Source organism: Bubalus bubalis, chromosome 2, assembly GCF_019923935.1.
Source record: "Bubalus bubalis isolate 160015118507 breed Murrah chromosome 2, NDDB_SH_1, whole genome shotgun sequence".
In the NCBI taxonomy this organism is placed as follows: Eukaryota; Metazoa; Chordata; class Mammalia; order Artiodactyla; family Bovidae; genus Bubalus; species Bubalus bubalis.
In genome coordinates this window covers 62,320,263-62,392,351 of record NC_059158.1, presented here as the reverse complement: position 1 = coordinate 62,392,351, position 72,089 = coordinate 62,320,263, and positions in this window count along the sequence as shown.

The following is a 72,089-nucleotide window of genomic DNA, read 5'->3' as shown; positions in this document are numbered from 1 at the left end:
AAACCCTTCTCTGTTTGCTCTCTTTCCCTCGATCCTCTTCTCTTCAGTGGACTAAAGCTTTTGAAACAAAATCCAGGGGATAAAAATCTGGTATACAACTTCTATTTATGGGAAGCCAGAAAATGCCCACAGGAAAAATCACAAATCGACTACCACCTGAATAGGATGAGGAAAATGGGAAATTACCAAAAGAAAACACATATGAATGTGTCAAAACATTTTTGTGCTAAGGTTGCTGAACAGAGTGTATCAATGAATCTTCTTCACAAAAGTCTATGAGCACCTGCAGTTTCTGAAGGAGTAACTTGGATAAAACATAACAACCCAGAATATTTAACAACCTGAATATTTAATGAGAAAACTTAAGTGTAAAGGTTTTATTATTTTCACTGGTCCAGGAAAGGTTCCTCATTTCTCTGAGCCCCCAATTACCTCATTAATAAAATAAAGATACCTTATAGAAATATTAGGGAATCAGAAATGTACAAATATAAAGTAATAATACTATTATGATTTATAATTTCTTCTATACTTTCCAGCCTATAAATAGAATGTATTCATTTATATCCTAACAGAGTAAAGCTATAACATGATCTTGCTCTTCAACATTTCTCCACTCTTTTCCCTTACCAAAAAAGAGAAAAACATTTCATAAGTATAGAATTATTCCTGAGTGTCTTTTAAAAATGGACAATGCTATGCTCCTACTGTGGTGCTGGAGAAGACTCTTGAGAGTCCCTTGGGCAGCAAGGAGATCAAACCAGTCAATCCTGAAGGAATTCTGAATATTCATTGGAAGGACTAATATTGAAGGTGAAGCTCCAATACATGTGATCACCTGAGGTGAAGAGCCATCTCATTAGAAAAGACCCTGATGCTGGGAAAGATTGAAGGCAGGAGGAGAAGGGGATGACAGAGGATGAGATGGTTGGATGGCATCACCAACTCAATGGACATGAGTTTGAGCTAACTTTAATGCCCTTATTGAGTTACCTGCTTACAAAATTCAGGAGTCCCCAAAATTAATATCATCTTGTCATCAACTGCAAAACTCAGCAGTCCCCATAACAACATTTACTTCTGACACCAATTATAAGTTCCCAAGACTACAAGTTCCAAAATCTACAAGAAGGATTCAGAGAATTCACCAAAAGCTGTTACATTTATGGTTACGAGTTTTTGTGGTAGAAGGATACAAATTAAAATAAGCTAAGGGAAGAAAGCTGAGTGCCAAAGAATTGATGCTTTTGTGTTTTGTTTTGTTTTTAATTTTATTTTATTTTTAAACTTTACATAATTGTATTAGTTTTGCCAAATATCAAAATGAATCCGCCACAGGTATACATGTGTTCCCCATCCTGAACCCTCCTCCCTCCTCCCTCCCCATTCCATCCCTCTGGGTCGTCCCAGTGCACCAGCCCCAAGCATCCAGTATCGTGCATCGAACCTGGACTGGCAACTCGTTTCATACATGATATTTTACATGTTTCAATGCCATTCTCCCAAATCTTCCCTCCCTCTCCCTCTCCCACAGAGTCCATAAGACTGTTCTATACATCAGTGTCTCTTTTGCTGTCTCGTACACAGGGTTATTGTTACCATCTTTCTAAATTCCATATATATGCATTAGTATACTGTATTGGTGTTTTTCTTTCTGGCTTACTTCACTCTGTATAATAGGCTCCAGTTTCATCCACCTCATTAGAATTGATGCTTTTGAACTGTGGTGTTGGAGAAGACTCTTGAGAGTCCCTTGGACTGCAAGGAGATCCAACCAGTCCATCCTAAAGGAGACCAGTCCTGGGTGTTTTTTGGAAGGACTGATGCTGAGGCTAAAACTCCAATACTTTGGCCACTCATGCAAAGAGTTGACTCATTGGAAAAGACCCTGATGCTGGGAGGGACTGGAGGCAGGAGGAAAAGGGGGACGACAGAGGATGAGATGGCTGGATGGCATCACTGACTCGATGCACATGAGTCTGTATGAACTCTGGGAGTTGGTGGTGGACAGGGAGGCCTGGCGCACTGTGGTTTATGGGGTCGCAAAGAGTTGGGACGACTGAGCGGCTGAACTGAACTGAAGGGAAGAAGTACGAAGGAGAGAGTCCAAGAGAGTTTCACATCTGAAACTTCCAACTGTCCTCTCCCAGAGGAGTTATGGGCAGTGCTAACTTCTCCAGGCAATGAGGCGTGACAGTACTCATGGCGTATTGCCAAACAGGGAAGTTCATCTATGCCTTGGTATTCAGAGTATCAAGCAGATCAATCCAAGGGCTTTGAGATATCTCCTAAGAACAAAGGACAAGAAAAAGAGAATATTATTTATAGACAGTTTTGGGGTCTAGGTCAAGTGGTTTAAGGCTTATCTTTCAAGGCAGGATACTAATTTGAATTGGGCAAAGTTCATGATATAGTAGTTTAGGATTGGCAGGCACATGAGGAGCACATTGCACTCTTCTCTTCATAAGAGGATGAAACACATGTGCATATTGTTGTTTCAGATGTGTTCAGATGTGTTTTTGATACATTTGTTATGCGCCCAGATGAGCAATCTCTTCCTAGGTAAGAATTTCCTGAAATAAATATTTAGTCATGTTGGCACAGGAAATTTTTCAGTTCTCATTCCTAATTGATTAGTAATTGAATGCAATGGTCTCATCTCTCAATGGTAAGAATAGAATTGTGAAGCTCATTTAGAAGTCTTTACAAAAACAGAAAACTAGTGCTACCAAAGATGGTGTTAGGCTGCAGGTGTCTATGAAGTGGGCTTCCTTGATGGCTCAGTGGGTAAAGAATCTGCCTGCAATGCAGGAGACACAGGAGACAACGTTGGTTGAATCCCTGGGTCAGGACGATCCCCTAGAGGCAGAAAAAGGCAACCCACTTCAGTATTCTTGCCTGGAAAATTCCATGGACAGAGGAGCCTGGTGGGCTACAGTCAAAGGGTCACAAAGAATTAGACACAACTGAGTACATTAACCAGAGAGGGCAATGGCATCCCACTCCAGTACTCTTGCCTGGAAAATCCAATGGATGGAGGAGCCTGGTAGGCTGCAGTCCATGGGGTCGCTAAGAGTCAGACATGACTGAGTGACTTCACTTTCACTTTTCACTTTCATGCATTGGAGAAGGAAATGGCAACCCACTCCAGTGTTCTTGCCTGGAGGGAGAATCCCAGGGACGAGTGAGCCTGGTGGGCTGCCATCTAGGGTCGCACAGAGTCCAACACGACTGAAGCGACTTAGCAGCAGCAAGTACATTAAGCATGTTTCTATGAAGTATTTGAGTCCTTTCGCACAGTTGAGGTTATATTCCTAAAATTGTTGGCTCATCTATTAAAGAATAAACAATTAAAGCCTTAAATCCTCCTAAGGCTCAAGCTCTCTATCTTTTACATGGAAATAATTCCATTCAGGTACTGACGAAGATCCAGAAAGTAAATGAAAAATCTGGGATACAAACTCAGTCTGATGGACTTTCAAGGTTTCCACCCCACCACCTTGCCTATTCTCATTTTTATGCCGCAGCCACTGAAAATTAAATAAAATAATATATGCAAAAGCACTTTCTAGAACTTGTGCACAGTAGACATCAATAAATATTAATTTTCTTCATATTTTTTGAAGATAATTGTTCTTCATTTAAGTTCAATGACAAAGAGAAAAGGGTCTAAATAAGGGGAGATATTTAAGCACACACTAAAAACTTTCTGAACATGTACAACTAAGTTTCTTCTCTGTTCCTTGTAAATGAAATAATGTGGATCTATTTGTCTGGACTGCAGGTAGAAGGAGTAGAGAGTGGCAGATAAGGGGTAAGAAAATAAAATAGGTTTGGGAATCTAGGGTTGTAAAGGGAAGAATTTAAGAACTTCTGCACACAACTTTGATGTTTAAATGCTTGGATAACCTGTGAATAGAGTTTTTGTGTTTGAAACAGTTAACTCTTGTTCCTTTATCACTCACAGTCCCAAAAGGATTCTCTGTTGCCTGCAAATGAATTGTATTCTTTTTCAATCAATATGCAAGTCAAACTCAAAGTTTCATTTTAAAATAACAGTGGGAGCATTTGTCCTTGGACTTTTCATATTGGGTGACAGCAAGAGGGCACAGAAAGAGAACTTAAAGTGAAACTGAAAACAAGCAGGGTTGCTAATATTAAATGGATGGATACTGGCATTTTCATTTATTTCAATGGCAACAGCCCAATGTCTTTGCAATTCCATGCCTTCTACAGAAAAGGTTTGGAAAGGTTACTATAAATAGGGTTGAATTGTCTTTTAAACATGCATTTTTCTAAACAAAAATTCCTAAACTCAGCAACTAAACTCAGATCTTCTTGCAGCAATACCTCACCATTTTGCCAATTCAGTGTCAAGACTGGGAAAGCTAGAGCATTTTCTTTCCTGGAGAATATTAAAGCATCATCCTCGGTAAACTTGCTTAGTCTTCAGGTAAATTCTGTTCTTTCAAATACTGATTGTTCTTTTGAAATGGCAATCATATATATGGAAACATCAATTTCAGCCTAGTACCTGATGCTTAGCTAAAAATTGTAAAGTCAGTAATGACTGCAGTCAGCTGCCTTCCATAGAAACCTCACCACAGCACAATTCATGGGTAACAAAAGGTCCATTGGGGAGCAATCCAGGACCCATAAGACTGACAGAAGAGCTGTCCAGAACCCACTTTCCTTCTAACTTTATCATATAGAGTGTTATCATTAGAGTGTGGCTTTCACTCTCACAATAATAGGATGGCTACTGCATCTTCAGAAACTGTATTGCATCTGAAAAATAAGCAGGAAGAAGCAGAAGGATGGATAGCAGAAGCATTTACTTTAAGCATTTACTAAAAGAGCTTCAAATTGGCATTCTATATATTAAACCCATTCTAAATCAACAATCTGGGGCTATATTGAATTAAGAGAAGCAATAATTATCAAAGAACAGAGTTTTTAAGTCTACTTTACCACTTCACATATACCGTATGATGATAATTACAATGCAAGTACATAAAAGAGATAAGCAGATAGCACTTAAGAAACTAAAATATCCATCTCAAGTTTTACTTCAGCAGGTTGATATTCATTTAGATTATGGACCACTGATATAATGTCTTTCCTTGTAAGCACACAGAATCACTTAAACTATAAAATACACAGTGTCTACAGCAGCCTGAAGATTAGACACACAAAATACAAGAAGTAGCTGATTTTTTTTTCACAAAGACACAATATCCTTGGACAATTAGACATAAATTTTATTTCAAACCAAAATTGCCATCTGAGTATATTGAAACCAGTTTAAGTACATTGCATCTTATGATATTGAGCCTCCTCACCTTGAAAAATAAGAAGAAGAAGCCAAAAACCATAAACTCAAATTGGAAGACCTACATGTGGAAGCCTCTATTGCCTGTACTGTTTGATATTTACAGCAATGTGGATTTATTGATAGTAATAACTTATATCCTCTTCATATCTAACTCTGAAATTAACCCAATGTCATTTAAGGCCTGAAATAATAACTATGAGCTGCCTTGACATCTAAATGTGATAAGGCATCCAAAGACCTAACAGCCCCTTCTCCACTCTTCTCTCAAATATGACGCCCCCTAACCAAACAACCCCTATCATGGAAACCAGACACTGTACCTGCTTATACCCGAGTCCTGGGCTTCAGTTCACTGCTAGCCTGTAGGATTCTTCAAATAAGCCGATCACATCTGCCCTCAGGAACCCAGGACCATCCCACCCCCTTGTTGCTACAAAACCTGAATCTATAATCCATATTTTCAGTTCTATTATGAGGCCATCTCATGTCTTTCAGGGAAGTTTACCAATAACCAGAATACAATAAATTTTTTCAAAGAAAATAATATTTATTAAATCCTTTTGTTGACAATTTCATCAACATGAGATTTAAATACATCCATAAATTATACAGAGCTAATTAAAAATAAATTTTAAAATTAATATTTAAACTGAAAAACAATAGATTGATAAACATTTTCTGAAGCTAAATTGTTATTGATGGGTTTAGTGGTAGATAGATAGTATTAAACTGACTTCTTTGATCCTGAGAATAAGGGGATTTTATTAAACATGAGTGTTATTATAGCTTTTTTTTAACACTGAACTGAAACCACTAAAGCATTATTTTGATAGGCTACTCTGTTGAACAGTGTATACCAAAAAAGCTTAATGTTAAAACAATCATTTAAAAATAGTTTCTTACATATTTTTTAACCATTTTCTAATAGTGAATTGATTCATGTCATTATACGTAAAGACAGACACTTTGAGCAACACCTATCCATGGTAAATATGGTAAATGCATACAAATTCACATGCATAGTATATAGTTGGTTCTTCTGAATCTGCAATGTCATGATGAATTTATTCTCCTGAAATTTTTCTTTATTTACTGTGAAGTGTCTAAATGAGATTAAGATGAAAATTGACCTTTTCTTAAAACACAGCATCTATTCATATGCCTCTATCCTTTTCTCAGTAGTATACCATAACTAGTCTATTTCTCCAATATTCCATGTTTTTTCCCTTATCAATTTAAACCCAGAGTTTATTAAACAACTTAAAGCCCTCTTGTATTAAATGCTATGTGACTTGATTGCTCACTGCAAAAAATATTTTTTTTTCTTAAGTGCTAAAAATTCAACAGGAGTACAAGAGCAAAAATGGGATAACTTGTTATTTTGACACTAGAACATGTTACCTTAAAGGTCAGACATTTTTACCAACACTCTGAAAGTCAAGTGAAATTGGATGTCATTTAACACATGCAATTTTGGACACAAAAATCAGGCACTAAGATAGGAAGACTTACAGGTGAGGTTCAGTTAATGCAGAATCTGTGCTGATTAAAAATTTTCAGCATCATAAACAATTTAAAAATTGCTAAGGGATGCACAAATGTCTGGGTTAAATCCTCCTAGTAATCCTAAGCTGCATGTACTAATATGATCTCCACTTAAATACATACGGAGATTCAACCAGTCCATTCTGAAGGAGATCAGCCCTGTGATTTCTTTGGAAGGAATGATGTTAAAGCTTAAACTCCAGTACTTTGGCCACCTCATGCGAAGAGTTGACTCACTGGAAAAGACTCTGATGCTGGGAGGGATTGGGGGCAGGAGGAGAAGGGGACAACAGAGGATGAGATGGCTGGATGGCATCACTGACTCGATGGACGTGAGTCTGAGTGAACTCCGGGAGTTGGTGATGGACAGTGAGGCCTGTATGCTGCGATTCATGGGGTTGCAAAGAGTCGGACACAACTGAGTGACTGAACTGAAATGAATCAAAACAAGGGCTTCCGTATGGCTCAGCTGGTAAAGAATCTGCCTGTAATGCGGGAGACCTGGGTTCGATCCCTGGGTTGGAAAGATCCACTGGAGAAGAGAGTGGCTACCCACTCCAGTATTCTGGCCTGGAGAACTCCATGGACTGTCCATGGATGGAGTTGCAAAGAGTCGGACACAACTTAGTGACTTTCACTTTCAATCAAAACAAACATAAACATTAATACTAAAACTAAACTAAAAGTTACAAATTTCAATTCAAGTTAATATATAGAAAACTTCCTGAAGACTTGAATTTAAGTTTTGAAGATAAGTGGAGACCTGGGTTCGATCCCTGGGTCAGGATGATCCCCTGGAGAAGGAAAAGGCAACCCACTCCAGTACTCTTACCTGGAAAATTCCATGGATGGAGAAGCCTGGTAGGCTACAGTCCATAGGGTCACAAAGAGTCGGACACGACTAAGTGACTTCATTTTCACTTTTGATGAAACAATTAGATTAAAACACCTAAAAGAATGATTCTATGCACAAATGACAGGAACTATGTACTTTGTTTGGGGGTGGTCATATAATTTACCATCCTAATGTGAGATTTTCAGAGTGAAGAAAATTGCTATTAATAATTATACTAAGACAACAAGCAAATAATCAGGACTACATTTGGCAAACTGAAATACATGGTCAGTGTATCTCTTTCACATGTTTTCTTAAGCATAAGGAGATGCCTCAAATCTCTAGCCATAAGACAAATATCAGCAGAAATGCAGAAATAAAAAAAAACTAAAAGTAGTTATAAAAGCATAGAAAAATATTCTAATTCATCACACTTTTCATTTTGTACAAAGGCCAAAATCTTTTTGTAAAAGTATATGTACAATCTTTGCCATAGTTTTTTAGTTGAACTAATAAAGTATTAATAATATTCTAAAAGATTTAAGTCACTTTTAAGGAGTCACTCTTTGTTCACTTAGTAATAAACTTAAAATATGATTCTTTTGGAATTACTTCATTTTCCAGAGATTGTTAATACTATTTCATTTCTACTAAGTTAAATTTAACATTTCAAACTAGGGAAAAACTGCTGAGTGAACAAAACATTTCCCCCAGTAAGTTGAAGAAAAGAACTTAAGTGGTTATTGTGCTAAATAAAAATTTTAAATTTTTGATTGTTGGGGATTTAAGAACTCAAATCAAGAATATTTGCTTGTTCACCTTCTAGGTTGAAAACAATTGATAGATTCAAATTTCACACAAAACATCACATTTATCTCTAATGAAATGTGTTGGAAAACATGGTTCGATCTGCAACTCTGCCAAGCATCTTAGTACTTGTCTTGAGTAAGACAGACATGTGTTGTGCTCAGTCACTCAGTCATGTCTAACTCTTTGCAACTCCATGGACTGTAGCCCGCCAGGCTCCTCTGCCCCTGGAATTTTCCAGGCAAGAATATTGGAGTGGATTGCCTTTTCCTATGTCAGGGGATCCTCCCAACCCAGGAATCGAACTCAAGTCTCCTGCAATGGCATGTGGATTCTTTACCACTAACGCCATGTATCTTGAGGCAAAAGCAGCACAGGACTGTCTCAGGCTTCCCCCAAAAGGCAGACAGAAAGAGACTCAAAATCAAGAGCTCTGCAGCAGTCTGACTGAAGAACACAAGCTGAAGAGCAAGAAGGAGAATAAAATAACCTCAGTTCCTCTTCTCAAACTCACCAGGTGAGACATTCTTTCTCAGAGAAATAAATGAAAGATAGAAATAGAATTTGAAACTTTATGAAGTCCTTCCACATGAAAAAAAAAAGCAAAGGATACAGAGATTTCCTTCAGAAATGTGTGATTTATAATTTGATATTGAGAAAATTCCTAGAAATGCCAACTTATATGAAAATTAAAGTGACTTTAATATTTACTTTTAGTAAAAATTCAGTAAACCACTCCATAAAACAAGGAAATATTAGTATGTCTGTGTATATGTTTTTGTTTTCCCAGGGACCTATGGACAAAAAGTAAATTTAATAACTTTTATTGAAACCCCTATATACTACAAACATTAGAAAATAAATAGCCAGGTGATTAAGGAAAATAATTAAATATGAGAACAGATGGAAACTATACATCAAAAACCATCAGAAAGTCTCAAAGAAAAGATTCAGTAGGGTCAAATAAAAATTTCTGAAAATGGAAACTATTTGGTTAGGCCTAAAAAATTATAGAAATTTCAAGTTAAAATAAATTACAATGATTTCTGTGAAGGGCAGAATAAGCTAAACTTAAGAGGCATGACTGCTGAATTTTTACCAAGGGTATGTTTAAACCTATAATACTATCACAATGGCCAAGATTCCTAATAACATATTTTTATATATTTCCAACATAGAATAAATAGTGATCTGATTTCCATTTCTGGTCATACAAAGTTTCTGTTTATGTGACTATTGAACACAAAGGGTTGTAACAGTCCCTGAAACACCAAAGTGTACTTTCTGTAAGTACCAGAGTTGCTAATATTTAATGGCCATCATAATGCCCTAAATATGCTGAGACATGTGCAACTCTTGGAACCCCATGGACTGTGGCTACAGGCCACAGAGGATCCCCAGGCTCCTCTATCCATCAGATTATCCTGGCAGAAATACTGGAGTTGCCATTTCCTTCTCCAGGGGATCTTCCCGACCTAGGGATCGAACTCACATCTCCTATGTCTCTTGCATTGGCAGGTGGATTCTTTACCACTCTGCTACCTGTCCTAAATGGAGTATAACTTGACAGAATTGGTTCTGTGACTTATCACAGCAACTACCTTAAAGCTAGATACAATTTTAAGAATAACTTCTTGAGTGAATATTGATAAAAGTTTTAAAATATTTAAATTTCTACCATGTTTAGCTAAGAAAAATATACTTAAAATCATGCTTGGTTATGACCATCCCCAAATTGGAACAAATCATCCAATTTTTCAAAATATGACATTTTGTAAACTTCACCCCAGCTCTCATCAAGGCATGTAAATAATTAAATTTTGTTGAATTCTACTAAAAGAGAAAGAGTTTGGTAAAGTCTGCTTTTGAGATACAGATAAAAGGTTTTTCTAATCCACCAAAAGAAAATCCCCTCTATATTCTGCTATTATTTTGACCAAAAGATTATTGTAATATAAGCAGCTATTTTAAAATCATTTCAATATATAAATTGCTCTCAAATTTTGGTTATTTGGTATTACGATGTGCATAAAACTGTAACAAGCATGATGTTATCAAAAATTATTTCCAACATATATATTTCTAATTATGTACCTATGAAATAAACTTGGAACTGTTCCCCATGACAGAAAGTAAGATATCAAATTTCAAGTTAGAGTTGAAAGCTTGTTTTCTACCTCTTAGATTAATTCTATTTTCATATCAAGATTGCTTCATAATTCAGAGGATGATATTATTTTGTGATTATAATATTTAAGAAAGAGCAGATTAGTAAACCCCATTTTAACTAAATCTCCATAAACGTTTTCATGCTTTGTACTTAATATTTTCTCTAATTCCAGTAAGAAACGGTTCAAACAATATCTTCAACACAAAGGAAAGAACATTAGCTTTATCAACACTTAACCCATGATCATTCCAATGGATTCTATTTCAGAGCAAATTTTATCACAGATTTAATCCCAGAATATGGGAGTTATAAACTATTGAGCCCACACATAAAATTAAATACCAGCATAATTTAATTGATAGGAAATATATATTCTTCTCCTGTGAGAGAATGAAATATAAAGAGAGTTTTTTTCCCTTCAGTCATACTCAATTGGAATTAAAATGAAAATCTTCAACTCAAGGCAATCCTAGACCTAGATTACCAGCATAATGGATAGTCTAAGAAATTTCTACCAATAGAAATTGGTTTGTCAACCAGAAGTCATCTTCCAGGAATTTTGACTTAACCATACTCTTGTAACACTATTCCCTACCCAGTTTTGCCTCTCTACATTGGCCTCTGTCTGGCTCCTTTTGTCGTTTCTACTTTCTAAACCTTACTTGGAAAAGGTCAGTTTTCATTCCAATCCCAAAGAAAAGCAATGCCAAAGAATGATCAAACTATCACACAATTACACTCATCTCACATGCTAGTAAAGTAATGCTCAAAATTCTCTAAGCCAGGCTTAAGCAATACGTGAACCATGAGCTTCCAGATGTTCAAGCTCATCTTAGAAAAGACAGAGGAACCAGAGATCAAATTGCCATCTATTGAATCATCAAAAAAGCAAGAGAGTTCCAAAAAACATCTATTTCTGCTTAATTGACTATGCCAAAGACTTTGACGGTGTGAATCACAATAAACTGTGGAAAATTCTGAAAGAGACGGGAATACCAGACTACCTGACCTGCCTCTTGAGAAATCTATATGCAGGTCAGGAAGCAACAGTTAGAACTGGACATGGAACAGACTGGTTCCAAATAGAAAAAGGAGAATGTAAAGGCTGTATATTGTCATCCTGCTTATTTAACTTATATGCAGAGAATATCATGAGAAACGCCAGGCTGGAAGAAGCACAAGCTGGAATCAAGAATGCTGGGAGAAATATCTATAACCTCAGATATGCAGATGACACCACCCTTGTGGCAGAAAGTGAAGAGGAGCTAAAGAGCCTCTTGATAAAAGTAACAGGAGAGTGAAAAAGTTGGCTTAAAGCTCAACATTCAGAAAACTAAGATCATGGCATCTGGTCCCATCAGTTCAGTTCAATTCAGTCACTCAGTTGGGTCCGACTCTTTGCAACCCCATGAACTGCAGCACACCAGGCCTCCCTGTCCATCACCAACTCCCGGAGTTTACCCAAACTAATGTCCATTGAGTCAGTGATGCCATCCAACCATCTCATCCTCTGTTGTCCCCTTCTCCTCCTGCCCTCAATCTTTCCCAGCATCAGGGCCTTTTCAAATGATTCAGTTCTTTGCATCACGTGGCCAAAGTATTGGAGTTTCAGCTTCAACATCAGGCCTTCCAATGAATACCTAAGACTGATCTCCTTTAGGATGGACTGGTTGGATCTCCTTGCAGTCCAAGGGACTCTCAAGAGTCTTCTTCAACACCACAGTTCAAAAGCATCAATTCTTCAGCTCTCAGCTTTCTTTATAGTCCAACTCTCACATCCATACATGACCACTGGAAAAATCATAGCCTTGACTAGATGGACATTTGTTGACAAAGTAATGTCTCTGCTTTTTAATATGCTGTCCAAGTTGGTCATAGCTTTCCTTCTAAGGACTAAGTGTTTTTAATATCATGGCTGAAATCACCAACTGCAGTGATTTTGGAACCAAAAAATAAAGTAAGCCAACGTTTAGACTGTTGCCCCATCTATTTACCATCAAGTGATGGTACCAGTTGCCATGATCTTAGTTTTCTGAATGTTGAGCTTTAAGCCAACTTTTTCACTCTCCTCTTTCACTTTCATCAAGAGGCTCATTAGTTCTTATCACTTTCTACAATTAGGGTGGTGTCATCTGCATATCTGAGCTTATTGATATTTCTCCCAGCATTGTTGATTCCAACTTGTGCTTCTTCCAGCCCAGCGTTTCTCATGATGCACTCTGCATATAAGTTAAGTAAGCAGGGTGACAATATACAGTCTTGACATTCTCCTTGTCCTATTTGGAGCCAGTCTGTTGTTCCATGTCCAGTTCTAACTGTTGTTCTTGACTTGCATACAGATTTCTCAAGAGGTAGGTCAGGTGGTCTGGTTTTCCCATCTCTTTCAGAATTTTCCACAGTTTATTGTGATCCACACAGTCAAAGGCTTTGGCACAATCAATAAAGCAGAAATAGATGTTTTTCTGGAACTCCTTGCTTTTTCAATGATTCAACAGATGTTGGCAATTTGATCTCTGGTTCCTCTGCCTTTTCTAAAACCAGCTTGAACATCTAGAATTTCATAGTTCATGTATTGCTCAAGCGTGGCATGGAGAATTTTGAGCATTACTTAACTAGTGTGTGAGATGAGTGCAATTGTGTGGTAGTTTGAGCATTCTTTTGCATTGCCTTTCTTTAGGATTGGAATGAAAACTGACCTTTTCCAGTCCTGTGGCCACTGCTGAGTTTTCCAAATTTGCTGACATATTGAGTGCAACACTTTCACAGCATTGTCTTTCAGGATTTGAAATAGCTCAACTGGAATTCCATCACTTCCGCTAGCTTTGTTTGTAGGGATGTTTCCTAAGGCTCACTTCACGTTCCAGAGTGTCTGGCTCTAGTTGAGTGATCACACCATCATGATATTCCGGGTCATAAAAATCTTTTTTTGTACAGTTCTTCTATATACTCTTGCCACCTGTTCTTAATGTCTCCTGCTTCTGCTAAGTCCATAACATTTCTGTCCTTTAGTGAGCCCATCTTTGCATGAAATGTTCCCTTGGTAACTCTAATTTTCTTAAAGAGATCTTTAGTCTTTCCAATTCTATTGTTTTCCTCTATTTGTTTGCATTGATACTGAGGAAGGCTTTCTTATCTCTCCTTGCTGTTCTTTAGAACTCTGAATTCAAATGGGTATATCTTTCCTTTTCTCATTTACTTTTCACTTCTCTTCTTTTCACAGCTATTTGTAAGACCTCCTCAGACAGCCATTTTGCTTTTTTGCATTTCTTTTTCTTGGGGATGGTCTTGACCCCTGTCTCCTCTACAATATCATGAACCTCCATCCATAGTTCATCAGGCACTCTGTCTATCAGATCTAGTCCCTTAAATCTATTTCTCACTTTCACTGTATAATCATAAGGGATTTGATTTAGGTCATACCTGAATGGTCCAGGGGTTTTCCTCACTTTCTTCGATTTAAGTCTGAATTTGGCAATAAGGAGTTCATGATCTGAGCCACAGTCAGCTCCTGGACTTGTTTTTCCTGACTCTATAGAGCTTCTCCATCTTTGGTTGCAAAGAATATAATCAATCTGATTTCAATATTGGCCATCTGGTGATTTCCATGTGTAGAATCTTCTCTTGTGTTGTTGGAAGAGGGTGTTTGCTATGATCAATGTGTTCTTTTGGCAAAACTCTATTAGCCTTTGCCCTGCTTCATTCTGTATTCCAAGGCCAAATTTGCTTGTTACTCCAGGTTTTTTTTTTTTTGACTTCCTACTTTTCATTCCAGTCCCCTATAATGAAAAGGACGTCTTTGGGGGGTTTTAGTTCTGAAAGGTATTATAGGTCTTCATAGAACCATTCAACTTCAGCTTCTTCAGTGTTACTGGTCAGGGAATAAACTTGGATTACCATGATACTGAATGGTTTGTCTTGGAAATGAACAGAGATCATTCTGCTGTTTCAGAGATTGCATCCAAGTACTGCATTTCAGACTCTTTTGTTGACTATGATGGCTACTCCATTTCTTCTAAGGGATTCTTGCCCACAGTATCAGATATAATGATCATCTGAGTTAAATTCACCCATTCCAGTCCATTTTAGTTCATTGATTCCTAGAATGTCAACGTTCACTCTTGCCATATCCTGTTTGACCACTTCCAGTTTGCCTTGATTCATGGACCTAACATTTCAGGTTCCTATGCAATATTGCTCTTTACAGCATTGGACTTTGCTTCTATCACTGGTCACATCCACAACTGGGTGTTGTTTTTGCTTTGGCTTCATCCCTTCATTCTTTCTGGAGTTATTTCTCCACTGATCTCCAGTAGCATTTGGGCACCTACCGGCCTGGGGAGTTCATCTGTCAGTGTCCTATCTTTTTGCCTATTCATACTGTTCATGGGGTTCTCAAGGCAAGAACACTGAAGTGGTTTGCCATTCCGTTCTCCAGTGGACCACATTCTGTCAGAACTCTCCACCATGACCCGGCTGTCTTGGGTGGCCCCACATGGCATGGCTTAGTTTCATTGAGTTAGACAAGGCTGTGGTCCATGTGGCCAGATTGGCTAGTTTTCTGTGATTGTGGTTTCAGTCTTCCTGCCCTCTGATGCCCTCTCTTAGCACCTATCATCTTACTTGGGTTTCTCTTATCTTGCACATGGGGTATCTCTTCATGGCTGTTCCAGCAAAGCACAGCCACAGCTCCTTACCTTGGACGTGGGGTATCTCCTCAAAACCTCCACTCATGACCTTGGACATGGGGTATTTCCTCTCGGCCACTGCTCCTAACCTTGGTCATGGGATATCTCCTCGTGGCTGCTCTTGCACTGCACAGCAGCCACTCCCATCATTTCCTGCAAATAGATGGGGAAACAGTGGAAACAGTGACAGACTTTATTTTGTGGGTCTCGAAAGTCACTGCAGATGGTGACTGCAGCCATGAAATTAAAAGATGCTTACTCCTTGGAAGAAAAGTTATCAGCAACCTAGACAGCATATTAAAAAGCAGAGACATTACTATGCCAAAAAAGGTCCATCTAATCAAAGCAATGGTTTTTCCAGTAGTCATGTATGGATTTGAGAGTTGGACTATAAATAAAACTGAGAGCCAAAGAATTCATGCCTTTGAACTGTGGTGTTGGAGGAGACTCTTGAGAGTCCCTTAGATGGCAAGGAGATCCAACCAGTCCATCCTAAAGGAAATCAATCCTGAATATTCATTGGAAGGACTGATGCTGAAGCTGAAACTCCAATACTTTGGCCACCTGATGCTAAGAACTGACTCATTTGAAAAGACCCTGATGCTGGGAAAGATTGAAGGCGAGAGGAGAAGGGGACAACAGAGAATGAGATGGTTGGATGGCATCACCGACTCAATGGACATGAGTTTGGGTAAACTCCAGGAGTTGGTGAAGGACAGGGAGTTCTGGCATACTGCAGTACATGGGGTCACAAAAAGTCAGACACGACTGAGCGACTGAACTGAACAGAACTGAAATCTTACCAATTTTATAAGTGCCAACTATGGCTCCATATCTCCCATGAAGTCTCCCTGGTCTCCTCAATCTACAGCAAGCTCTCACTCACCTTGAATGCATATGGATCTTACTGTACAACTCATCTAGCTTTATCTTCTTTTCCCTAGATAATTAATTACACTCTTACAAATCTGTTGCTGTTCAGTCACATAGTCGTATCTAACTCTTTGCGACCCCATGGACTGCAGCATGCCAACTGCCCTGTCCCTCATCATCTCCTGAAGTTTGCCCAAGTTTGTGTCCATTGCATTGGTGATGCCATCCAGCCATCTTATCCTCTGATGTCCTCTTCTACTTCTGTCCTCAATCTTTTCCAGCATCAGGGACTTTTCCAATAATTCAACTGTTCACATCAGGTGAGCAAAATACTGGAGCTTCAGCTTCACCATCAGTCCTTCCAATGAGTACTCAGGGTTGATTTCCCTTAAGATTGACTGGTTTGATCTCCTTGCTGGCCAAGGGACTCTCAGGAGTCTTCTTCAACACCACAGTTCAAAGGCATCAATTCTTTGGTGTTCTGCCTTCTTTATGGTCCAGCTCTCACAACTGTATGCAACCACTGGGAAGACCATAGCCTTGACTATACGGGCCTTTGTTGGCAGAGTAATGTCTCTGCTTTTCAACACACTGTCTAGGCTTGTCATAGCTTTCCTGCTGAGAAGCAATCATCTTCTGATTTCATGGTTCCAGTCTCTATCTGCAATGATTTTAGAGCCCAAGAAGAGGAAATCTGTCACTACTTCCACCTTTTCCCCTTCTATTTGCCATGAAGTAATGGGACTGGATGCCATGATCTAAGTTTTTTTAATATTTAGTTTTAAGCTGGCTCTTTCACTCTCCTCCTTCACCCTCATCAAGAGGCTCTTTAGTTCCTTTCTGCTTTCTGCCATTAGAGAGGCATTATCCACATATCTGAGGTTGTTGCTGTTTCTCCCGCCTATCTTCATTTCAGCCTGTAACTCATCCAGCCCAGAATTTCTCATGATGTGCTCAGTGTATAGGTTAAATAAACATGATGACAGCAGACAGCCCTGTCATACTCCTTTCTCAGATTGAGAAAGCTCTGTGGAAAAACAAACTGTGGAAAGCCCTTAAAGAGATGGGAATACCATACCATCTTACCTATCTCCTGAGAAACCTCACAGATCTATGCGTATATAAATATAGAGCTGTGACTTGTTTCCCCAACTAAACCAAAAGTTGAATAAGAAACCAGACTATTTAGCCAAGATTATCTGCTAAAAACAGGAGGGAATAATAAGAGGAATTACAAACTCAGTAAATTTACAAGGCAGAAATAAGCACAATCCCTTCTTCTCTACTCCAGTTTATAAGAGCAGGACTTTTCCTGTTATATACCCCTCATGAAGTTACTGACTTGATATTAAAATGACTAATAAATATTTGTTACATTGATCTATTTATTTAAAATGGATTAATTCCTCACTGCATAAATTTCATAAGAACTAAGGCATTCTGATGGGATTTCCCTGCCCAACTCTGAGGCTTTATACATGATTAGAACAAATGGCTCACACATGCCAAATGGCTCACACATACCCTTCACTGTACTTGCTGAGCTATTGATCAGTGCATACAGCTTCACTAACTCATCGGGTAAAGGCAACAGAATCACAATGTGACATCATCTCATACCTGTTAGAATGACTATCAGGAAGACAAGAGATGACAAGTGTCAGAGAGGACGTGGAGAAGACACTCTTGTGCACTGTTGGTGGGAATATAAATTGGTTCTATCACTATGAAAAATAGTATGGAAGTTCCTCAAAAAATTAAAATAGAACTATCATATGATCCAGCAATCCCACTCTTGGTATATATCCAAAAGAAATGAAAACAAGGTATGGAAAAGATGACTGCACTCCCATTTTATTGCAGCATTACTCACAACAGCCAAGATGTGGAAAAAACCTATGTTCATCCACAAATGAATGGATAAAGCAGATGTGAAATACACACACACACGTGGAATATTATTCAGTCATAAAGGAGAAGGAAACTCTGCCATTTGCAACACCATGAATAAACCCCGAGGGCTTTATGCTAAAGGAAGTATCAGACAGGAAAGAAAATTACTATATCATATCATTTACAGTTGGCCCTTACATGGGTTTGAACTGTGCAGATCCACTTAAAGATTTTTTTTCAAGAGTAAATACTGTAGGACTTTACCATCCATGGTTGGCTGAATTTGCCAGTGGGAAACCACGGACACTGAGTACAGTCAGTTATATGCAAAAATCTGACTGAGCAGAAGGTCATCCTCCTAACCCCTGTGTTGTCCAAGAGTCAACAGTATATGTGGAATCTAAAAAAGCCAAGCTCAAAGAAACCAAGAGAGAATGGTGTCAACCAGAGGCTGGAAGCCCGGGGAACAGGGAGATGTTGGAGAAACAACTTCCCAATGTCAGTGAAGATAAATAAATTCTGAAGACCGGTCCAGGGTTTCTCATGATGTACTCTGCATATAAGTTAAATAAACAGGGTGACAATATACAGCCTTGATGTACTCCTTTTCCTATTTGGAACCAGTCTGTTGTTCCATGTCCAGTTCTAACTGTTGCTTCCTGACCTACATACAGATTACTCAAGAGGAAGATCAGGTGGTCTAGTATTCCCATCTCTTTCAGAATTGTCCACAGTTTATTGTGATCCACACAGTCAAAAGCTTTGGCATAGTCAATAAAGCAGAAATAGATGTTTTTCTGGAACTCTCTTGCTTTTTCCATGATCCAGCAGATGTTGGCAATTTGATCTCTGGTTCCTCTGCCTTTTCTAAAACCACCCTTATGGAACAAAGTGAAGAGGAACTAAAAATCCTCTTGATGAAACTGAAAGTGGAGAGTGGAAAAGTTGGCTTAAAGCTCAACATTCAGAAAATGAAGATCATGGCATCCGGTCCCATCACTTCATGGGAATTAGATGGGAAACAGTGGAAACAGTGTCAGACTTTATTGTTTGGGGCTCCAAAATCACTGCAGATGGTGACTGCAGCCATGAAATTAAAAGACACTTACTCCTTGGAAGGAAAGTTATGACCAACCTAGATAGCATATGCAAAAGCAGAGACATTACTTTGCCAACAAAGTTCCGTCTAGTCAAGGCTATGGTTTTTCCTGTGGTCATGTATGGATGTGAGAGTTGGACTGTGAAGAAGGCTGAGCGCTGAAGAATTGATGCTTTTGAACTGTGGTGTTGGAGAAGGCTCTTGAGAGTCCCTTGGACTGCAAGGAGATCCAACCAGTCCATTCTGAAGGAGATCAGCCCTGGGATTTCTTTGGAAGGAATGATGCTAAAGCTGAAACTCCAGTACTTTGGCCACCTCATGCGAAGAGTTGACTCATTGGAAAAGACTCTGATGCTGGGAGGGATTGGGGGCAGGAGGAGAAGGGGACGATAGAGGATGAGATGGCTGGATGGCATCACTGACTCGATGGACGTGAGTCTGAGTGAACTCCGGGAGTTGGTGATGGACTGGGAGGCCTGGCATGCTGCAATCATGGGGTCGCAAAGAGTAGGACACGACTGGGCGACTGAACTGAACTGAATACATAGCATAGTGATTTTAGTCAATAATACTGTATTATATTTCAGAGTTTCTGAGATTAAATTTTAAATGTTTTCATCACAAAAATGAGATAATTTTTATATAATAGAGTTAGTGCTGGCTAACACTACCCTGGTAAGCATAGTATAATTTATAAATGTGTCAAATCAACATCGTAGGCTTAAACTTATACAATATTACATGTCAAGTGTATCTCAATAAAAAGGAAAAATAAACTAAATGGCTCAAATGAACTGCCTAGGGATCTTATTATCTGGAAACTTCTATTTTACATATCAATATAAACTCCATCCCATTGGCCTAGAGATAATAAAATAACTCATCACCTCTAATCTCAATTAAGAAATCTCAAAAGATTCTCAAATGCTTGTTAGAGTCAATAAGCCATAAAAAAAATTAGCACAGACATTTATCTTAAGGTGTTTCTCTCCTCTTACAATAAAAAAATATTTGAAGAAATACATTTAGAATGTACCCTGTTTTAAGTTTGGCTTTAAACTGATAAATTGTCTATTTGTTACATTAGGTGCCAGATCAGATACTGTAGGCGTACATGGGTCAATACATTTTGCAATTTTCTCAGGTTAAAATATTCAACCTAATCACAGACTTTCAAATGGATGCTGTTGTTCACAAAACTAGAAAAGAAAATAGTTCCAATTCTTTCACTTCTTAAATAATGAGATCACAATTCAAAGACCTTTGGTTTGTAATGATCCCTCACTAAAAATTTCCATCTTTTTAAGAATAAAAATATTATTCACTGAAGGAAGATTAAATTCTCTGGCTCTTCTAAATATTAAGATAGGTTAAGATGAATAAAAAAATAAAATCAGTGTCTAGATTTTAATAGGATCATTTTCTTTCATCTGTGTTAGTAGGTTAGGGTGGATCATGAAAACCTCTTCCCACTTGTTATCAGCAGAAAACTGCAACAACAAATTTTATGAAAGAGATAACCTCAGCTAAATGGTGTGTTACATATATTTCAGAGAAGTAATACAGAGTAGTGTGGTTAAAACCGGCCTCTGATGCTACAGTCAGGGTTTGGAAGTCCACTCTGCCTCTCTTTAGTATAGTAACATTGGATAATTTACTGACCCTCTCTGTGTTTCCATTATAGTAGAACCTACCTCACAGATTTATTGAGAGGATGTACTGCATGCAAAGTACATGTAATAATACCTGATGGATAGTAAGTACTTGATAGGCATTGTGTGCTGCGCTTAGTCGCTCAGTCATGTCTGACTTTTTGCAGTCCCCTGGACTGTAGCCCGCCAGGCTCCTCTGTCCATGGGATTCTCCAGGCAAGAATACTGGAGTGGGTTGCCATGTCCTCCTCCAGGGGATCTTCCCAACCCAGGGATCAAACCCAGGTCTTCCGCATTCCAGGCAGATTTTTTACAGTCTGAGCCTCCAGGGAAGCCTTGGTTTCCCTGATAGACATTAGCTAAATTCAAATTAGAGCTTGCTATCATTATTCCTTTTAAAAGCTTTTTTTTAGTTAGTCACTTTTATTGTACTACCTAAACCAGAAAAAGAGATACTTTCTAATTTCAACCAAGTCAGTCACTATGTCTCAATGCATAATTATATGTATTTAAGGTAGACTTCAACTTGGGTCTAAATGAAGAGAAGGGTAAAATAAGAAAATATTCTATGAAAATAACTCAGTGGGAAACATTCCTGATGTCTAGTTGTCGTCCCTTTGATATCCATCCTGTCAAACCTGCCAGTGACCCGAAATAAGTCCAGCTGTTCAGACCACTAAGCCTTGCAGGCAACTGGAATCCAGTTCATGTCTTCCTGTCTTCCCTCACTGTTTGCTCCCAGAGTAAATATGTCCAGTAAAGTTATTTTACCCACAAAGAAGCTACCTCACCAATATTGTTTCTTGTCTCAACTGTAAAGTAACTATGCAAGAACTGAAGTAGACATCTTTTTTAATGTCTCTCATAACACCAGGTACAGAAATGTCAACATCATTTTCTTTAAAAATAGAACTCCAACAGACTAAATGTATTGTTTAAAAATGTAATCTATTAGTGACATCCATTAATCTTAAGTTGAAATGTATATTTGGCAGCTTATTTTCTCTGTTTTAAATGAACTATTACTTTAATCATAGGCATTTTCAAAATAGTTTGATTTTTCTTAATTAACATGTGCTAAATTATTTATGATAGACACATTCTTTTGCTAGAGGTAAAACAGATCTAGCGTGTGGTTATTAATTCCCAGTTTGCCCCATACAAAATTATTAATTAAGGTGGAATTTTTCTGCCAATGTACTTTAATTTCTTTTTTCCAAATGAAAAGACGTAGGAGTGTAACTGACTGGCATGCCAGTCCAATAAAGGTAGTAATTTTTTGGTGCCTGTCAGCTTGAAGACAACGTTTCACCCCAGTGTTTTCTTTCAAAGAGCTCTAGAGGAAATTTAGCAAGATTAGGAGAGGCACAATGGAACTGTAGAAAAGTTATTGACTTTATTTTCTCTTTCTTCTTTTACACATTCTATACACAATAGCGACATCTTCTGGTTGGCTGGAATATTAACATTTGGACCTATGCTTTGAAGCCATGACCCCACTTTTTTTCTGATCTGATCATTCATCAAAACACATCTGTTTTTCTTTTAAATATCATATTAGATATTCCTGAATTAGAATCAAGTCATGGTTAAATGTCATAAAAATTCCAATTTAAGTTTCTAAAGACAAAAATACAATAGTTGTTGTTTAGTTGATGAGTCCTCTCTGACTCTTGCCCCTCAATGGGCTGTGACCCGCTAGGCTCCTCTGTCCATGGGCTTTCCTAGGCAAGAATATTGGAATGGGTTGCCACTTCCCCACTCGGATCCAACCCACATCTTCTGCATTGAAGGAGGATTCTCTACCATTGAGCCACCAGGGAAGCTCAAACTTGATAGAGCAGATACTTATTTCCTCAAAACAAATTTTAAACATAGACTAAGAGCAAAATTAACTGACAGTAAAAATACACTTGATGTAATTAATGAGCTTCAGTTTAAGCATCTCCTATGCAAATTTCACTTTTTAGGAAGTTCATTAACAATTGAATAAAATAATAAAGAAAAGAAAATTATATTTTCAGGTTATTTTTAACCTGAGATTTAGGGAGTCTGAGAAAAGGAAAGTTCTAATGTTAATGAAATTCCTTTCCTATGACTCTTTTCGAATGTTCCTATCTCTGTTCAGAGCACCATGGTCCTCTGAGCATACTCTAAGGGACTTATCCTTAACCCTAAAACACTAATTTCACAGATTCAGCTCTCTCAGAGGGCAAGGAGCCACCCCAGAGCAGCGATGGGTCTAGACTGATTCTGGTGATAGTAACATCAAGGATCCAGAATCCCAGTCCCTTCCATGAGGATTGGGCCTAACATAAAGCAGATATATCTGCCATGTTTAAATTAGGACCCCTTTCTTCAGACAATACAGGAAAAGTGACTTCAGTAATTTCAAGGTGATTTTCTTGCAGCAACATCTCTCTCACTAGGAAAGATGAAAAGCACCATGTATACTTATCATAAATCAGTTAAATCATCAACATCAGAAAACTCTAAGCAAAGACCAAAACAAACTTTATATATAAACAGCTATTTTTAAAAGTAGAGATATAAAAAAGTAAGAGAAATTGAATTAACATTGTTCCTTCAGTTCATGAATGCAAGACATGATGCGTAACATAAACTTGTCACATATTTTGAAAAGAGAATTTAATCTTAGGAAGAAAAAGATGTGTAGATCAGGGTGATTTAAAGTTGTATAAATAACAGCAAACCAGATAAACTTATTACTAAAATCATACTAATTATATTTATCCTATCCTCTTGATCAGCTAGTATCTCTCTTGGTAATAACAGCTCTTCAAAACCTTGTTACTATGAGTGTAAATAGATATTTGGAAAGAACAGACCATGCACATTTTCAGTGCTGGGAAATATATACAGGTCACATTCTTCTTTTTAATTTAAAAATTAAGACATTTACATTATCTGAAATTGCAAATCAAATTTAATATCCAAAAAGCTATAAATAATGTGCAATTATCCCCTCAATGATGCATAAACTATTATGAATAATAGGAATTTTATATTATCATCAGGATTAAAGACTGAACATATTTCTGAATGCATAAAAAATTATACTCTCAAAAGTGACAGAGATAAGCCATTAATTCATTTCCTTACCTAGTCTATAAAAACTATCCTAGTTGTTTCTGGTATTGTTATTAAATAAGGTAATGCATTTTAATCTCATTTTCAAAAATGTTCTCTCTGTAAAGAAATAAACAAGCCTCATAGAACAGATATACCAACTATAGACATTTTTCAAATAGAATATTTTAAATGGCCTTCAAATATATGGTAGTAGAATATGCAAAATAAAGTTACATGCTGTTATCTGCTTGACCATCAAGTCAACATTATTCCATGTAAGAAATGCATAAAGTATTTGTCTTTAGATACAAAGTATGTGGTCTCAGCAATTTTACTCAAATTTATTAGGTAAATAAAATGCTAATATGGACTTGCCATTTGTATAATTTATGAGTGCAAATGCATCAATACAAGCTACAGCATTGAACTGACCTGTACCATGGTCTATCTAAACAACTTCACTAGCCAGAACACTTCTAAATGACTCAATACCAAGAAAACTCAAAAAGAACCTCATACTGCATGACTACCAGGAAAACTATTCTAGATAGATCACTTCTACATACTATATGTTTTATAATAGCTATTTTTAGTCAAAATATTGAGTTCTTCAAAATAAAATTAAATGTTATTTTTTAATTTTATTTTATTTTTTAACTTTACAATATTGTATTGGTTTTGCCATATATCAACATGAATCCACCACAGGTCTACACGTGTTCCCCATCCTGAACCCTCCTCCCTCCTCCCTATATGCTGCTGCTGCCAAGTCACTTCAGTTGTGTCAGACTCTGTGCGACCCCATAGACGGCAGCCCACCAGGCTCCCCCGTCCCTGGGATTCTCCAAGCAAGAACACTGGAGTGGGTTGCCATTTCCTTCTCCAATGCATGAAAGTGAAAAGTGATAAGTGAAAGGGAAGTTGCTCAGTCGTGCCCGACTCTTAGCAACCCCGTGGACTGCAGCCCACCAGGCTCCTCCATCCATGGGATTTTCCAGGCAAGAGTACTGGAATGGACAGCAAAAGAGACACTGATGTATAAATGTTATTTTTTAAAGATGTTTATCCTTTCCAAATTATTTGCAAGGTTTAATGTAACTCCAACCAAACTCCAATGGGATTTAATTTTTTTCTCGTTAAATTTGGGTGATTTCTATTTGTTTTTAAATAAATACTTACTGAAGTATAACACAAGTACACAGCTGACTGAGCTATGCTTCACTCTTCTAAGAATTTCACAACTCTTTTTCTCAGCTCCTTTTTCAAGCCAGGGTAGTTCAGCAGCATTGGGCTTGATAAAACAATACAGTCTCCATGAAATTGATTTGAGGACTGAATTAAAGCTTTATTTGTGAATTATTTTGTCAAATTTTATAAATATCTCATGTGTGTGACTGGAAAGAACTTTCTCTTGCTGAGCATAAATGTAAAAACAAAATTATTCTATTTACATTATTCATTTTTACTTATTTCTTTCTTACTATCTAATTTTCAAAGGAATATGTTTAAATCTCCATCTATATTTGTTGTTGGTTTATTATTTCTGTAGTTTTGTCAGCTCTTGCTTTATTTATGTTAAGAATACATTGTTGGCTGCAAATATGTTCACAACTATATTACATATTTTTGTATACCCTTTATTATATTTGGGCCATGAATTGCATTTTGTCTGAAATTAAATTTACAACTTCAGTCTTCTTGATTTATATTTGCCTGGTTATTTTACTTACAAACTTTTAAAGATAATTTTGTAGTAACTATGTTTGAAAATATTTGAAAAATCAATTTGAGATTCTCTTCTTGTTGTCAGGAACACCCAGATCTGAGCTGAGATGCCTGAGGTAAGGAAGTAGCCTAGGCCAATGGGAAGGTCCTATAAAAAGTCATATTTTCTGTGTGCTTTCCCATAGACTAATCCTATTTAGCATACAGGTTTAATTTACCCCTCCCACACTGTAATAGTCTTTAATTACCCAAACTCTTCTGGGCCATTGTTGAGAATAAAAATATAAAATAGCAAAGGAATACAGAGTAGCACACTGCTGGAGTATCTGTGTTCAATTTTCAGTGACCAGTTTCAAGTAAAATGAGGTTCTATATGGAGATGGTGGGTATAGAATATGTTTCTAGACAGTTGGAAAGAGTATGTCTCCATAAGGAAAACTAAAAAGTGAACAACTCAATGACAAAATAAAAAACTCAATGGTATGGTATATGCCAGAAGGATATAATTATCAAAAGAGGGAAAAACTAACCTTTGCAGTACATTTAGAAACACATGTCAGTATAAAGTAAAACAATGAAATAGCTACTTCTGTCTACACAGTATATAAGATGAAGTTTCAAACCTTACACTTCCTTTTCTTTTCTGCTGACTGATTTGGGCAATATAGACCCAGGTTCAATCCCTGGGTGGGGAAGATTCCCCTGGAGAAGCAAAGGGCAACCCACTCCAGTACTCCTGCCTGGAAAATCCCATGGATGGAGGAGTCTTATAAGCTACAACCCAGACACGACTGAGCGACTTCACTTTCACTTTTTCACTTTCAGACCCAGATTATGTTTTTACCTTTTATAATATAATCTTCCATCTTTATAATAATTTCTAAAATGTGTGTTTAATTCTGTAACAATATTTTCACTTTATGATTTTACTCACCACAAGTCTTTTCATTTGGCAACTTCCAATTCTTGAGTTTTCTAGAATTTCAAGAATTTTTATCCTCTATTTGATCTTAGATTTCCTTTATCTCTCAGCTAAAGCCTTGGAGACAATCACAGAAATCTCTCAACTACTCTACAGAAAAACTTTCTGTTTCAGCTCAAAAGATGAAGATTTTTATCATGCTTTTTAAGCCATCTTCATCAATTTTAAAGAACATGGGATTATCAATTCCCATCTTTCTTGTAGTAAACTCTTACCCTCATTTTTCCAATGCTCATGTAGGTTTTAGTTTTCTTTCTTTTTTAGAATTCCAATCAGAAGTTGAGAAGGCTAAATTAGGCCTTTATTATGCCACTATTCTAACCTAGAAGTATAATATTCTCAATATCACAGAATCACAGATATCACAGAATCCAATTCCCAATCTTAGTTTATGGGTTTTTATTGGACTTGTCAGCTCTAACTCCTAAATAATGAAGAAATATTCCATTTTTAGGCAGTAATCTTTGTAGAATAACCCAATGTTGTAATGAAATAAACACTTTTTTTTTTTCAAGTTCAGTCACTTCCCAGGCCTTTTCTATCAATTAACTTTTTAGAAACTATTAAACCTGAAAGGAAGAATAAGTCTCATAAATGTCTGGAAAAGGAAATACATGAGTTTTCTAAGATAACACCAGAATTGTGCCTAAATGTAGTTTTATAAATGCAACAGACCTATCATAAGTAAATTAGTGTTTTGTTTAAAATGTAAATATTTCTTGAAGTGTCAACTTATAGATAATTAAGAAATGAGCCAAGGGCATTAAAGAGAACAAACTTGTTTGCATCCCCATATCACTTTTAAGAACTAGAGTCCCTTATAATTTGACAGAATCTTAGAGATCATCCTCGGTCATCCTCTAATGCACTGCTCTTATTACCTCCACTCATGTTCTTTTTCATTTTATATATATATACACACACACACACACACACATATCAGTTCAGTTAAGTTCAGTTCAGTCGCTCAGTCATGCATGACTCCTTGCAACCCAATGAATCACAGCATGCCAGGCCTCCCTGTCCATCACCAACTCCGGGAGTTCACTCAAACTTACGTCCATCCAGTCGGTGATGCCATCCAGCCATCTCATCCTCTGCAGTCCCCTTCTCCTCCTGCCCTCAATCCCTCACAGCATCAGGGTCTTTTCCAGTGAGTCAACTCTTCGCAAGAGGTGGCCAAAATATTGGAGTTTCAGCTTCAGCATCAGTCCCTTCAATGAACATGCAGGACTGATCTCCTTTAGGATGGACTGGTTGGATTTCCTTGCAGTCCAAGGGACTCTCAGACCTGCATATAGGTTTCTCAAGAGGCAGGTCAGGGAGTCTGAAATTCCCATCTCTTTCAGAATTTTCCACAGTTTACTGTGATCCACAGAGTCAAAGGCTTTGGCATAGTCCATAAAGCAGAAATAGATGTTTTTCTGGAACTCTATTGCTTTTTCCATGATCCAGTGGATGTTGGCAATTTGATCTCTGGTTCTTCTGCCTTTTCTAAAACCAGCTTAAATATCTGGAAGTTCAGGGTTCACATATTGCTAAAGCCTGGCTTGGAGAATTTTGAGCATTACTTTACCGGCATTGAGATGAGTGCAATTATGCAGTAGTTTGAGCATTCTTTGGCATTGCTTTTCTTTGGGATTGGAATGAAAACTGACCTTTTCCAGTCCTGTGGCCACTGCTGAGTTTTCCAAATTTGCTGGCATATTGAGTGCAGCACTTTCACAGCATCATCTTTTAGGATTTGCAATAGCTTCATTGGAATTCCATCACCTCCACTAGATTTGTTTGTGATGCTTTCTAAGCCCACTTCACTTCACATTCCAGGATGTCTGACTCTAGTTGAGTGATCACACCATCGTGATTATCTGGGTCGTGAAGCTCTTTTTTGTACAGTTCTTCTGTGTATTCTTGCCACCTCTTCTTAATATCTTCTGCTTTTGTTAGGTCCATACCATTTCTGTCCTTTATTGAGCCCATCTTTTCATGAAATGTTCCCTTGGTATCTCTAATTTTCTTGAAGAGATCTCTAGTCTTTCCCATTCTGTTGTTTTCCTTTATTTCTTTGCACTGATCACTGAGGAAGGCTTTCTTATCTCTCCTAGCTATTCTTTGGAACTCTGCATTCAGATGCTTATATCTCTCCTTTTTTCCTTTGCTTTTCACTCTCTTCTTTTCACAGCTATTTGTAAGGCCTCCTCAGACAGCCATTTTGTTTTTTGCATTTCTTTTTCTTGGGAATGGTCTTGATCCCTGTCTCCTGTACAATGTCATGAACCTCCATCCATAATTCATCAGTCATTCTGTCTATCAGATCTAGTCCCTTAAATCTATTTCTCACTTCCACTGTATAATCATAAGGGATTTGATTTAGGTCATACCTGAATGCTCTAGTGGTTTTCCCTACTTTCTTCAATTTCAGTCTGAATCTGGCAATAAGGAGTTCATGATCTGAGCCACAGTCAGCTCCTGGTCTCTTTTTTTTTTTTTTTTTTTGCTGACTGTATAGAGCTTCTCCATATTTGGCTGCAAAGAATATAATCAATCTGATTTTGGTGTTGACCATTTAGTGATGTCCATGTGCAGAGTCTTGTCTTATGTTGCTGGAAGAGGGTGTTTGTTATTAACAATGTGTTCTCTTGGCAAAACTCTATTAGTCTTTACCCTGCTTCATTCTGTACTCCAAGGCCAAATTTGCCCATTACTTCAGGTGTTTCTTGACTTCTACTTTTCATTTCAGTCCCCTATAATGAAAAGGGGACTGACTTAAGCAATACGTGAACCATGAACTTCCAGATGTTCAAGCTGGTTTTAGAAAAGGCAGAAGAACCAGAGATCAAATTGCCAACATCCACTGGATCATCAAAAAAGCAAGAAACTTCCAGAAAAACATCTATTTCTGCTTTATTGACTATGCCAAAGCCTTTGACTGTGTGGATCACAATAAGCTGTTGAAAATTCTGAAAGAGATGGAAATACCAGACCCCCTGACCTGCCTCTTGAGAAACCTATATACAGGTCAGGAAGCAACAGTTAGAACTGGACATGGAACAACAGACTGGTTCCAAATAGGAAAAGGAGTACGTCAAGGCTGTATATTGTCACCCTGCTTATTTAACTTCTATGCAGAGTACATCATGAGAAACGCCGGGCTGGAAGAAGCACAAGTTGGAATTAAGATTGCCAGCAGAAATATCAATAACCTCAGATATGCAGATGACACCACCCTTATGGCAGAAAGTGAAGAGGACCAAAAAAGCCTCTTGATGACAGTGAAAGAGGAGAGTGAAAAAGTTGGCTTAAAGCTCAACATTCAGAAAACAAAGATCATGGCATCCAGTCCCATCACTTCATGGGAAATAGATGGGGAAACAGTGGAAACTGTGTCAGACTTTATTTTTGGGGGCTCCAAAATCACTGCAGATGGTGACTGCAGCCATGAAATTAAAAGACATTTACTTCTTGGAAGGAAAATTATAACCAACCTAGATAGCATATTGAAAAGCAGAGACATTACTTTGTCACAAAGGTCCATCTAGTCATGGCTATTGTTTTTCCAGTGGTCATGTATGGGTGTGAGAGTTGGACTGTGAAGAAAGCTGAGCGCCGAAAAATTGATGCTTTTGAACTGTGGTGTTGGAGAAGACTCTTGAGAGTCCCTTGGACTGCAAGGAGATCCAACCAGTCCATTCTGAAGGAGATCAGCCCTGGGATTTCTTTGGAAGGACTGATGCTAAAGCTGAAACTCCAGTACTTTGGCCACCTCATGAGAAGAGTTGACTCATTGGAAAAGACTCTGATGCTGGGAGGGATTGGGGGCAAGAGGAGAAGGGGACGACAGAGGATGAGATGGTTGGACAGCATCACTGACTCAATGGATGTGAGTCTGAGTGAACTCCGAAGTTGGTGATGGACAGGGAGGCCTGGCGTGCTGCAATTCATGGGGTTGCAAAGAGTTGGACACGATTGAGTGACTGAACTGAACTGAACTGATAATAAAAAGGACATCTTTTTTGGGTGTTATTTCCAAAAGGTCTTGTAGGTCTTCATAGAACCGTTCAACTTCAGCTTCTTCAGCATTACTGGTTGGGGCATAGGCTTGGATTACAGTGATATTGAATGGTTTGCCTTTGAAATGAAAAAGATCATTCTGTCGTTTTTGAGATTGCATCCAAGTACTGCATTTCAGACTCTTTTGTTGACCATGATGGCTACTCCATTTCTTCTAAGGGATTCCTGCCCACAGTAGTAGATATAATGGTCATCTGAGTTAAATTCACCCATTCCAGTCCATTTTAGTTTGCTGATTCCTAGAATGTCGACGTTCACTCTTGCCATCTCCTGTTTGACCACTTCCAATTTGCCTTGATTCATGGACCTAACATTCCAGCTTCCTATGCAATATTGCTCTTTACAGCATCGGACCTTGCTTCTATCACCAGTCACATCCACAACTGGGTATTGTTTTTCCTTTGGCTCCATCCCTTCATTCTTTCTGGAGTTGTTTCTCCACTGATTTCCAGCAGCATATTGGGCACCTACCGATCTAGGGAGTTCCCCTTTCAGTATCCTATCATTTTGCCTTTTCATACTGTTCTGTTCATGGGTTCTCAAGGCAAGAAAATTGAAATGGTTTGCCATTCCCTTCTCCAGTGGACCACATTCTGTCAGACCTCTCCACCATGACCCACCCATCTTGGGTGGCCCCACATGGCATGGCTTAGGTTCATTGAGTTAGACAAGGCTGTGGTCTGTGTGATCAGATTGGCTAGTTTTGTGTGATTATAATTTCAGTGTGTCTGCCCTTTGATGCCTCTCACAACACCTACCGTCTTACTTGGGTTTCTCTTACCTTGGACGTGGGGTATCTCTTCACGGCTGCTCCAGCAAAGCGCAGCAGCTGCTCCTTACCTTGGAGGAGGGGTATCTTCTCATGGCCACCCCTCCTGACCTTGAATGTGGAGTAGCTCCTCTCGGCCCTCCTTTGCCTGCGCAGCCGCCACTCCCTGGACATCGGGTAGCTCCTCCCGGCCGCTGCCCTGACCTCGGACGTGGGGTAGCTCCTCTCAGCTGCGCCTGTGCCAACACAGCCTGGCACTCTCTGTTGCAGCCCCTGACCTTGGGTGAGGGGTAGCTCCTCTCGGCCATGCTTCTGCGCAGTCCATCTCAGCTGGCTCACCTTACTTTTTAATAGTGCACACACACACATACATACATATATTTGACCACACTGCACAACATGTGGGACCTTATTTTCCAACCAGGGATTGAAACTGTGCACCCTAAATTGGAAGCACAGCGTCTTAACCAATGGACCACCACAGAAATCCCTGTTCTTGACTCTGTAATAACTTATCTTCTTAGAATTTCTATATGATCCTTTAGGCTATAATCCTCAAGCCTTTGAAAAGCGCTAATGAAGCAAAACAGATTGCTTTCATCATAACGTATGTCTTGCACATGTTACTGGAAAAAAATATTTTTTGCTTGTTAGAGGAAACAATGACTAGCTGAACATAGGCATCCATCCTAAAAATCTCAGGCATGTGTCTTCATCTTCTGAATACTTTCTATAAAAGTGAATTTACTGATTTAGTCTTGAGAAATATATTTTGTGTTTTGACAACTATAACTCTGCAGAAATTTTCGCAATTTGCCTTTCTTTGAACTCCACCCTTCATTTCTTTCTAACATGGAATCAGTCCATTATTTTCCTTCCTTAAGCCTTGAGCTGAAACATTGACTCCCTTGGGTCTTGAACTTGCTGTCATTCAGACTGGAACTACACTATTGGCTGGACAACCTCAGATACACAGATGATACCACTCTAATGGCAGAAAGGAGAGAGGAACTAAACAGCCTCTTGATGAGGGTGAAGGACGAGAGTGATAGAGCCAGCTTAAAACTAAATATTAAAAAAAACTAAGATCATGGCATCCAGTCCCATTACTTCATGGCACCTAGAAGGGGAAAAGGTGGAAACAATAACAGATTTCCTCTTCTTGGGCTCTAAAATTACTGCAGATGGTGACCACAGCCATGAAATCAGAAGACAATTGCTTCTTGGCAGAAAAGCTATGACAAGCTTAGAGAGTGTGTTGAAAAGCAGAGACATTACTCTGCCAACAAAGGTCCGTATAGTCAAGGCTATGGTCTTCCCAGTGGTTGCATACAGTTGTGAGAGCTGGACCATAAAGAAGGCAGAACACCAAAGAATTGATGCCTTTGAACTGTGGTGCTGGAGAAGACTCCTGAGAGTCCCTTGGCCAGCAAGGAGATCAAACCAGTCAATCTTAAGGGAAATCAACCCTGAATACTCATTGAAAGGACTGATGGTAAAGCTGAAGCTCAAGTTTTTTGCTCACCTGATGAAAACAGCCAACTCATTGGAAAAGATCTGATGCTGGGAAAGACTGAGGGGAGAAGGAGAAGAAGGCATCAGAGGATGAGATGACTGGATAGCATCACCGATGCAACGGACATAAACTTAGGCAAACTTCAGGAGATGGTGAGGAACAGGGAGGCCTATCATGCTATAGTCCATGGGGTTGCAAAAGGTCGGGCACAACTGGGTGACAGAACAATAACATTGCCTCTTTTGAAATGCAAAGTATGATCAATGAAAAGGTGTACTACACTTCAAAAGAACTATTTGAATTTTCTAAATTGTACAGGCAAAAATCTGGGGAACAGGTGTAGCAGTGAATATTAGGGAGAAAGATAACATGAAGCTGAATCAGGCTACATTTGCTGACATCAACTCATTAAACAGAGACTCTGTGTTTAACACAGCTTGGGCAGTTAGAAACGTCTCTAACATTTCGATTGGTTTACTGGCTGAAACAGGCCAAAATGCTGCCCACAAGAAGTGAGTGAGAAATGCTAGACTTGCTTTGGTTTAATGCAGAGGATGGTATTTAAAGTCTTAGATTGGAACGTGACAGTATACTTAGCATGTAAGATCTATTCAACCAAACTGGGAGGGTCAAGAGACAATCTTTCTCTGCAACTATAAGGGATAAATTTGGGAAAGGAGCCCCGGCATCCTTGAAGAACCCCCATGATCACCCTCCTCTGTAGTCAGATTTTACAGTGGGAACTACAGTCACTTTAACAAGAAAACTAAACATAAGTAATCGGATCCCAGAGTAGCAAGGCCAATGGCAGCACTCAACGTCAAGGGTAAGGGGGCGTGGTTACCACTAGGGATGGCCGAGTTAAAGCCGCGATCAGAATAGTCTGGTTTGCAAAGACCAGTTGTTGTTGTTCAGTCACTCAGTCATGTCTGACTGTTTGAGACCCCATGGACTGCAGCACGCCAGGCTTCCCTGTCCTTCACCATCTCCTGGAACTTGCTCAAACGCAGGTCTATTGAGTGCACAGATCCGTGGCATTGGCTAATTGATTATTGTGTTTCTAGAAATGAGATAGGAAGCGTACTAAATTCTTCCTTGTTCTGTGTAAGTTGAAAAGTTCTAAGGTCAAATGAACAAATGGATAACTTGGATGATAAAAATAGAGAGTCATGGCTCCTCAATTAATTCTCAGATTGGCCAGGTTACAAACCCAGGATCTCTTACATGAAATTGATGCCAAAAATGTATATTGGTAATTTCTCCTAGCCTTCCCCAAAGGGAAAGTTACTTTTTACAAAAGTAACTGTACATTGGGGAAAAAAACATAGTCAGACCTTTCAAGGACTACTGGATAAAGTGATTCTTATCTGACAGTAATTCCAAGGGATCCAGAACATCACTGCGGTCCACCAGTCAGAGTAGGGGTTTATCGAGATCAGGCGATCAATGGTGCTTCAGCTAAGATCTCACAGTGGACTCAATGTGTTCCTGAACCTATTCTGTAGTTATTCCCCCAAGTTCAAAAAGGCATAATTAGAATAGAAATACTCAGCAGCTAGCAGAATCCACACATGCTTGCTTATCAATTGACTGAAAAAAGTATCATATTTTCACTAAGCCTTCTCCAAGACACATATTTTCACTCCTGTTTATATTTCCTTAAATGAAATTATTTCTAGGGTCTTTATCATGTCTAACATTGTACTACATTTTTTTAATGCATGACTAATATTGAAATTGTATTTGTTAAAATCACATGAGAAATTTCTCACATGAACTGCCAATAAGCAAAGTCATTCTCAAAAGCACTAAAGCAGACCATTTGAGCCAAAATAATGAAATTTATATTTACTGATGTTAAATTTCATCTTCTTGTTTCTGATCCCACACTAAAAGCTATCAAGATGTTTTGAATCATAACTAATTCAATTGTCAAACATTTATTGAAGGCCTACTCTGAGTCAAGCCTGGTAATGAAGCTATAAAAATGAACAAGACACTGTCTTTGACCTCTAGTTGCTCTGTCTAGGAAAGGACATAAAAAGGTAAATAATATAAATAAGCAATGTTATAAGTACTGTGGGAGTGCCATGTTTTAAAAAATGAGTAGTTGCTAGGAGAAAGATGGAAAATGCAATCAACATTGAACACAAGCTTGAGCTGTAGCTGCAGAGAAGGACAAATTGCTGGCTGAGAAACAAAAGAAATGAGCATAAAAGATAGGAGACTAAGAAAAGTTGAGAGGGAAGCCAGTGAAGAGAGTAGAGAAGGGCATAAAAAGGTCAGATTGGTAGTCAGTGGAAGAGCTTGAAGTCTCTTGAATCCAGGATTTCCAAAACATGCCAACAGTCCCTTAAGTATTATAATAAACTCTAAAAATAGGTTAAATAAGTCTTAGATAAATAAGTAAATGTGTTAAAATAAAATACAGATCATTTGGTGAATTGATCTTTCAACACAGAAGTTTTTGATAAATTGATGTGGAGTTGTAAGTTTGGAATATTGTATTTTTCAAAGATGGCTGAGGAACTATCTCCCATCTTCTATGTACACGTCTTCTACAAAGTGACCTTGTTCCCACTGAAGAGCAGAGTTTATTTTCCACCATTTTATGACTGCTTTTATCAGTATGATACAGCAACTACCATACTGTGAGAAGTCCAAGTTACCCAGAGGGGCAACAGGTAGGTGCTCTGCTAAACAGTTCCAGCAGAACTGCCAACCACATGGACTGAGTCATTCAGTCCGTCAGTCTTTCAGATTACTTCAATCCAATTGAAAATCTGACCGAAACTGCATGAGCATGTCCAAGGATGAACTGCCAGCTAAGACCATCAACCTACAGGAACCTAAGCAATAATAGTATAATACAGTTTTAAGCCATTAAGCTGTCAGCTTGTAACCATCAATAGTTACCTAGAACAGAATGCTTAGGAAAGACAGAGAGGCTTCCTAGCTGATGACTACAGATATTTGAAGTACAATGATATTAAATGAATCACAGAGTGGTTAGGTTAATAAGCCCTGATAATAGGGAAAGCCGATAATTCTGTTCTCAAAGGTCAAATGTGACTTGGCTGTTCCTTTCTGTAGGGGTGAAGTTTCCTGCTTAACAGACTATGTCATTAGCAATGCCATCAACCAAACAGAATTAAAAGAGGAATAATATGGTTGACCAAGAAATACAATAAATAATTTTTAATATGCTGAGTTTGAGCTGTTTATTATATATTCATATGTGATGATGAATACAGATTTTCTAATATACAATTTGAGCTTATGAAGGAGAAATGAGATGTATATAATAAAGCCATCACCATATGGAAAGATACTTATTGAAGCCATGGGAGGTAGTTATAGTACTTAGAGAAATAATATAGAAAAGAAGTTCCAAAAGAAAGCTGTGAGAAATACAAACAGTTAAAAGGTAAAGAGAAAATAAAGGTTTTTTTTTTGACAAAATCCTGTTAAACACTATCATTTTCCATTTTCAAATAGCAATTTATCCTATCATTGCTGCTGCTGCTGCTAAGTCGCTTCAGTCGTGTCCGACTCTATGCGACCCCATAGATGGCAGCCCATCAGGCTCCCCCGTCCCTGGGATTCTCCAGGCAAGAACACTGGAGTGGGTTGCCATTTCCTTCTCCAGTGCATGAAAGTGAAGAGTGAAAGGGAAGTCGTGCCCGACTCTTCGCAACCCCATGGACTGCAGCCTACCAGGCTCCTTTCTCCATGGGAGTTTCCAGGCAAGAGTACTGGAGTGGGGTGCCATTGCCTTCTCCGCCTATCGTTGAAAATGGAAAAAAAGAAATAAACATTGTTCTTTTTTGCATAGCAGTATTATATAAGTTTTAGGATTTGGCCAGAGGGAGAACTGGTGATACTGTTATATATGACTGAATTCACACTAACTTCACAAGATGATGAAATCTTTTATCAACACAAAACTGTTAAGGACTTGAATTGAGTAAGCAATGTATATGTGATTGAGTCCATAAATTTTCCAGCAAATAATATCATATTGCAGACCAAAACAGAAATTATATGACCTATAAAACATTAGAAAATTAATTCCTTTCACATGATGTTTACAAAGCACTGACAGCTTTATCTTATCTTCATGAGAACTTTAATCTCTGCACAAAACTCAGATGAAGCTGTAAATTTAGACTGATGGAGGTTAAAAATATGTTGTATACATTTTAGTGAGAAAATTCTGGTGAACATGATTTCAGGAAAAGCAAAATATTTGTGCCAAGTATCAACACAAAGAAATACAAATAAAAGTATTTTTTGTAAATATATAGTTGGTCACAATATCATTTAATATATTAAATATCATTTAATATATCATTTAGCATATTATGTATCATTTAATATATTAAACTTACATAAATCAAAGAATAAATTAATATATATTTCTAAAAAGAAAGGGAAAAATAGAGTGGTAATATGTATTTTAGCTACATTTTAAATAATGGAGCTATTAATTAACAGCGGAGGGGCAGTATGGTACATTCAATGATATTAGCAAATATTACTCCTCACCCTAAACTTCCCTTGAAAAAATATATTTGACCATTTTATTGATATTGGACTTGATCACATGACTTGCTTTTGTCATTGGAATATAGGCAGAAGTGACAGAGTACCAGTTTCAAGTCCAAGGTTTAAGCTATTTCTGCTCATCCTTTCCAACAATAACAAAAAATGGCCCCAGGTGGCCCTTTCCCTGCGTTTTGGGAGCGAAAAAGACATTTGGAGCAGTTTCCCTGGCTGATTCACATTTACAGCCAGAAGCACGGCACTCAGCACAATTGCACACAGCTGCAAGTGTGAGAGGCAGCATCGTTTTAAGCCAACGGTCCCTTAAGTATTACTATAAACTTTGAAAATAGTTTAATAGTTAGGACAATATGATTAAGGTAATACCTGGCTGAAATTTCTTGCTCAGAAAAAGCTGAAATATTAATTCATATAAAAATGTTTTTTGATATAAAAATCTTTCAGAATCACATATTTAATTTGTAAGAAGTGGGAAATATAAAGATATATTGTATTTTTAATATAGCTAGATCTTGAAATGTTCAAAATTATAAATTTATATATTAATCAAATAAAAAATTAATGTCTATGAAATGGAAGTCCCGGAAAATACAGTGGTAAATATATAGTAAAGCAGTACTGATAAAATAAATAATACATTGATTTGAGCTCTTGAAAATTAGAAAAAGTGCTATTTCTCTATGACCATGAAGCATTTAACTTGACCTGAACTTTTGATTTCTGTATTTAATTGGTTATTATCTGATCAGAAAAGTCATAAAAAATCATTCAAGCCTCTCATAAATCAGGAACTGAAAAATATCACTAAAACAAATTAAAATGTCTCACATGAATAAATAACTCATCTTTCTCTAAATTTCTCTAAGCACTTCTTGACATTTGCCAGGAAAAAAGGAAACAGTGTCATTTACAATAAAAGTCTACACATATTTTTAAATAAAAACATAGATAATTTTTAAAATATCTCTTTTTTATGAAAAAGAAGAATTATGGTCTTATCTCAGTGCCTCAGTGCGGAAAGAAACTTGACTATCATTCCACTATTAACACTTCTAATGTTTTATATTCATAAATCAGTTTGAGAAAATTCATTATCATGGTAATTTGGGAATGATTGAAGTAATAAATTTTGGTGCTTTTTATTTTTAAAGATCTTTTAAAAATTACGTCCAATTTAAATAAAAGCAAACTCAGATTAGATTATAAACAAAGCAATATCAAAAAATCAAACCAGATTTAAAAATAAGATTGAAGCAGGAAAAGTACTGATATAAAATACAAGATAGAAAACAGAAATGCTATAGTGAGATACATCTAGTTTTGAAAAGAAGAATTATTAATGAAAAAGAAAACTATTAGGCTACCATGAAGCAGTTAAGTTACAGTAGATGCAAATCAGATGATAAATAAATGCATGGGAATTACTAGCACCAAAAGGTATGTTCAGGAAAGGCTGAGACTGAATTAAGATAACTCTATGTTATTTGTGGCAAGGTGACTCTGAACATAGCATGAAAATAAACATTTTTCCATGGAATAAAATTATTCATAATATTGTGGGAAGCTGTGTCTAACACATCAGTTCCAAGAGGGAAACTGGTGAAGTTGTCCAAAGCATTCTCCCTTTTTGTAGGGTAAGTAGAAACTAGAGTAGATGATTTAAGAGTTACGATGAGTCATATTATGGATCGTAGTAAAACTTATGATCCTTAAACTACAACACTTTTGAATGAGGGAACAGATTATAGCTTAGAGTCATAATAAAAATGTATATCAATTTGATATTTTAACAGTCCAAAATAGCTACTTGAAATAAAATAATATGTAAATTGTTATCCCAGTTTAGTAACAACCAATATAAACACAAAATGTGTACAAAGGGAGAGAAAAAGAATAAGCATTAGGACACAATGCAAATAATCATTATTTCCATAGAGTGAAGTGATATAATACAGAGTCACTTTCCTTGATATGCTTCTCCATAGTTTGAATTTTTGGAAGCCTGTTCATGTTTTAGAATTTTAAAAATGTTTTTAAAAGTCTTTCCTCAGAAGGATCTTTTTCAAGAAAACAGACTGAGTTACCTCTATTATGCTTCCCATTCTAGCACACTCCCTCCTTCATACTTACACATAATAGAGTGCATACAGAATTTAGCAAAACTACTAGACATATGATCAAAATACAAAAATCAATTGCATCTCTCAATACAAGCAAAAATCATCTAGCAGACAAAAATAAGACCTCATTTACAGTAAGATCAAATACTGATGGATAAGTCTGACAAACAATGTTTATAAGTTCTGTGGGAAAAAAATCTAACCTGAAAAAAATCAAAGAAAGATATGCAGTCTTCATAGATGGGTATACTTAACATTATAAAGTTGTCAATTCTCCCCAGGATCATCTAGCACCACAATGCAATTTCAGTGTGAATCTCAAAGGGTATTTTTTGACTGGAACTGAAAAAAAATGATTTTTAAATTACGTGGACATGCAAAGACCAAGGATAGCTAAACATTTTTTAAGAAAAGCATAGAGGAGGAATTACCCTGCTAGGATTTGGGTGTTCTTTTAAAGTTATAGTAATAAAAACACTATATATACACTATATATTCAGACATAGGCAAATTGAACAATGCAATAAAGCAGACATAAGAATATATGGAAATTTCCCCAACCTAGATAGTATATTGAAAAGCAGAGACATTACTTTGCCAACAAAGGTCCATCTAGTCAAGGCTATGGTTTTTCCTGTGGTCACATATGGATGTGAGAGTTGGACTGTGAAGAAGGCTGAGCACCGAAGAATTGATGCTTTTGAACTGTGCTGTTGGAGAAGACTCTTGAGAGTCCCTTGGACTGCAAGGAGATTCAACCAGTCCATTCTGAAGGAGATCAGCCCTGGGATTTCTTTGGAGGGAATGATGCTGAAGCTGAAACTCCAGTACTTTGGCCACCTCATGCGAAGAGTTGACTCATTGGAACAGACTCTGATGCTGGGAGGGATTGGGGGCAGGAGGAGAAGGGGATGACAGAGGATGAGATGGCTGGATGGCATCACTGACTCGATGGACGTGAGTCTGAGTGAACTCCGGGAGTTGGTGATGGACAGGGAGGCCTGGCGTGCTGAGATTCATGGGGTCTCAAAGAGTCAGACACGACGGAGCGATTGAACTGACCAACTGACTGATATATAATGGGATAATCCACCACTTGGTGATGAAGAGTCTATTCTAAATGGGATTAAAAACTAATAAGGTTATTGTTGCCATCTTTCTAAATTCCATATATATGCGTTAGTATACTGTATTGCTGTTTTTCTTTCTGGCTTACTTCACTCTGTATAATAGGCTCCAGTTTCATCCACCTCATTAGAACTGATTCAAATGCATTCTTTTTAATGGCTGAGTAATACTCCATTGTGTATATGTACCACAGCTTTCTTATCCATTCATCTGCTGATGGACATCTAGGTTGCTTCCATGTCCTGGCTATTATAAACAGTGCTGCGATGAACATTGGGGTGGGATGAGGGTTCAGGATGGGGAACACATGTATACCTGTGGTGGATTCATTTTGATATTTGGCAAAACTAATACAATTATGTAAAGTTTAAAAATAAAATTAAATTAAAAAAAAAACTAATAAGGGAAAAAAATAAAATTGTATCCCTACCTTATATACAATATATATTTTTTTTTCCAGATGAACCAATTACTTATTCAGTTGGCCCTCTATATGCACCAATGCAGAACCCATAAATAAAGTGGACTGAGTATACTACTTCATTTTACATAAAAGACGAGTATCCTTGGATTTTGGTATCCAAGGGGATCATGGAACCAATTCTCTGCAGATACTGAGGAATGACTATGTCAGAAACAAAACTTTAAAACTATTAGTGAGAAATATCTCTCTGGCTTTGTGGTAGGGAGATATTTCTTAAACATGGCAGAAAGGAGTATTCATGCTAAAAGAAATGATATATAAATTTATTTTAAATTAAGAATTATTAAAGACTTAAAAACTAAGAAAAGGGATAAGATATTTACAATTAATGCAAAAAATAGCATTAATAATATATTAAAAGTAAAAAAAATATTTGTTAAGACATCTAGTTAAAGACATGAACAGTCATTCTAAAGAAAAGGAAAACTCACATATTGATAAATATATGTGTATATTGTCATCTTCATAGTGAACAGGGAAATGGAACAAAGAAAAACCATTCTCATCATTTGACTGTCAAAAACTAAGATAACATTACAGGAACTAAAGATAGTATTTCTTTTTTTTTCTTTTTTCTTAATTCATTTATTTTAATTGGAGTCTAATTACTTTACAATATTGTAGTGGTTTTTGCCATACATTCACATGAATCATCCATGGGTGTACATGTGTTCCCCATCCTGAACCCGCCTCCCACCTTCCTCCCGATTCCATCCCTCAGGGTCATCCCAGTGCACCAGCCCTGAGCACCCTGTCTCATGCATCAAACCTGGACTAGCAATCTATTTCACATATGATAATATACATGATTCAATGCTATTCTCTCAAATCATCCCACCTTCACCTTCTCCCACAGAGTCCAAAAGTCTGTTCTTTACATCTGTGTCTCTTTTGCTATCTCGCATATAGGGTCATCATTATCATCTTTCTAAATTCCATATATATGTATTAATATACTGTATTAGTGTTTTGCTTTCTGACTTACTTCACTCTGTATAATAGGCCCCAGTTTCACCCACCTCATTAGTACTGATTCAAATGTGTTCTTTTTAATAGTTGAGTAATATTCCACTGTGTATATGTACCACTGCTTTCTTTTTTTTTTTTAATTTTATTTTATTTTTAAACTTTACATAATTGTATTAGTTTTGCCAAATATTAAAATGAATCCGCCACAGGTATACATGTGTTCCCCATCCTGAACCCTCCTCCCTCCTCCCTCCCCATTCCATCCCTCTGGGTCATCCCAGTGCACCAGCCCCAAGCATCCAGTATCGTGCATCGAACCTGGACTGGCAACTCGTTTCATACATGATATTTTACATGTTTCAATACCACTGCTTTCTTATCCATTCACCTGCCAAAGGACATCTAGGTTGCTTTCATGTCCTGGCTATTGTAAACAGTGCTGCAATGAACACTAGGGTACATGTGTCTCTTTCAATTCTGGTTTCCCCGGTGTGTATGCCCAGCAGTGGGATTGCTGGGTCATATAGCAGTTCTATTTCCAGTTTTTTTAAGGAATCTCCACATTGTTCTCCATAGTGGCTGTACTAGTTTGCATTTCCACCAACAGTGTAAGAGGGTTCCCTTTTCTCTACACCCTCTCCAGCATTTATTGTTTGTAGACTTTTTGATAGTGGCCATTCTGACCAGCGTGAGATGCTACCTCATTGTGGGTTTAATTTGCATTTCTTGGTAATGAGTGATGTTGAGCATCTTTTCATGTGTTAACCGTGAAGATAGTATTTCTTATATGTTGCTGGCAGAAGTATAAATTAGACTAGTACTCCAGCAAGTCAACTCTTAGATATATCAATGAGAAACTCTTACCAAGAAAATAGATCAGGGGACATACATAAGAATGTTCATAGCATCACTATTTATAATAAAAATCCTAGAAACATTTCCAAAACAACACATAAGAATGAATAAATTATGCTTCAGTCACCAGTGGAATATTATATAAGGCAAATATGAATTCCTTTTGTATGCAAAACATGGAATAAAAATAACGCTAGAAGATGTAGTCTGACAACTCTTTTGTGCCTTCTTTTCTTAATACACTTTGTAGAGCAATTTTAAATTTAGAGAAAAATTGAGCAGACAGTACAGAGTTCCAACTTACTCCCTCACTCTCATGTAGTTTTCTCTGTTATTAACATCATGCATTAGGGAGATGTATTTGTTACAATCAATGAATCAATATAGATGCATTGTTATGAAAGTCCAAACTACATTAAAGTGTATTCTTTGTGTTGTATAGCTCTGTGGGTCTTAAAAAATGCCATAATGTTAATCATATCAGCAAAGTCCTTCTGCTGTGTAAATAACATATCCACAAGTTCTGAGAATTAGGACATGCACCCATTTTGAGGCCATTATTCCGACTACCATATACACTCACAGTAGATAAAATTATTAACCTCACAAAGAAATAAACAAACATGAATAAGATTTACCAAAGACCACAGAGTATGGAATAAGGCTCACAGTTACTGCAGATAGTGGAATTATGAGAAAAATAACATGAAATAATATGATTAATATGCTTAAATAAATACAAAGAAGGGGCTTCCCTGGTGGTCTAGTGGTTAAGACTCCACCTTGCAATGCAGAGAATACCAGTTTGATCCCTGGTCTGGGAAGATTCCACATGCCGCAGGGCAACTAAGCCTGTGTGCCTCAACTACTGAGCCCATATGCAGCAACTACTGAAGCCCATGCACCCAAGAGACCATGCTCCACAACAAGAGAAGACACTTCAGTGAGAAGCCTGCACATTGCATCTAGAGAGTAGCCCCCACTCTCCACAATGAGAGAAAGGCTATGCACAGCAACGAGGATCCAGCACGGCCAAAAATGAAATAAAAAAGAAATAAAAGAAGCAGTTGAAAAGACAAAAGAATAAAAGATTATCAGTATAAGGGATATTAGAAAATAGCCAGATACATATACACCTAGAAATTATATATATATAATTTATAACAGAAACTCAAAGTTTGTATTAACTAGATTGGTCATATGTGGAGCAAAAACTAGTAAACTGAAATTCAAATCGGATGAATTTACCAAGAGACAAAGATTAAAAATTTGAACACAGGTTAGAAGATATGGAAGATCAAGTGAGACCGTTAAACATATGTTTCAGTGGAGGACCAGAAGAAGATGAGAGATAGAATGAGAGAAAGTACTTTGTAAAAAGAAAATGATCAAGAGTTGTCCAGAACATATATAATAAATCCTTTCTAAGTTTTTGGGAAACCATCTCAAGCCTCCCTCCAAAAGAAAAAAAAGGAAAAATACACATAATATTTTGAAATAAAAAAGTTTTTAAAAAATGAGAAATAAGAGATTATCTACAAAGTAGTGACAACTGAGTGTGTGGACCACTGAATTATAACAAATATGGGAAAATAGGGCAGTGATTTTCAATTAAACATAACCCTAAATGCACAACGAAATAAACAACCATGAGTAAGAGTCAAAGCTACATAATTGGGACTTCTCTGATGGTCCAGTGGTTAAGACTTAGCCTTCCAATGCAGGGAGTGCAGATTCCATCCCTGGTTAGGGAGCTAAGATCCTACATGCCATGTGGCCAGAAAAACAAAACATAAAACAGAAGCAATATTGTAACAAATTCAATAAAGACTTCCCCAAAAAAGCCACATAATTGTAGATTCACATGAAAAAACAAGTTATTCTCATGCCACACACTAAAACTAATTCATAGTTATTGTAAACATGTGTGAAAGGCAAAATAATAAAGCTTTTAGAAGGTAATATAGCAGAATAAATATTATAATTTGGGGGTATTAAAATATTTTAAATAAGATTATAAAGGCTTTAATCATAAAATAAAGAGTTCATAATTAAAATCTAAATTTTATTCATCAAATGACATCATTTACAGAATTAAAAAACACAATGAAAAAATATATGCAACAAATAAAACTAAAAAGCCTTACATTTAGAATATGTCTTAAAACCATATACATCTACAAATTAAGAAAAGAGGATGAATTCCCCCCAAAAAAAGTATAAAAAATGTGCTTACCTTATTGACATTCAGAGAAATCTGATGTAAAACCACAAGCATTTAATATTTAACTTGATTCATTTTTAAAAATATTAAAATTTGACAATACTAAGTGTTGAAGAGGATATGGATAAATGAGATTTGATCCTCTGCTGATACAGTTATAAATTAATACTTTCATTTAGGAAAACAATTGGTATTTCCTTTTAAAGTAGGAGATGCACACAGCCTACATCCAGCAATTCTCTATTATTATAAAAACTTTTACATATATGTGTCAGTATACAAGTTTACTCAGAACATTGTGCATAGTTTCTTCATTTTTTAGAGCAAAAAAAAAAGGGAAGAGGACAGATCAAATCTCAGTCAATAATATAAAGGATAAATAAATTGTGGTGTAGTAATAGAATGACTGTTCAGCAAGAAAAATGAATAAAATACAGAGTCAAATAATGTTCAAACTACCACACAATTGCACTCATTTCACATGCTAGGAAAGTAATGCTCAAAATTTTCCAAGCCAGGCTTCAACAGCACATGACCGAGAACTTCCAAAGGTTTGAGCTGGATTTAGAAAAGGCATAGGAACCAGAGATTAAAATGCCAACATCTCCTGGGTCATAGAAAAATCAAAGGAATTCCAGAAAAACATCTACTTCTGCTTCACTAAAGCCTTTCATGGTGTGGATCACAAACTGCAAAATGAAGCACAAGTCAATCAAGATTGCCAGGAGAAATAATAACCTCAGATATCCAGATGACACCACTCTTATGGCAGAAAATGAAGAGGATCTAAAGATCCTCTTAATGCAGATGAAAGAGGACAGTGAAAAAGATGGCTTAAAATGCAACATTCAGAAAACTAAGATGATGGCACCTGGTCCCATCACTTCATGGCAAATGGATGGTGAAACAATGGAAACAATGACATACTTTATTTTCTTGGGCTCCAAAATCACTGCAGATGGTGACTGAAGCCATGAAATAAAAAGACACTTGCTTCCTGGAAGAAAAACTATGATAAACCTAGGCAGCGTATTAGGAAGCAGAGACGTCACTTTACTGCCAAAGATCCATATAATTAAAGTTATGGTTTTTCCAGTAGTCACATATGGATGTGAGAGTTGGACCATAAAGAAGGTTAAGTGCTGAAGAATTGATGCTTTTGAAATGTGGTGATGGAGAAGACTTTTGAGAGTCCCTTGGACTGCAAGGAGATCAAACCAGTCAATCCTAAATGAAATCGATCCTGAATATTCATTGGAGGGACTGATACTGAAGCTGAAGCTCCAATACTTTGGCCACCTGATGTGAAGAGTCAACTCACTGAAAAAGACGCTTTTGTGGGAAAGATTACAGGCAGAGGAGAAGGGGATGACAGAAGACAAGATGGTTGGATGGCATCACCACTCAAAGGACATGAGTTTGAGCAAGCTCCAAGGAGATGGTGAAGGACAAGGAAGCCTGGTGAGTTCTGGTCCATAGGCTTGCAAAGAGTCAGACATGACTGAGAGACTGAACAACAACAACGTTGAGCTAAAAGAGCAAGTTACAGAAGAATGTACACAGTGTGAATTGGATATTTATAGTTCAAAAGATGTAAAACTAAACCATGAAATGCAAATTGCAGTTTCAGACCATGAATTTTAAATCATTATAACTAGGTTCAAAAACATATTTATTAATCAAAATAGAAACCATTCAGATGAGATCAGATCAGATCAGTTGCTCAGTTGTGTCCGACTCCTTGCGACCCCATGAATCACAGTACGCCAGGCCTCCCTGTCCATCACCAACTCCTGGAGTTCACTCAGACTCACGTCCATCGAGTCAGTGATGCCATCCAGCCATCTCATCCTCTGTCGTCCCCTTCTCCTCTTGACCCCAATCCCTCCCAGCATCAGAGTCTTTTCCAATGAGTCAACTCTTCGCATGAGGTGGCCAAAGTACTGGAGTTTCAGCTTTAGCATCATTCCTTCCAAAGAAATCTCAGGGCTGATCTCCTTCAGAATTGACTGGTTGGATCTCCTTGCAGTCCAAGGGACTCTCAAGAGTCTTCTCCAACACCACAGTTCAAAAGCATCAATTCTTTGGTGCTCAGCCTTCTTCACAGTCCAACTCTCACATCCCTACATGACCACAGGAAAAACCACAGCCTTGACTAGACGAACCTTTGTTGGCAAAGTAATGTCTTTGCTTTTGAATATGCTATCTAGGTTGGTCATAACTTTCCTTCCAAGGGGTAAGCATCTTTTAATTTCATGGCTGCAGTCAACATCTGCAGTAATTTTGGAGCCCCAAAAAAATAAAGTCTGACACAGTTTCCACTGTTTCCCCATCTATTTCCCATGAAGTGATGGGACGGATGCCATGATCTTCGTTTTCTGAATGTTGAGCTTTAAGCCAACTTTTTCACTCTCCTCTTTCACTTTCATCAAGAGGCTTTTTAGTTCCTCTTCACTTTCTGCCATAAGGGTGGTGTCATCTGCATATCTGAGGTTATAGATATTTCTCCTGGCAATCTTGATTCCAGCTTGTGCTTCTTCCAGTCCAGCGTTTCTCATGATGTACTCTGCATATAAGTTAAATAAACAGGGTGACAATATACAGCCTTGACGAAATCCTTTTCCTATTTGGAAACAGTCTGTTGTTCCATGTCCAGTTCTAACTGTTGCTTCCTGACCTGCATACGAATTTCTCAAGACGGCAGACCAGGTGGTCTGGTATTCCCATCTGTTTCAGAATTTTCCAGTTCATTGTGATCCACAGTCAAAGGCTTTGGCATAGTCAATAAAGCAGAAATAGATGCTTTTCTGGAACTCTCTTGCTTTTTCCATGATCCAGCGGATGTTGGCAATTTGATCTCTGGTTCCTCTGCCTTTTCTAAAACCAGCTTGAACATCAGGAAGTTCACGGTTCATGTATTGCTGAAGCCTGGCTTGGAGAATTTTGAGCATACTTTACTAGCATGTGAGATGAGTGCAATTGTGTGGTAGTTTGAGCATTCTTTGGCATTGCCTTTCTTTGGGATTGGAATGAAAACTGATCTTTTCTAGTCCTGTGGCCACTGCTGAGTTTTCCAAATTTGCTGGCATATTGAGTGCAGCACTTTCACAGCATCATCTTTCAGGATTTGGAATAGCTCAACTGGAATTCCATCACCTCCACTAGCTTTGTTCGTAGTGATGCTCTCCAAGGCCTACTTGACTTCACATTCCAGGATGTCTGGTTCTAGGTCAGTGATCACATCATCATGATTATCTGGGTTGTGAAGATCTTTTTTGTACAGTTTCTGTGTATTCTTGCCATCTCTTCTTAATATCTTCTGCTTCTGTTAGGTCCATACCATTTCTGTCCTTTTTCGCGCCCATCTTTGCATGAAATGTTCCTTTGGTATCTCTGATTTTCTTGAAGAGATCCCTAGTCTTTCCCATTCTGTTGTTTTCCTCTATTTCTTTGCACTGATCGCTAAAGAAGGCTTTCTTATCTCTTCTTGCTATTCTTTGGAACTCTGCATTCAGATATTTATATATTTCCTTTTCTCCTTTGCTTTTCACTCTCTTCTTTTCACAGCTATTTGTAAGGCCTCCCCAGGCAGCCATTTTGCTTTTTTGCATTTCTTTTCCATGGGGATGGTCTTGATCCCTGTCTCCTGTACAATGTCATGAACCTCCATCCATAGTTCATCAGGCACTCTATCTATCAGATCTAGTCCCTTAAATCTATTTCTCACTTCCACTGTATAATCATAAGGGATTTGATTTAGGTCATACCTGAATGGAACCATTACAACAACACATTTTTGCAACCAACAAAAAATAAGTTTATTTATTCCCGTAGCATAAAAATTCATGCTTCAAGATTCTATGAACTCTTAGAAAGCATTTTCTGTCCCTGTTGTTTGTAGAAGCTTTTTCCCTGCAAAAAGTTGTTGAGATGCTTGAAGAAGTGTGGGTCAGTTGGCAAGAGATCAGGTGAAAATGGCAAATGAGGCAAAATTTCGTAGCCTAATTCATTCAACTTTTGAAGCACTGATTAGGTGATATGTGGTCCAGAGTTGTCATGGAAAAGAACTGGGCCCTTTCTGTTGACCAATGCCAGCTTCAGGCATTACAGTTTTCAATGCATCTCATCAATTTGCGGAGAATACTTCTCGGATGTGATGGTTTCGCCGGGATTCAGAAAACTGTAGTGGATCAGACCAGCGACAGACCACCAAACAGTGACCATGACTTTTTTTTTAGTGCACGTTTGGCTTCGTGAAGTGCTTTGGAGCTTCTTCTCAGTCCAACCACTGAGCTGGTCATCGTTGGTTGTTGCATAAAATCCATTTTTCATCGCACATCACAATCCAATGAAGAAATTGTTCATTGTTGTTGCCTAGAAGAGAAGATGACACTTCAAAATGACCATTTTTTTTTAATTTGCAGTCAGCTCATGAAGCACCCACTTATCGAGCTTTTTCACCTTTCCAATTTGTTTCAAATGCCAAACGTCTGTAGAATGGTCGATGGGGAGTTCTTTGGCAGCTTCACATGTAGTTGTATGAGAATCAGTTTCCATGATGCTTTCAATTAGCTGTTGTCAACTTCCGATGGCCAGTCACTGTGCTTCTCATCTTCAAGGCTCTCGTCTCCTTTGCAAAACTTCCTGAGCCACCACTGCACTGTAGGTTCATTAGCAGTTCCTGGGCCAAATGTGCTGTTGGTCTTGCAAGGTATCTACACAGCTTAACGATGCACTTTGAACTCGATTAAGAAAATAGCTTGTATTAGCTTTCTGTCTAACATCATTTCCATAGTCTAAAATATAAAAATACACAGCAAGTAATAAGTCATCAGCAAACAAAACATAAAGCAATAAACGTGCATTAAAATGATGTTTAGCATAACCACATTTATTTAAGAATATATTTCAATATCAAACAGCAAAGTACAATACAAAACTGAAATTACTTTTGTACCAACCTAATAACTAGGAAGGAAGTCTAGGATATGCAAAATTTTAAATTTAGGCTGGTGGAAAGAGGGGGAGTGGTATCCCACTGGGAAGGGAATAAGTGGGCTTCAATATTATTTGGCAACATTCTATTTCCTAATTTAAGTGAGAGACACTCTCTTTGGCATGTATGATATATTTTACAATGAAAAAATATTAAATTTCCAGTGGTTTCACTTCTCACCATCTAAGAATAAAATTTAGAATCCTAAGTTTGGTGTACAAAAGCCAACATGATGTAGTCCTTGACTCCCAGTTCATTCTCAATTTTGAATTGTCTCTTACCTCTGCTTTTAACTATTTCTTCCTGATTTTTGTAGAATTGGCTCCTTTGCACCATTCAAGTCTCAGTTCAGATGTCATCATTCCAGAGAGACAAAATCAGAAACATATCTACTCTTCATGATATTAATAAAATTTTTGGTAAAACATTGTTTGGTATATATCTTTTGTCAATTGATATCCCAATACAACAGAAAATAAAGATAGGAAAATTGGAGACTACATTGCTTTGTTGGATTAACCTTTGTCAAATATAACTAAAAGAGCCTGTAGTGGAATGGAGAATTAATCCATTAGAAGTAAGTTGTATTGTTATTTTAAAAGCTGACTATAACACATCTTAACTTATAGATAATTTGGTTGATTTCATGTTCCTGAATGATTATAGCTTGCTAATGTAAACATTCTATTTATAGTGCTTAATTCAGGGACTTGCTATTCTTTTTCTGAACTTTCACCCCAATCAAATTCTACTGCACTATCATTAATACCCCTCCACTTCCCCAATTTCAATTCCAGGGTTTTCTTAAATTGACTCCAGTCATTGACAGTTAACAACTGAATATACTGGGGGGGGGGGGGGGGGGGGGGGGGGGGGGGAGGGAGCAGGGGTGGAGCTTGACTAATTTCAAGTTCAGATTAATTCATCAGACATAAATAGCTTGCATATTTCCTTTTGGAGATGAAAAAAGAATACCACTCACTACTTCAAAGGAACACAAGCAATTATCTGTATTTCTGTATTCTATCTTTATACTACTTATTAGCCCATTTGTTACTTAGACCAATTAGTTTGGGTTGCTGAAGATATTATTCAATATGTAGGAAAGTAGTTGCTTTGTTGTAACCTTATTATTCCTTTTTTCTAATTTTTACTGAAACCAGTTTTGCACATTTTAAAATGTTCATTTTATTTCAAACATTAATTCCCTGTCTCCTTGTTTTGCCCAGTATGTCTCAAAAGAATTTGGTTTAATTTAAGGCATTATTTCTAGTTTCTGGAAACATGATGCATTTACCAAATGTTGTTACAAAGTTCATACCTCCTGCTTAAAACAGGAATCTATAAATAATACCTACTATATTTCTGACAACGGCTTTGGTGTCATTTCAACATAATGCAAGAGGTGAGTGATACGGTTTTTCTTAAAATATTTAACTTTATTTTGACCAAGATGATTCTAAATATGTCTACAGTTGCTTCTATATTACCTATTAACAAAAATATTTGACTGCAATAATGTACCACAAAGAACTTTACTAATGCTTCCCAGGTGGCTCAGCAGTGAAGAATCCGCCTGCCAGTGCAGGAGACTCAGGTTTGATCTCTGGGTCGGGAAGAATCCCTGGAGAAGAAAATGGTAAACCACTTCAGTATTCTGGCCTAGGAAATTCCATGGAGAGAGGATCCTGGCAGGCTATAGTCCATGGGGTTGCCAAAAGTCAGACATGAAATAGCAACTAAACAGCAAAATGTATCAAACTAAAGTTCTGATTCAGGTTCTGTACAATGCTGCAAAGTGAAAATATATACAACCATCAGATATAATCAATATCTAAATCTCTATAAAAGAAAAAACTGAACCACACTCTATAACATCCATTATAAAAAGTGTTTAAAATTTTCAACATTTTCCATTCTTATTGGGGTGTAAGCATTTCTCAAACACTTGAGAATTTACTGGGTAGGATTACCAAGTGTCCCTCAATGTAGTATTCCTTTTTGTATCACCACTACCTAGTTTGTTTATGGCTCAGACGGTAAAGCGTCTGTCTACGATGTGGGAGACCCGGTTTCGATCTCTGGGTTGGGAAGATCCCTTGGAGAAGAAAATGGCAATCCACTCCAGTACTATTGCCTGGAAAACCCCATGGACAGAGGAGCCTAGTAGGCTACAGTCCATGGGGTCGCAAAGTATCGGATACGACTGAGCGACGTCACGTCACGTCACCAATTGTCCCTCCATGTAGTATTCCTTTTTTGTATCACCACTGATAAAGGATGTTTCTTCTATTGCTTAGAAAAATTAAACTATAAAATTTTAAAATTAAGTAAATCCAAAATCTTTTGTAAAATCGTGTCAGCTTAAGTATAAATGCTGGTTAAAAAATAGAAGCATTCACATCAAAATTATAATCTGCACCACAGTGAGTTGCAAGCTCAGCCGGGTCCAACTCTTTGTGATCCCACAGACTGTAGCCCACCAGGGTCCTCTGTCCATGGGATTTTCCCAGCAAGAATACTGGAGTGGGTTGCCACTTCCTACTTCAGGGAATCTTCTGACCCAGGGATTGAACCTGCAACTCCTGCATTGGCAGGTGAATTCTTTATCACTGCACCACCTGGGTAAGCCCCTTGCACCACAGTAGAGGCCACTAAATGCAAGAGGATTTGCACTGATGGTAGAACTACATTTAGAATTTATCTGAATTGCTATTTTAATCCATCCTAGGAATGAGAGAAGGACAGCACCAAGGTGAGGGGTGTGAAGACTTAAAACTCATTGTATTTTATGGGTCCAGTAATGTAATGAGAGGTAAACCTACCCAGACTGACAAGAGTTCATACCTCAGTTCCCTGTCCCTCAAAAGTCTATTTTTTTTCTTTCTTAGCACATTAGAAATATACATAGGATAGAAAGTACTTCTATCCTATTACATGATTATGCCTAAAGGGTCCACATACATCTGTGTAGATTTGAATTTTTATACTGTCTTCCTTGAAGTCTCTTCCTACCAGGTCCTGAAACTGGTAGAATACAAAATCAGAATTTTTATTTATCTGTTTGTAATTTCTGATCTTTACCATTTTAAAATAATTCGAGTTTAAAAAATAAAGCTTTCCATTCTATGCTCTTCAAAGAATAAAAGACAAAAATGATAAAGATATCGTGTTTCCATGACTAATCTACCTTATGATTATTATTTTTTAAAAAAACAAAAATTAATATCACTTAGGAGGAAGGTGAGAAGAACATAAAATTTCTGTGGCATATAGTCTAACAATAAGAATTTTCCCCAAGTTTCTCATCATAATATTCCATAAAATTATACAGTCCATTTTTTAATAATTCTGCAAGACAATATACCATTTATTTTACTAATTTTGCTCTTCAAATATAATTACCAAACACTTTATTTAAAAGTGTAAATCTCGCTTACTTCAATAAATACTAATTCTTATTGTGTGATTTACTGGTGTTGACAAATGTGGTTCACAGCATTTTATACACCTCTACATTCAGAAACAATTTCACCATCCTTAAGCAACAACAAGAGCTAAGATATAGCTATCTGCTGCTCCAAGTTTAATTCAGAAGATCAGAAACATACCTACTATGAGTCATGTTAGTTATTATCAGAAAATATTGCTTTGAATTGCTCAGGCACAGTAACCCAAAGAGAGGAGAAACAAGATTATTAGCTACTTGGTATACTTGTCTTCAGTATTTGCATTAGTAAAAGTCAGGATCAAAGCATAAGACACCCAGTGGTAGGCAGAGCTCTGAGATTGCCCCCAAGATTCCTGCTCCTGGTGAGCACACTCTATATTTTCCCTCTCCCTTCAGTGTGGGTAGAACTTGAGCATGATGAGAGAGTTGCTTTTTGATTAGGCTTCAGAAAACTTCATCTTACAAGACAGAAGTCAGAATTTTCCTGCTGTCTATGAAGAAACAAGTTTCCATGAGATCTACAACTTCAAAGAATGAATTCTGTCAGTAATCTGAATGAGCTTGGAAGATGACCTCGAGTTCCAGATGAGAACTCCAGTTCCACCCAAACCTTGATTTAAGCCTTGTGAGACCCAAAGCAGAGGGCACAGTGAAACCATGCTGGCCTCCTGACCCACACAAATTGTGAGATAGTAAAGCTGAAATGGATATATTTATGTGTGAAGATTTATATTTGACAGTCAATTTGAAGACACAGTCCTTGGAATGTGCCATTATTTCCCTAAAATTTGATTTGTTTTCTATCCTTACCAATATTTTGTTAATAAATATGAAAAAATTAAGATTGCATTAAAAGTGAGTGTGGTAAACTTATTTGAATAGCACTTGTCTGAAATATCTAATATCTATATTTTTGGATCTAATTCTTTTGCCCCAGAAAGATACATTTTAAAGAGAAAATTCATGACATAGATTTTATGATCTACTTCAGAATCATGCACATGTAGTTTATACTATACAAAATATTATTTCACCTTAAATTTCTGAGTGAAAAGACAAAAGAAACATTAATGTATTCATAGAGTTACAATTCACAGGCTAACATCAGCCTATATAATGTATAAGCTATGAATTGTTTAAGTACTTCTCATATTTAAATTTTATCTGCTACACTATCCTTCAAAACATTTACCTTTTTCCTATGTTCAACATTTCTGGTGCTTGGTCAATAAACAATTATAGATTATATTATAATTGAAAGATAGATAACAGGGCAATGCTATAATTTCCTTAAAGCTGCTATCATATGATGTATATGTATTTATTCTATTTTTTTTTATTTTTCTCTTTCTCTATTTTTTAAAGGTTGACTATTTTAAAGCTGCAGTTCTTACCTCTTTCACCTTTGGCCTTATATATATCTCACTGGTTAAAAAGAATTACCCAGTTATAGAAACAATAAAATTATTCTTCTTATTCACAAAGCAATCTCAGATTGGTATATTCTTTATTTTGTTATTTTAAATGTTTTAAACATACAGAAAAAATGCAAATAATATAATGAAAAAATCATCATAGCTTGAACTATAATTTGTATTAGATTATATCAGTTTAAAATGCTAGAATAAAAGAATATTAACTTGGTTAAAATGATTTGTATGCTTCTCCACATAAACTTTTGCACCTATCTCAGAGCTAAGCAATCTCCAGAATTTAATATCACAAAGATATTCACTTATTGTTGTTGTTATTTAGCCGGTAAGTTGTGTCTGACTCTTTGCAGCCCCATAGACTACAGCACATCAGGTTTCCCTATCCTTCACTATCTCCCAAGTGTTTGCTCAAATTCATGTCCATTGAGTCAATGATGTCATCCAACCATCTCATCCTCTGCTGTCCCCTTTTCCTCCTGCCCTCAATCTTTCCCAACATTTGGGTCTTTTCCAGTGAGTTGGTTCTTCACATCGGGGGGCCAAAGTATTAGGGCTTCAGCTTCAGCATCAACCCTTCCAATGAATATTCAAGGTTGGTTTCCTTTAGAATGGACTGGTTTGATCTCCTTGTTGTCCAAGGGACTCTCAAGATATTTTCTTTTAAATTTTTGAAGAAAAAAAAATTCACCTTGAAAGCTTTAATCCACTTGGAAAATTCCTTTGCTTTAGCTTGAGATAATTGTGTCTTTTTTAAAAACATGGATGATGAATTATCCAGGCACCACATAATGACTAGATGTTCTTTCCTCTTATTTGCAGTTCCACTGATGTGTTTACATTCACATCTCTGTTCAGTTCAGTTCAGTCACTCAGTCGTGTCCGATTCTGTGACTCCATGGACGGCAGCATGCCAGGCTTCCCTACTAATCACTAAATCTTGGAGCTTACCCAAACTCATGTCCATCAAGTCAGTGATGACATCCATCTCTTTGTTAACAGAGATATTAACAGATCACTTTATATATATTTGTGCATAATACTAATTCTGGTCTCTCTCTATTAGGTTTTTAGGACTATTCTTGTAATAACAAGATACAATTGTATTTCTATAGACTTAAATATCATGAAAATTAATAGGGAAAGATTCTTGACTTCAGTCATCTCCAGAATTATCTGCCTATTCTTGACTCTTTTCTCTTCTATGTTAATAAGGGACAGCTTGACACCCTTCCTTGGACTGCAAGGAGATCCAACCAGCCCATTCTGAAGAAGATCAGCCCTGGGATTTCTTTGGAGGGAATGATGCTGAAGCTGAAACTCCAGTACTTTGGCCACCTCATGCGAAGAGTTGACTCATTGGAAAAGACTCTGATGCTGGGAGGGATTGGGGGCAGGAGGAGAAGGGGACGACAGAGGATGAGATGGCTGGATGGCATCACTGACTCGATGGACGTGAGTCTGAGTGAACTCCAGGAGTTGGTGATGGACAGGGAGGCCTGGCGTGCTGCAATTCATGGGGTCGCAAAGAGTCGGACACGACTGAGTGACTGATCTGATCTGATCTGATCTGACACCCTTCCTGGAGAAATTTTTTCATTGTAATCATATATGATTATAACCTGAGAAGGGATGAATTATTTAACATAGTGGGTGAACACTGCTTATTTTTTTTCACCCTTCAGTATGATTTTATGTTTCTCCATATACATCTTGCACACTGTTAGGTCTGGTCCTATTATCTTATAAATTTTATGTTATTTTTAAAATAATTTTCTTAATATTTATTTCGAAATAGTATGTTACAGCTTTTGTGGGCATGTCTTTTTTAATTTTATTTATCTTTTTATTTTTATTTTTGACTGTGCTGGGCCTCAATGCCATGTGGGCTTTACTCTAGTGGCAGGGAGCAGGGGCTACTCTTGATTTCTGTGGGAGGATTTCATGTTGCAGGGGATTTGCTTGTTGTGGAGCACAGACTAGAGTGCATTGGCTTCAGTAGTCGTAGCACATGGGCTTAGTAGTTTTGGCTCCCAGGACTCTTTATCACTGAGCCACCAGGGAAGCCCCTATGTTATTTTAAATAGAATTTTTTTGCATATTATATATTCTGATTAGCAATTTTTGGTATATAGAGTTTTTACCATTTTTTTATGTTACCTTGTCTTCAGGAAATTACTAAGCCCATAGTTTTAATAGATTCTTTAGGGTTTTCTACAGAAATAATTGTAGCATCTGAAAATATAAGACGTGGACACATTTTTGTTTCAAAATTGTATCTCATTTGCTTCGTTATTGCATTGGTTAAGACTTCTATTACAAGGATGAAAAATAGAAATGATAGCATTTTGTCTTATTCTTAACTTTACTGAGAATTCTTCTGCAATTTTATCATCATTATGCTTAATATAAAAACATTTTAGAATAATTTTAAAGGGTAGCAAAGTTAATTTCCTTTCTTAATTTGCTAGTGGCTTTTCTCCTGAAGAATGTTAAATTTATCAATTCATTTTTCTGCATCACAGAAGTGATCCTTTTCCCTCCTCAATCTATGATGTTGAAAATTTCTTGCATTTCTGTTATGTTTCATTGGATTGAGATGTAATGATTTTTACATAATGCTGAATGAATTTGAGCTGTGGTAGATACCTAGAATCTATTTCAGTTCATAAATGAGATTGATCTATAATTTTATTACCTTGTACTACAGTTATTCAGTTTTTGTATCAAAGTAATGTTTCTGCTGCTGCTGCTGCTAAGTTGCTTCAGTCGGGTCCAACTCTATGCGAGCCCATAGAAGGTAGCCCACCAGGCTCCCCCATCCCTAGGATTCTCCAGGTAAGAACACTGGAGTGGGTTGCCATTTCCTTCTCTAATGCATGAAAGTGAAAAGTGAAAGTGAAGTTGCTCAGTCGTGTCTGACTCTTCATGACCCCGTGGACTGCAGCCTACCTGGCTCCTCCGCCCATGGGATTTTCCAGGCAAGAGTACTGGAGTGGGGTGCCATTGCCTTCTCCGATCAAAGTAATAATAACCTCATAAAATGACTTTACTTTTTGCCCTATTTCTACTCTGAAAAGAATATATATATACACACACAGACATATGGATATGTATTCATAACTAAAATATTAGAAATATCTTTTTCAAATTTACTGTTAGATGATGAATACATTCTGGGGATCTAATGCACAGTATTATTATTATAGCTAATAACATCATTTTATATACTTGAAAATTACTAAGAGACTAGATCTTAAATACTTTCTCCACAAAAAAGAAATGATAACTGTGTGTTGTAATAGAGGTGTTAGCTGTCTCTACAGTGGTAATCATATTGCACTACATAAATGTATTAAATAAACACATTTTACATCTTAACTTACATGATGTTATATGTCAGTTCAATTCAATTCAGTCGTCGCTCAGTCATGTCCAACTCTTTGCGACCCCATGAACCGCAGCACACCAGGCCTCCCTGTCCATCACCAATTCCTGGAGTCCACCCAAATCCATGTCCATCGAGTCGGTGATGCCATCCAACCATCTCATCCTCTGTCACCCCCTTCTCCTCCTGCCCTCAATCTTTCCCAGCATCAGAGTCTTTTCAGATGAGTCAGCTCTTCACATCAGGTGGCCAAAATATTGGAGTTTCAGCTTCAGCATCAGTCCTTCCAATGAACACCCAGGACTGAGCTCCTTCAGAATGGACCGGTTGGATCTCTTTGCAGTCCAATGGACTCGTAAGAGTCTTCTCCAACACCACAGTTCAAAAGCATCAATTCTTAGGCGCTCAGCTTTCTTCACACTCCAATTCTCACATCCGTACATGACCACTGGAAAAACCATAGCTTTGACTAGATGGACATTTGTTGGCAAAGTAATGTCTCTGCTTTTTAATATGCTGTCTAGGTTGGTCATAACTTTCCTTCCAAGGAATCATTTAATTTCATGGCTGCAATCACCATCTGCAGTGATTTTGGAGCCCAAAAAATAAAGTAAGCTGCTGTTTCCACCGTTTCCCCATCTATTTGCCATGAAGTGATGGGACCAGATGCCATGATCTTAGTTTTCTGAATGTTGAGCTTTAAGCCAACTTTTTCACTCTCCTCTTTCACTTTAGTTCTTCTTCACTTTCTGCCATAAGGGTGGTGTCATATACGTCAATTATATCAATTAATATATATATATGTGTGTGTGTGTGTGTGTGTGAAATATCTTTTGTAAAGAAGTTTGATAAAATTTATCTGTAAGACCATCCAGTTATATGGCATCCTTTGTTGAGTGAGATTTTGATTATTTAATTTTTATTGGTTTATTTCATTTTTATTTTATTTATTATTTTATTTTATTTTTATTTTATTGGTTTACTTGAATTTCTATTTTATGTTCAAACTTCTTAATTTATATTTACTATAAAATTTTCTATTTCATCCAAGTTCTGAAATGTATTGGCATAAACTTATTCACAGACTTCTAAGATTTATTTTATTAATCTGAAAATATCTCAGTCATGTTGCCTTTTTGTAGTGCAACTATTATTTATCTGTGCTTTTTCTCTTCATTCCTTGATCATTCTTGATAAATATTTATTCAAAATTATATTTTCCAATAACCATCTTCCAGGTTTTTTGAACCTATTATTTCTAACACTTCTTTTTAATTTTTTTCTACTCATTTTTATTTTGCTTTGTTCCTACTTTTCTTCTTTTCTTGATTCCTGACTTAAGATATAACTTTTTTCTTTCTTTAGTCTAAGCAATTGGGCTTATAAATTAACCTCTAAGTACTACTTTAACATTATCCCATAAATATCAACAGGTAATACATTCTTTGTCATTCATTTATAAATATTTTTAAGTTTCCCTCCAGTGATGATATTTTGAGACAATATTTAGCTATATCTACATAGAATAAGGCAAAATCTACCATGGAAACAGAAGTTCTCAGTCTCATTAAGTGTGAGCTGCCGCAAGTGCATTTGGCGACAACATTTATGATTCTGAAGGAACAGAATGAAATGTCAGTGCTAAATGAGCACCTTGGGCCAAAATAATTGAAGCTGTTTGGTGAATTTGGAGGCTTGCATTTTAAAAAGCCATTTTTCCTTTCACTTTTTTCAGAAGACTGTGGTGATAAGAACAATGTAGTTTCTAGCTAATAGATAAGCCTCTGCAGCATTCTTTAATGATTGTAACAGTAACATGAGCTCCCACAGTCACTGGAGAGGTAGGTAGGCATTCTTCCAATGGGGAACATAAGGCCAAGCCAATTTTTTTTTTTTTTTTTTTTTTTTTTTTACTGTTAATGTTGTGGCTTTAAAACAAGGGAAAGCTTTGACCCATCTTGATGATAAATATACAGTAAACAAAACATTATTATATCTCATTGCCAAAGGCAATAGAATAAAATGTGTTTGGAGGTGCTCAAAAGGGCCTCCCTGAGGAGGCCTCAGCTTTATGGTTCTGCAGGATTATGTTGTAGGCAGAAAAAGAAACAGCCTTTGAAGTTTTCTTCAAAGTTTTCTCATCAGTGCTGATTTTTTAATGTAGTCAATTTATCCCTGTTATGGTTATAATACTAACAGCTCTGGCTAATGCATTATGTTAATCAGCACTCACAGAATTGAAGAGGAGAATCCTCTCTCAAGTTACAGCACACAATCAATTTACAAGAATGAAGTCAATGATCGCCATGGGAGTAAGAATTTATTTTGAATATGCCAACCTTAAAAAACTGGTAGGACTTTGGGTTTGTATTATGTAAGTACTATGATTATGCCTGATTGATGAAACTTAGAAAGAAAATCACTTTAGAGGTAGATATTGTCCCAGTATTTATGCATGAACATGAATATGTCTCTTTTAACTTAAACATACAATCACTGAAGTACATTTACATCAATATTTTTCCTTATACATAATTAAACTTAAAAGGCTCCTTTTATAGTGATTCACCAGTCTTTCTTCTATGTCAAATTTGGTAATCACAAATGTTTCAAATAAATTATACTGGAAGAAGGCCAAAACAAACCTAATTATTTCTATTATCCTTCTTCTTTACAGGGTAAGAGAGCAAATCTTTGTATTCCATGGTGGCCACTGCAAAAAACACATAGAAAATTCAAGCAGGAAATATACCTTAACAGTTTTATTATTAAAAGCTTAGGATCTGATAAGGGAAAGTAAAAAGTAAAGTGAATTGTCAGGTGAGACAAGACATGAATATGCTTTTTAAACACAAGATATAATTACTAGTATAAATAATATTTAAAAGCACAACAATTTTAAGGATTTTTAGGAACAGTATAAAATATAAGGACTAATTTATCAAAATGTCTTAAAAAGTTGCCATAAGAACAGAGTCAACAAAATGTTTTGACAATCAAAAGGAACTTTTGTCATCTAGCTATACAATAATTTAATCATTTCACAACAGAAAACCTAAATTTTAGTTGTGTCTCTCTAATATTTGTAATTAAGGATGTAACAAGTCATAATGAAGAATATACACGATCACTGTCATGCTCTAGAAAATTCTTTTTAATGGCATTAAGAATTGCTATATATCAATACTTCACAACAGCCACTCTTTAAGCAAGTAGACAATCTGAACAAAGAGCAGGGGGAGAAAGCAATGTTGTTAAGAATACATTAAATACAAGAAAAAAAGCAAGGTTGTCAAGAATACATCAAATACATTAAATACAAGAACACAAGAAAAATGAACACTTGTGTGCTGCTGGTGGGAAGTACCGTGGTGCAGCCACTACAGAAACAGTATGGAGTTTCCTCAAAAAATTAAAAATAGAACAACTGTATTATCCAGAAATTTTAATTCTGGGTATATATTCAAAGGAAACAAAGTCACTAACTCATAAGGATATCTGATATCTGCACCCCCATGGATTATTTACAACAGCCAAGACATGAAAACAACCTAAGTCCAGTGACAGATAAATATATAAAGAAACTGTGAATGATGAATAGATCCATGTGTTCATGTATATATGTATATGTACACAATGGAATATTATTCAGCCATAAAAAGAAAGAAATCCTCCCACTTGCTACAATGTGGATGGACCCTGAGGACATTATGCTAAGTGAAATAAATCAGAATGAGAAAGGCAAATATGATATCATCTTTTTTACATGTGGAATCTGAAAACAAAAAATCAAAGATACAAAGCATAGATTAGTGGTTTCAGAGAGAAGATGTGTAAAATAAGTGAAGGTGGTCAAAAGGTACAAATTCCAGTTATAAGAAATAAGTCTTGGGGATGTAATGTGTAGCATAGTAACTATAGTTAACAATCAGTTCAGTTCAGTCGCTCAGTCATGTCTGACTCTTTGCGACCCCATGAATCTCAGCACACCAGGCCTCCCTGTCCATCACCAAATCCTGGAGTTCACCCAAACTCATGTCCATCGAGTCAGTGATGCCATTCAGCCATCTCATCCTCTGTCGTCCCCTTCTCCTCCTGCCCTCAATCCCTCCCAGCATCAGAGTATTTTCCAATGAGTCAACTCTTCCCATGAGGTGGTTAAAGTATTGGAGTTTCAGCTTTAGTATCAGTCCTTCCAAAGAACACCCAGGACTGATCTCCTTTAGAATGGACTTGTTGGATCTCCTTGCAGTCCAAGGGACGCTCAAGAGTCCTCCAACACCACAGTTCAAAAACACCAATTCTTCAGCGCTCAGCTTTCTTCACAGTCCAACTTTCACATCCATACATGACCACTGGAAAAACCATAGCCTTAACTAGATGGACCTTTGTTGGCAAAGTAATGTCTCTGTTTTTCAGTATGCTGTCTAGGTTCGTCATAACTTTCCTTCCAAGGAGTAAGCCTCTTTTAATTTCATGGCTGCAATCACCATCTGCAGTGATTTTGGAGCCCCCAAAAATAAAGTCTGACACTGTTTCCACTGTTTCCCCATCTATTTCCCATGAAGTGATGGGACCAGATGCCATGATCTTCATTTTCTGAATGTTGAGCTTTAAGCCAACTTTTTCACTCTCCTCTTTCACTTTCATCAAGAGGCTTTTTAGTTCCTCTTCACTTTCTGCCATAAGGGTGGTGTCATCTTCGTATCTGAGATTATTGATAATTTCTCCCAGCAATCTTGATTCCAGCTTGTGCTTCTTCCAGCCCAACATTTCTCATGATGTATTCAGCATATAAGTTAAATAAGCAGAGTGACAATATACATCCTTGACGTACTCCTTTTCCTATTTGGAACCAGTCTGCTGTTTCATGTCCAGTTATAACTGTAGTGTATATTTGAAAGTTGCTAAGAGAGTAAATCTTAAAAGTTCTCACCACAGGGAAAACATTTATAACTATGTGTGGTGATCGATGTTAACCACTAGATTTATTGTGGTTCATATATCATATATATTTATACACATACATACACACACACACATACAGGCATACCTTCAAGATATTGCAGGGGTTTGGTTCCAGACTACCACACTAAAGCAAGTCACACAAAATTTTTTTTGTTTCCCAGTGCATATAAAAGGTATATTTACACTATATTGTAATCTGTTAAGTGTACAACAGTGTTGTCTTAAAAATGTACATACCCTAAATAAAAAATAATGCTTTAGAAAAATGGTACCAATAGACTTGTTTAAGGCAGAGTTGTAATAAACCTTCAATATGTAAAAAATGCACTATCTTTGCAATAAAGCAAAAGCAAAGTGCAATAAAATTAGGTATGCTTATATATATATATACACACATATATATATATACATATACATGCACATATATCAAATTGCCAACATCCGTTGAATCATAGAAAAAGCATCCAGAAAAACATCTATTTCTGCTTTATGGACTATGCCATGGCCTTTGACTGTGTGGATAACAACAAACTGGAAAATTCTTCAAGAGATGAGAATACCAGACCCCATTACCTGCCTCCTGAGAAACCTGTATGCAGGTCAAGAAGAAAGAGTTAGAACTGGATGTGGAACAACAGACTGGTTCCAAATTGGGAAAAGAGTATATCAAGGCTATATATTGTCCCTCTGTTTATTTAACTTATGCAAAGTACATCATGCAAAATGCTGGCCTGGATGAAGCCCAAGCTGGAATCAAGATTGCCAGAAGAAATATCAATCTCAGATATGCAGATGACACCACCCTTATGGCAGAAAGTGAAGAGGACCTGAAGAGCCTCTTGATTAAAGTGAAAGAGGAGAGTGAAAAAGTTGGCTTAAAACTCAGCATTCAGAAAACAAAGATCATGGCATCTGGTCCCATCACTTCATGGGAAATAGATGGGGAAACAGTGGAAACAGTGTCAGACTTTATTTTGGGGGGCTCCAAAATCACTGCAGATGGTGACTGCAGCCATTAAATTAAAAGAGGCTTACTCCTTGGAAGAAAAGTTATCACCAACCTAGATAGCATATTCAAAAGCAGAGACATTACTTTGCCAAGAAAGGTCCGTCTAGTCAAGGCTATGGTTTTTCCAGTGGTCATGTACGGATGTGAGAGTTGGACTGTGAAGAAAGCTGAGCACCGAAGAATTGATGCTTTTGAACTGTGGTGTTGGAGAAGACATTTGAGAGTCCCTTAGACTGCAAGGAGATCCAACCAGCCCATTCTGAAGGAGATCAGCCCTGGGATTTCTTTGGAAGGAATGATGCTAAAGCTGAAACTCCAGTACTTTGGCTACCTCATGCGAAGAGTTGACTCATTGGAAAAGACTCTGATGCTGGGAGGGATTGGGGGCAGGAGGAGAAGAGGGTGACAGAGGATGAGATGGCTGGATGGCATCACTGACTCGATGGACGTGAGTCTGAGTGAACTCCAGGAGTTGGTGATGGACAGGGAGGCCTGGCGTGCTGTGATTCATGGGGTCACAAAGAGTCGGACATGACTGAGCGACTGAACTGAACTGAACTACTCCTTGAAAGAAAAGCTATGACCAATTAGACAGCATGTTAAAAAGCAGAGACATTACTTTGCCGACAAAGGTTCCTCTAGTCAAGGCTATGGTTTTTTCAGTAGTCATGTATGTATATGAGAATTGGACTACAAAGAAAGCTGAGCACTGAAGATACTTTTGAACTGTGGTATTGGAGCAGATTCGAGAGTCCCTCGAACTGCAAGGAGATCAAACTAGTCAATCCTAAAAGAAATAAGTCCTGAATATTCATTAGAAGGACTGATGCTGAAGCTGAAGTTCTAATCCTTTGGCCTGATGCAAAAAACTGACTCATTGGGAAAGACCCTGATGCTGGGAAAAAATGAAGGCAGGAGGAGAAAGGGATAATAGAGGATAAGATGGTTGGATGGCATCATCGACTTGATGGACATGAGTTTGAGCAGGCTCTGGAAGTTGATGATGCACAGGGAAACCTGGCATGCTGCGTTTCATGGGGTTGCAAAGAGTCGAACATGACTGAGTGACTGAACTGGCTGAATATATATCATATCACCATGTTGCACACCTAAAATTAATACAATGTTGTACATCAACTGTACCTCAGTTAAAAGAGCATGGCATTGAAACATGTATATTACCATATGTGAAATGAATCGCCAGTCCAGGTTCAATGCATGATACAGGGTGCTCGGGGCTGGTGCACTGGGATGACCCAGAAGGATGGTATGGGGAGGGAGGTGGCAGGGGGATTCAGGATGAGGAACACATGTACACCCATGGTGGATTCATGTCAATGTATGGCAAAACCACTACAGTATTGTAAAGTAATTAGCCTCCAATTAAAATAAATAAATTTATATTAAAAAATAAAATAAAAATTTAAAAAGAAATATAAATATGCTTAGAGATAAGAAACAAGATTCAGGACAGAAAAACAGACAGAAGATTGAGAGAGATGGAGGGAAAGAAATTGATAGAGCAAGATCCTAAAAATAATGATCAAAACATGCATTAAAAGCACAAGTTGAAGGACATACCTTGAATGAAAGGATAAACACTCATTAGTATTCTGAAGACCTATAAAAAAAGTACAGGATTCTGCAAATGTAGCCATGTTGACCAATAACAGTCAAATTTGAGGGCATCACACCTTTTCTGTAATTCAGGTGGTGAGGTTATTCATTATCTAGAATGTGACTTAGTCTGTTTGGGCTACTATAGAAAAATAGGAGACTAGGTCTCTTATAACAACAGAAATTTATTGCTTATAATTGTGGAGAAGTCTAAGATCAAATCACCAGTATGGTCACATTTTGGCATCCATGGGAATGCAAAGCAGTTGGACACATTTTAGTCACTAAAGTGAAGTCGCTCGGTCATGTCCAACTCTGTGACCCCATGGACACCAGGCTCCTCCTTCCATGAGATTTTCTAGGCAAGAGTACTGGAGTGGGTTGCCATTTCCTTCTCCAGGGAATCTTGCCGACCCAGGGATCAAACCCAGGTCTCCCGCATTGTAGACAGATGCTTTGCTGTCTGAGTGACTAGGGAAGTCTTGGCCCTTTCCCGGTTCAGAGCTGGCACCTTTTCACTGCATCCTCACATTGCGGAAGGACGTAGGGATCTCTCCAGAGTGTCCCCCTACAAAGCATGAATCTGATTCACAAAAGCTCCACCCTCATGACCCAAGAACCTCCCAAATGCTCACCACCCAATATCATCATCTTAGGAGTTTAGGATTTCAACATATGAATTTGGGGGAATGATAAGGTATGAATCTCAGACTGAGGAGGACACAGGACATATTATTATATGAGAACAGATAAAGGGTATTGAAAGTTCAAATGAAACTGAACTTGTAGAGGACCAATCCATCAACATGTAATTTTCTTTGCTACACTGAGCACTCAGGCATAGGAGCAGAAAAGTGTGTGAAATATGAAGTAATTTATAAGAAGGACAAGGAGATGAGAAGCTTATTGATACAGGCAAGAGGGTAACTGTAGTAAACTTTAAAGGTCAGAATCTGAAGACCAAAAAAAAACAGGGAAAATGCAGAAGGGAATGTTCATTCAGTGTCTACCCTGAGCCAACTACTCTGCCACACACTTTGCCTTTGTGACGTTATTCAGTTTTCACAATAACCCTTTGTAACAATGTTTATTTTACTGATGGACAAACTGAAGTTCAAAGAATTAAAGTGAGTTTGACCTGGATTATTAATCTAGAAGGAAAGGAGATGATGATGAAAGAGTGAGATATTCAAGTTTAAGATTTCTGAAACAGAACTGAAGAACCTGAGCATATCTGAACATAATTTAGTGTTGTAATCAAATAAAATCTATAGTAATAATTTGACAGATATTAATGACATTCATCACAGTTGTTACACATAAGGTAATTATCCATGGATGATATGCAGTTTTCATTATTCTTATTGATGACTATCATTAGTATTAATTTTATACACCAAAGTCAAATGGTTATTTTTTTTCTCCTATTAGTTCTCTGATAGCTATAAAAATTGTCTATGGTGACATATTCCTGTTACTAAGAAGAGTAAAATCATTATTATATAGTGTCAGAAAATTGCTTCTGAGCTCACTTATTTACTTTACAAAGCTTCCTTTTATTTCTCCCCAGTTCACTCAATACTACCAAACACGAAAAAGGAGAAAAAGCCTATTAATTCTGTATTGTGAATAAAGGGAAGAAAAAAGAGAAATCAATTACACTTTACCCCAATTTCTACTGCCAGTTTTAGGGCAGATATTCTTCCATAGCATTGACGTGCTAGCAAAAGACTGATGTAAAGTGACCCCTCTTAGACCAAAACACAGTCCCTGAAAGGCTATCATTTTTAATTGCTCTGTTGTGCTTCTTGGAAAAGAATAAGCAACAGGGTGTACTAAGAGAGTTGGAAATGGAATCTCTCCCTGGCTTCTAATCTCAGCCCTAGCTTTACAAGCAGGATAAATTAGTGAATGGGACCATAGACAGGTAATCTGGACAGAAAAAATGCACTATTAACAGTTTTTAACGTTTAAAACTTCTTATAATCAAACAAGTTAATGTTGCACAGCAAATCCAACCCCTGAATGAAGCTTTGCCCCTTCCCTCACTACCAGACCAGCAGAAAGAGCCTAATTACTCACCGGTCCCGGGCTATTTTTATTGTATTGTCTAAGAAGCTGCAGACTTTTTCATTGCTTAAGCTCTTAATCCAGTATGCAGATCAATGCAAAATTTACTTGCTAATTTTTACATTTGAACCAAAACATGCTTATTATATGAATACTTAACATTAATAGAGGATCTATTAACATGGAACATACAATATTTCAGAAACAGAAAATTATAACCACATCCTGCATTGGGAAAAAACCCCAAATACAGGCTGTCCCCTGCTTTTATCTTAGCCTCCAAGATAAGTTAACTGCAAACAAAACTTTATAAACTAACTTTATGCACTAATAACACACATTTATTGGAAAGCACGTGTTTTCGGTCCAGTGCAGCAGCCAAAAGTGCTGACGTCTCTCCCATCTCCTGTTGCAAGTCTCAGAACCCTCCTCCCCACACTGAAAGACTTTAGAGCTACACACCTAGACTGTCTGTCTGCTGCTCAAACTTCCTTTTCAGAGCATCCTCTTTTGTGACTGCAAGAGATCTTATATATCTCAGGTTGCTCATCAGAATGAGATTTCTTTCTCCTGAATTATTATTCTTTTCCTAGGGTCATTTTTTTAATATGTTTATCTCAAGTCCTATGGATTAGCCTTTTCTCTACATCTACAGATACTTGATTGAATGTTAATATTTAAGAATCAATCCCAGAATATACATTTCTCCTAAGAAGATATACAAGTGTTTAATAAACACATGAAAGGATGCTCAAAATCATTAGTCATTAGAGAAACAAAAATCACAGAGATACTACTGTGTGCCTGTGAGGATGGCTATCATCACCAAGATAGACTGTAACAAGTGCTGGTGAGAATGTAGAAAAATTGGAATCCCTATACACAGCTGGTAGATATACAAAATGGTGGAATCTCTTTTGAAAACATTTTGACAGTCCTTTAAAATGTTTAACAGAGTTAGCATTTAACAAAGCAATTCTACTCTTAGGTATATCCTAAAAGAAATGAAAACATATGTCCACACAAAAATGTGTATACAAATTTCATACAGTATTATTCATAACAGCAAAAAAACGTAGAATTGAATTAAGGCAGTGGCAACAGAAATGGACAGATGTGGACAGGGAAATATTTTAACAGTATAATCAACAACTTGATTGATAGGGTGTGAGAGGTGAAAAGGTGGGGTTAAGGATACCTTACATATCTCTGGCTTAAGCAAATAAATGGATAATATTTCCACTTAAAGACAGAAAAAACTGAAGATGGATTTTTGCAGAGAAGATCAACAGTGCAGTATGGGATACCTAATCATTCTGAGATATGTAAGAGAAGACATCAATATATTTATTTCCTCTGTTCAGTTACCTAAAGTATTTTTTACTAATACTCATTATTTAGTTAATGGACCTTTCTCCTCTGCTTTTCAACCTCATCAAGAATTTTGCTACATGATCTACATAAAATGTTTTATATTTTAATAAAATTAACAAAATTAGAATATGTTTTATATATAATATTGCATTGAATAAAGGTTAAATTTTAATATTGTAAAAATTTTAATATTGTATTTTCCTCCATAATAATATAAAAATACATTTTATACAACTGTCTGTGGGAGGAGAAATTAAATAGAAGTGAAGCTTAAATAGTTTTAATTTATTCCATCCCATAACCAAGGTTCACTTACACAGTTATAGGATGAAACTGAAATTACATGACCATTCAATTACTACCAAAAATGTAGAATCTCTTTAAGTTTCCTGTCTAAAGTTTTTGAGGCAGTGGAAAACAACTTTTCTTCTTGACTAATAGAGAACTGAAATTCCCTTCACACTGACCTGGATTTATGTCATTTCTCTTTTGATCATACAAGCAAAGGCAATTAGTATTCTCAACTCTCTTTTGCATCATGTAGCATGTTTTACTTTTAATAATGGTAATAAGTAAGTAAGTGAAGTCGCTCGGTCGTGTCTGACTCTTTGCGACCCCATGGACTGTAGCCTACCAGGCTTCTCCATCCATGAGATTCTCCAGGCAAGAATACTGGAGTGGGTTACCATTTCCTTCTCCAGGGGATTTTCCTAACCCAGGGATTGAACCCGGGTCTCCCTCATTGGAGGCAGACGCTTTAAAATACTCAAATTCATGATTTACATCTTCTAAGAGAAGAAAATCTTATTAGAATTGATTATGGCAAGCATCCCTTTTTATTTTATTTCTTGTTGAATTATGTAATAGAATAGTTTTTCTGAATTTCATGTGACATTGAAAGTATAACTAAGATTCTTCCTTGTTAAAAAATTTTTAATAATTGTCATGATTTCAATGTGTTCATAAATAGTCTTATATCATTTATGTCTGCATAACTGAAAATTACATTTAAAAATATAAGAAATGGGAAGTATACATAATTTTTGAAGAACCCTGTATAATCATGAATTTTCCCCTTGTCCTTTGAACCAAAATAGAACTACAGTTTGTATAACAAGAGCTCAAGTTTTACTTTGTGCTATGAACTGTCACACATTCTATTTGATAGAACATCCTAAACAGTACAGGCTTCCCTAGTGGTTCAGTTGGTAAAGAGTCCGCTTGCAATGCAGGAGACTTAGGTTCAATCTCTGCATAGAGAAGATTCCCTGTGAAGGCAAATGACAATCCACTCCAATAATCTTGCCTGGAAATTTCATGAACAGAGGAGCCTATCAGAGGTCTCAGTGAGTCAGACATAGCTTAGTAACTAAACCACTACCTCCTTAACAGTACAAATGAGAAACAGAAGAACAGAGAGGCTGAGTAAGGTAATCAGAGTCACCAAGGCAACATGTGGCAAAGGCGGGACTCACACCTCAATCACGTGCCTGCAAGTCCAGCTTCTCTTCACAGAAGAAAGCATGGTATTTACTTTTCAATAAATGTGGAAAGTATGAGAGGAGAATTAGAAATTAACTTTAAAAACACTTTATTGATACATTATTAAACAAGCAAAGTCTTCAGGGCCTTTTACCTCTCAGCTTTCTGAAGGCAAAATTTGGAACCGTAACTCATAATGCCAGTGGCATAACCAGTAGATAGTCGTTTTCTCTAAAGGGCTCAAAGTTATTATGAAATAATTTTTTAACTGAATTAATATTTCCAGCAAAGCAATAAAGGGAAAGGGGCCAAAAATTCAAGTCTCAACATGAACTTCTCTGTAGACTAATACTCTGAAGATCAATAATTTATATAGCTAAGTTTTGAATTATTGTTTTCAAAAATTCAACTAAATACACATAAATGAAATTGCACCCAAACAAAGACTATTTTCCAATAAAAGAAAATACTGAGAGCTGGAAGGGAGTCAGGCTGGAGAAGTAGCAACAGTTACCATGGAGGCAAATTGGAACAGATAGAAAAGACCACAATATATCAAACTTAACACCTCAACTTGCTTCCCAGTAATTACTTCATACAAACATCCCATTGCTTTAAAGGCATCTCTGCTGGTTTGTTATAAAAGCACGCTGACATATCATTAGGCTTCAGGTTTTCACCGTTCCTATACAAGTTTTTAGTGTGATTCTTCTTGTTAATCTTCCTTATTTTTTCTCACTGACCTTGGCAATCATAACTAGAGACTGCTGAATTTTTAAACTATAACATTTCTCATATTTTCTCAAAATTAATGAAGAATACCCTAGTTTCTAACCCAGTATGTTCATAAGAAAAATGTTCTGAGTCCAAAATTTAAAGTATACATGATCATTTTTAGGAAAGGTATA